The sequence below is a fragment of the Anomalospiza imberbis genome, chromosome 3 (assembly GCF_031753505.1).
Source record: "Anomalospiza imberbis isolate Cuckoo-Finch-1a 21T00152 chromosome 3, ASM3175350v1, whole genome shotgun sequence".
In the NCBI taxonomy this organism is placed as follows: Eukaryota; Metazoa; Chordata; class Aves; order Passeriformes; family Viduidae; genus Anomalospiza; species Anomalospiza imberbis.
This window is the reverse complement of record NC_089683.1, coordinates 43,446,986-43,519,074: the sequence shown is the minus strand read 5'-3', so window position 1 is coordinate 43,519,074 and position 72,089 is coordinate 43,446,986. Positions and strand designations below refer to the sequence as shown.

Genomic DNA, 72,089 nt, shown 5'->3' with positions numbered 1-72,089 from the left:
ATTTTAATGAACATAACTGCACCTTTGTCCTTTGGCAACCAGTAGTTGGTTCATATATGAATGCCACATATTCCTGTATTCTAAATATATATTACAGTCCCCACCATCCAAAAACACAACTGTACTACTGAAAGACAGCACATCCAAAGTTGTACCTAGAGAAGGGGAGCCACAAGGAGAGCCACATATTAATTTCTGAGAGGTGTCTCATGGCACAAATAAGGCCAGAATGAGATTCTGCTATATATTTTGAAACTGGCCTCATTTACCTGCTTTTGTAATAGAACATTGTGCACCAGGCTGTAACTGTGAATGATTTCTGCAATGCACCATAGCAGTGTGTTAATTTTGTACAGTTAGTTAAATTCTGGGAAGGAAATCAAATTCTGAAAATGTTATTTTCTCCCATGAACAGCAAAATCCAGTGCTCCATCTGCAATAGGTACTTAGTGTCACTTAGGGATACTATCCACTTTTTGTCAAGTTCCCTGGTCAGGCTGTCTTTTCTTTTAGCTAACCTCAAAGATGACCTGTTTTCTCTTTCCTACTTTATGACACTTACACAGGCTGAATAGAAAATCAAAGGCAAGAAAGGTGTTTTTATCAAGGCACTGTTGTTTTTCAACTTTTCTCTTGTTTTTCTTTGCAAACAGCAAGGTGCCAAAAAAGCATCATTTGATAGACACTAAAACATGAAGAGCAGACAACTCATCTACATTTTTATGAAGAGTAAACAAGTGGGACATTTATGTAAAGTGGGTATTAAACTTCCCACTCCTTTCCCTTCCTCCATACACATTCTTTACTACTGTACTTTGTAAGGGAGGAAAGGTTACATGGGGTTTTTTTGGGTTTTGTTGTTTGTTTTTTTTTTTTTTTTTTTTTTTTTCCTCCTTCATTCCTGATATTTGTTTTATAAACATTTAACTCTTTGGAAATCTGAGTTTCTATAATTTCCTTCTATTTTGGTGGAAAAGCTTCTTGGCTGTCTTTCTTGAGAAAGTGTCATGCAGGTGACAGTGAAGAAATGTGGCTGCTCTTATCTAAGTGCTGTCTGGCATTTCCCTGTGTCTGGAGCTCAAGTGAGCAGTCACTGCTGACTCTATAGAGTGTTTTATAGTGGCCTTACCTTGTGACATATGCTTTGCACTGCTAGCATGAGTGACCAAAGCCATCATCCACCCCTTCTACTCTTTAGCTTTGCACTTGGAGTATCACCTTACGCAGAGTTTCCATTAGTTCTGAATCCTTGCTACTGTTATTTCTCTGATCCACCCCTGTAGGAAGAGTTACCCTGTTCCCAGCATCATACTCATGGATATGCAGAGGAGAGGGCAGAGGTTAAAATCAGTCTTGCAGTGTATAAAATGGAAAAAATCCTTCTACAGAATATGATATAAATTTAATTTTTTTTTTCAACAAGTCCATTTGGTACATGCTTGAGAGCATCTGAGCCAGGAAATGGAATAAGTCTCTGCAGACATGGCAGGTACATTTGGTGCAATAGAGGTAGCATGACAGGGCTCTATTACAGTAAATAATACAATTCCAGAAATAACCTATGCGGAACATATTGCTTCTGCTGCACATGTCAGGAAATGGACTTTGATCGATGTTGTTGCAACACAAAACCACATACTAAAACTTTTTAATTATGATGACAGTGTAAAAGTGTAGATGGTGCTCACTGGCAGTATTCATAGCCTTTATAATTAACAAATGGACACTGCAGATTAATTCTGCATGCTCTTCATATTTCACAATTCTTTCTAGTTGCTGCCATCAGCACGTATGGAAGCAATAAGGCACGAGAGAGGGCCTGGTTTTCATCACCTCGGGGGTGTTAACAGGCATCCTCGGGAGGAGTGATTATCTCATGATAACCACACCACCTGGAGCTACCAAATTGCTGCTATAGAAATTCACTAATGTAAGAGAAAAACATGTACTTTTGCGCTAGAGGTTGGTGTTAGGAGCTCAGAATGCTAAAGAGCTTTATCAGGAGCTCTGGTTTGCCTCTATTCAGTTCCATATGAGAATATTCACTAGGCTACAGTACAGCTTTCCCAGTTTTGTAAACTAGACCACTGCTTTAGCAATATTTTTGCAGCAGCCTAGTATAAGAGTCAACAATTAGAAAGAGATGGCACAACCATCAGAGAACAGAAAGTCACATACCTCAGATTGCCTTCTCAAGGGGAGAGTCTCAGAAGACATTCTACACACAGTTTTTCAGAATAAAAATCACAAGTAAATTACAAATCAAATTGGATAGGAGTGTCTATAATTTTAATTTTTAAATGGAGTAATTTCTGTTCAGCAATGCACATAGAGTATATTTAATTTGAATTTATCAGAAAAGTATGGAATGAAGTACATGGGAATACAATAACTCATTGTCTGCTGTTCTCTATGATAATGTACCAAACTGTTATCTAATTACTTTGATGTTAATGGAGTCATACATGCTGCCTGACCTCTTCAGTGCTGGATGGATGTGTATGTGCTTTTACTGTCCATCAGGTTTTATGCTTCACTCTCAACTTTCCTGTGAATCTTTTATCTTTTCTTCTGCTTCATTTCCTCTTTAGTAGGAGGGCAGATTTTATTTAAATTAAGAGGTTTAGTTCTACACTTGTAGGGATAATTTCTTGGATTTTAAAACCAGCAAATTTTGAAGAAACTGTTAAATTACTGATGTTGTGACCATCTACTTCCATCCCAAGTGAATTTCTTGCTCTGTCATAGAAGTTTATCCATTTAATGAAATTTGGCTTGCCTGTCACCCAGAAACAATAGGAGATACACAGAAAACATCTTTACAAACATCCTTTTGCTTACTAATTTCTTTTTCATCTGTGCTTAGTATCTGTAGCATGTCATGGAGGTAAAGATGAACCTTCCTCAGACTTTGTAGATGGTGGTGGGACCCATATAGACAGTCAAGAGAATGCAGCCCAGGGAGTGCCAAGTGGCTACAATGGCACAGGAGGGTTTAATTTACAGCTGTCTCCTGCTCACCATATATTTATTATGGTTAATCAGTGCACACAGAAGCTAAGGTGAGATGATCCTTGGGGACAGGGAGAACTTGGGGATCATTTGCTTGTACAGTATCTCTTAGACACTTGGAGTCCAGCTTTAGTGCCTAAAGTTGGGGAGGCAACTTAAGTTTGTTTTTAATGAGTGTGCAAGGCACTGTGAAATGTTAACTTCCCTGTTTAGACCCAATGTGTCTGAGCTCTACAAAATACATCGGTGTTTAGGAGACATCACCTGCTCTTGCGAGACTGGAGCTTATGGCACAACTGAAAAGGTATCTATTCTATCATAGCCATGGGGTAGGAGAACAATGTTTTGTTTCTTACACAGCAGCAGCAGTTCTTACTGTACACAGGGGTGACCCAGACAGATTCCTTTCTGTGGTTCAGGGAATGGCTAGAACAGAAAGCTCTTCTCTTAAGGCCACTGAGACTTGGGTTTTGTAAGTGGACTTATGCTTTTATCAATGATGATGAAATTACATAGTACAAAGAACTTCATTACATTCTTTGAGTTCAGGAAACCATGACAGAGAAAGGAGTCCAAAACCTCATTATTATTATTATTATTATTATTATTATTGCAAATAAGGTGCAACACCTTATTTGGTTCCCCAGGTAGTTGCAGGGAAAGACTTGTGAAGATACATTTTTGCAGATTTCTAGTGTTACAAGAATTTGCTGGGGTATTTTCTGTAGCTGTTAGCACCTAATGCAAAAGAAAATGACTGTATAACTGTTCAAGCTTGCACTTGAGAGCATGGTTGTCATTTATCACATTTGGCATGTGCAAGTCAAAAGTCTTGTTTTTGTGGCTTGATCTAGTTCACCATTCTAGCTTAGAAAAGTAGCTATATAAAACACACCACCAGAGAAGGTCCTCTGGTTTTACCCTAGACAGAGTCTAGGAGCATCAGCAACTCCTTGTCTCTTGCTGACCCCACCAGCTGCTGGAATGGAAATCTAATCAAAAGTAAATGCTGTTCAAGATCTTCATGAACTTTACTATTATGTTCAGGATTGGAAGAAGGACTGAACTAAAGACATGAGAGCTCCTGTGCGATTGGTACTGACAGGGGTTAAATGAGCCTGCAGTGCTCTGCAGGGAGCCAGGCATCAGCAGGGACCTGTCCATATGTTTAGTTTCTCAAGACTGCTGTAGAGCAGTTGTGCCTTATGATTGATGTCCAAAGGAATAATTTCTTATAAATTCCAGAAACTAATATGCAGGAGACTTGGCTTTCCTTCTCTCTTCCACAATACCTAATGATAAGCTATTTTAGATTGCCATGGAGTGCCATCACTTAGTGTTGGTCCTTGTTTCCCATAATTTCCAGCTCCTGACTGCACAAGAAATGGTGCAGCCTGGAAATATATTAGCTGATGCCTAAGGCATAGTGTAAAGGTAGTATCCAGTAACCAAATGTGACAAATTACTAATGCCAGTCAATCAATGTGGGTTTGTTGTTTCACTCTGTTACTGGTTTACTGTTTTTCTGTGTGTCTGAGATGGTCTAGACCTGCAGACTGTGATGCCTTTAAATGCCACTACGTAGACAAAAAAAGCCAAATAATTTACTGCATTACATGTTTGTCTTTACCAGATTTTTTCTCAGTTTGTCCTTCCCAGGATCAGCCTGACTGATCCTCTTAGTTTCTATGACTTTTTTTTTCGTTTATAAGAAGTGTTCAGACTTTCCCTTGTGAAATACTGTTTTGTTCAAAATCTGGTACTTGCAGCTTTCACATGCTAGATTATATGGTTCATGAGTTCTGCCATGTGAGTTTTTCTTCATTGTGTACCATAGCTCATGGTGAGCTTCACAGATCTTGAACAGCTCTGCCTTTGATGGATGTCAGTACATTTTCTCAGTGGCTGCCTTTTATTAGTTTCAAAAGATAACATTCTGTGTAGCCACACACTCAGGTGTTTATGTGTGTGAAGGGCACCAGGAGGAAAAATGTGAAATCTCCTGCTCTTATCCAGATTTTGCCCTTCAGAATATTTACATCTGCTTGGTATGGTATTTAACATAATAGTGAAACTGTAGGAAGCAAGAAGTGCCTCCCTGATATAGAGACAGGAACTGCTGAGATTGAGATAGTTCATACTTTCTGAACCTCCAAGACCCTCTCTGCTCAAAAAGTATAATAATTTTCAACCCCAAGGAGTTTTCAGATTAGTAATTTTACAGAAAATACCACTTAGTCCAATAGAGATTCTGAATTCCTTTGTTATGCCTGAACATAGGTTGTTTGGATACTGGAGGAGCCCTTTCAAACAGCTGAACTGTGTTTGCTGCATACTTCTGTTTCTAGATCAGCCCAAAGTGGGAGTAGCATAAGGGTGTGGTTCTTGAGACTGAAGCCATTTAATGTACATAGAAGCCATTTAATGTGTATAAGAGCATTGCTGCATATTCTTGAGCACCATCTGCTGGCATTTTCTTATCTAACCAGTATTTGCATAATTGGAAGTGTCTCTCTTCACAGAATGTTCCTCAAAGAGGCATGAGCTGAAGCCCTCAGGAAAATAAAATCTGTTTCTTATGCATGCCTGGAAAGAGGCCATGTAGAAAAGGTTTGGAAATGGCTTTGGAGAAGACTAGCAAGATATTGCTAGTCTATGAAAATGCCCTAAATGCAGCATAAAGATTTGTACTGTGATGGGCAATGCCTGGAGTAAGGATTTTGGCATTGTCCATCTCTTTTTATTCTGCAGCAGGTGTGATACCAACCACTGTCTTTTGCCAAAGTGGTCACAAGCCAAGGAAAGGGACCATAAGGGGTTTTCAATTAGTTATTCAGCAGTCAAGATGCCAGATTTGTTTAAGGACCTCCTGAGAAATGGTGGAATTCCTCCTTCAGAGGAATGTGAAGAGGAGGGCAGTAGAGATGAAGGAAGGAATGTCAACATTAATCTATTCTGGCTCTTTGATGCATGCATACTCAATATCCACATGTCCTCTTTCAAGACCTAGAAACTCAGTACAGTCTCCAAAACACATCTGAAGAGATTGTCCATAGTATAGCCCATAATAAAACATTTAAACATAGGTGAATTAGCTTTAAAATACTTATCCCAGGTGCAGATACCTGTGCAGACACCTGTGAAGTCTTCAAAACTCTTCCAATAATTTGGCTGTTTAACCTCACCAGCTAGCAGTGTTGACTAGTGCCTGTGTGGCCCACCAGCAAGTCTGGTTTAGTCTCATTTCATGTGGTATGTGGTAGTCCTACAACAAAGTAACAACAAAACTTATTTCTATATTACAGAAAACTAAACTGCTGCTATATATTTGTGCATTTTTATTATTTTAGCACCTTTAATGTCTCAAAATGTTATGAATGTTATTCATATAACATTCATAAGGACTCTTTAGTGGCATCTGCTGCATTTTGTACTTAGGATTTATGGCAATGAAAGCAGAACAAAGAAGGAAACACAACACAGGAATCCTGCTTCCTGCAGAAGGCCTTATTTTTCCTGAGGCTCCCTAGAGTTCAGTGGAGTGTCAGACAATGCTTCACCCTGCTCTATCCCTTTGTAGTTTTTTATACAGGTATAAAATGCAATGATTAGAATTTTCAAAGGTACCAATGACTATAAGATCTGAAGCAATCATAGCTCCAAAATATTTTTTCAGACTTCTCTGGAGAAGTTAATTTCTGGGAGAATAGATGTATATGAGGAAAAATATTACATAGTCACTATGAAAAATGCCAAACCACTAACAATGATTTTAGACCCATGATTCTTTTTGAGGCATCTCCTTATTTCAACTTCAAGGGGCGTCTACCTCTTTTCAGGAGTTCAGTGCTTTTCCTAGAAGCAGGATGAGTACTGACATTCAATACCATTAGGTATTCAAATGGTAATGCAACTCTATTCAGATCCATTTAAAAAGAATATTTATTGAACTAAAAGAATAGTCAAAAATATGTACAATATTCTTACTTATACAGCTATGACATATGCAAGTTTAGATGCCTCTTACAAGATGTGTGCTTGTGCTTTTTTATCAGCCTGACACAGCTAGACCTAGCAAGACATTTTCCATTTACAGGGAGGATAGAATAACACATTAAATCTAGGGTTTTTAACTTTAGCTTCAACATAAAAGGTTTTAAATTCCCCAACATTAATAAGTTAGTGCATTCAGAATAGTGCATTGTCGATCAGAAACAAAATGACGACTGAAATTTAGCCTGATTCCCATCTCCAAATTCTGCATATTTTTTTCATTCAGTTGCATTACTTTCCAGTGTAACATGTCACCATAAGGGACTGTGGCAGTCCAACTAGTGATTAAGTTTGAGCTAAACCTTTAATTTGAATTCAAATCCTTCACATGCTCTTGGGTTTTGTATCTTTTCCAGTGAAAAATATTTTCCTCAGTTCTGAGAGGAAAGTACTTCTACATTGCTATTTCTGTGTATGGAGAAGTGGGGAAGGATACAAGCAGTATCAGTATTGTTTATAGTCATTATCACTGGTAAGTAAGGAATATTAAGCTCTGACATCTTTAGCCTTCAGATGAAAGTGCTTTCACAAACCAATTTATAATGTCTTGTCCCGGGAACTCTCTGTAGAGATGGAAGAGATGTTAATGTAATAAAATAAAAAGGGAGGGTAGATTAATGGTCTTGTTACTCCTGAACTTCTCAGTTGTACTATGCATTTATTGTCTTCTTCACTCATTTTTTCTAACCAGTATAGAACTGTGGAGTACTGTGTGTTTGTACCAATTTTCTTGTTGCTGAAGGTGCACCAAGAGTTTGTTGCAAATGCAGGTCTTCTCTGAGGAATGGTATTGATGAATGATGGATGAATGATAACTGCTTATGTGAATATCAATGACCCCTGTGTATGCAATGCAAAGTTTGCATTCAAGACTTAAAAATGTGCATTGAACTAATGAGCTTAAAACCAAACCAACCAAACCAAAACCAATCAGATTTCCATCAAAAGGTTACAAGTAATTAGTTGTGAGACAAAACTAGTATTAACCAGTCTGGAAAGGTGGCTTTTTGAAAATGCCAAAATGAGGACTGTGTGCCTTATCACTTCCTCTTAAGCAGATAAAATAGAGGTTAAGCTGGACTCAGGGAGACCAGGTCCTGTGCTGACCCAAGGCCACTGGCATATAGGTGCCCCATAAGACTGCTCAGACCAAGACTTTTTCACAGGTAACCAATAGGTCCAGAATCTGCTTTTTCTTCTTATTTGAAGACGACGGCTTGTAACCTTATGTCAACTTCAAAGACATTTTGTCAGCACAGCACAGCTTCTCTGCTGCCATTTAAGGTAAGGCAGTAAATGTTTTTCCTGACTTGACAATTCTCAGACTTACCAACCTTCCAGTTTTCTCTCATTAGAAGGGAGATCTAGAAAGGTTGAATGTTTTCTTGCCAGTATAAAAGCTGCTTCCATTATTGCAAACAAGAGACAGATAAAGAAAATTAAACAACCTAATACTACACACACACAAAAAAAAACCCCAAAAAAGCAAGAAGAAAAAGACATTAAAACTTAGGACATTGTGGCAACTAATACTGCTGAGTATTGCCAGCACTATAAAGCAAGTGTTAAAGCAGTTAAAAGTTAAATTACATAACTCAGGACTGCTGCAGCCTGATTGAAAACAATTGGGATTAATGAGAAGGCTCATGCTTTGTGCCTGCATTATGGGAGGCAAAGACCAGACTGGAACAAAAGCTTACATTGTTTAAACTTGTCACACACTTTTCTACTCACACAGCTGGCTATTCCCCTCAGCTCAGTGTCCAAAACCAGATCCATATGACCAAAAAGAAGACAGTCTTTAAGCCAGGTACCACAGACTAGCTGTGTCCACCTTACCTAGCAGTTAGTCCCAGGGCTCCCTTGATTCCATGTGGTGCCCTGTGTGGTCCTAAAGCATAATTTTTAACTTGTGGGTTTTTTTGGCTGATTATTTTTAGAATCAAAGTGTTCCAAATACATGAATGCAGCTATGTCCTCACCTCATGAAAGTCACTGTGCATGTTGCATTCACTGAGGGATGGCAAAATCACAGCAGGCAACCTCTTGCTGCACCTGTGAAAAAGTGCCAGTTTTAGGAAGACGTGGACATGCCAGCAGAACGGATCAGCACAAGACCTGGTCCACCTAAGTTCTTCACCACCTCTGTACTAAATGAAGAGGAACTGACATGGAAGTAAGAATTCGTTTTGGCACCTGCACAATATCAAGTTTCTAGATTGGCTTATATTGTTTTCTCATGAGTAGCTGGTGTGGGAGGTAGCCTGGGAACTGGGGACACTGTGGAACCAAAGGAGGATAGCTGCTGTGGGGTGCCAGGTGTACCGTAGTTTCTAGAGAATGGAGTGGAGATGCCAGCCCCTGTGTTGGTGGAGCTCCCACATGACTTGTAAACCAGGAAATAACATCCCAGAGCCTAAAGCAAGCTTGGTTAGTGAGATACAAGGCTAGCAATGGGGATGAGACAGATAGCTGTCCGCTTCCATGATACCCACATCCTGCCACCTCTCTGAGTACTTCTTGGTCTTTCCTGGTCCCCATCCTGAAGTTCTAGGCCTGTTGCTCAACTGTCTTGATACATTTATTTTTCTCCCACAGTACTACTGACATATCAATATCAAAGTTTGCTACCCTTCTTCCTCCACACACCATGAAAAGAAGGAAATTTCTTTCTTGTTAGTCTTGGAATAAAATTAATCTATACATATTCTGCTGAAGACCACTGAGTGGCTCTGGAAAAAAATCCCTTTCTACCTTATAGTTAAGCACAAAGACAGTTGTAAGCAGGGTGTAGGTATGGTAGAGCTTGGACAGAGGGAGATTTGGGCTGGCACTGAGCTTTACTGCATTCTAAAATAAGAAGGTTCTCGTCATGACAACAGCCTGTTTCTGTGTCCTGATCTGTCAGATCAGGGTCTTATCGCTGAACCGCATCTTGAACCTGAAAGGAAAATTCTCGTCCCAAACAAACCCTGCTGAGAATAGACTGGTACTTATGATCTCTGACCCTTTCCCCAGATAATATATTCTGTATTCCAGTAAAAGCAAGTTGCAAGTGTCTGTGATATGTTCCGGGAAATCAATGTTTTTTTGAGGAGGTAAACTAACTTTTCTAGCTCCTCTGCCCTTGTCTGGAGTTGGAAAAGACCTCAAAGATCATCAAGTCCAACAGTTTGCCCACAGCTGTCAAGTCCACCACTGAAACATGTCTCTAATGCTAAATCTATGTCTTTAAATACCTCCAGGTATAGTGGCTCAACTAGTATCCATGGGCAGCCTCTTTCAATGCTTGAAAACCTTTTCAGTGAAGAAATTTTTCCTAAAAATGCATGATCACACTCCTCTTCTGCTCTCTCACAGCCCTGCTGGGTGCTGGCGTACTTTATGGAACTCCTCTCATGATGTTGGGGAGGCAGTGAGGAGTAACAAAGCCCCCTCAGGTGCAGTGAGGTACTTTTCCATTTATACTATCTTTGTTCAATGCTTAATTTTAAAATTCATTGTGGGTGGATCGGGGAGCACATTTCATGACTTAATGGGTGGCATTATTTGCTTCTGAGTTTAACAGTTCTCTAAAGCCACCAGTGCCCTTTAGGCGACAAATGGAATGTTGCTGGTAGATTTGTTTCATTGGATGCCTTTAGAAATCCTCCCTCTAGCCCCAACAATAACTTACTAAGTGAGAGGGATGAGAACTGGGTTTATGCTGCTGCTGGTTAGTACAAAACCTTCCTATTAAAGACACATTACTATAGAAATCCAGGATTTAGTTGGTCATTGGTAGTAAGGTAACCATCAGAAAATGCTACAGTTTGGCATCACAAAAGTAGCCTCAACCTATGAAGCTTAATTTTGCATGCAGTGATTCATAGGTACACCATGAAAAAAAAGTGGCTCTGCAACAGTGGTATAAGTTTAAGGCTGCTGCAAAGAGGGGAAGAATAATCTCAGTGTATGAGAGAAGAGCAATGAGCATGTATCAAAGAAAATTCAGGCTGGATTTGAGAAAAACCTTTTCAATGGTAGAAGCAGTGAAACACTGCAATAGATTTTCTGGGTTGGATATGAATCTGCAGAACTGGAAATCTTTAAGAACTGATGAGACAAAAATATATGAGATGGGACATCACTGAAGATGATCTTGCCATGGCATAGGGCAAGTTGGATGATCCCCTGAATTTCCTTTAGATTATTTTTATCTAAAAGTGTAGTTTTTATTGCATAGCTCTTGACATTTTATGCTTTGCTTGTAGTACTGCATTCTGGAAACAAGGACTGTAGCTGTCACTTCACACTGTGTTTCTGAAGATAAATTCTAAAATGTAGCTAATCAAAAAGAAATAAAGTAAGTCCAAAGGAGGAAACAGAGTGATTTTGAGCCATGCTTGTGCTTGTGAATACTTTTTATTGACAAAACTAGAGAAGTCCAAAATATAGCATAGAGGAACTTCTCTCTGGTGAGTGTTAAATACTATCATGAAACTTGCATTCCAGTAAGAATTAAATTTTGCTAGAGGCAGAAATTTTTTAAGGCTTCCCACTGTCTGAAAAACATGGAGGCTGTTGTCTATGCATATTTATTTTTCCCTTTTTCACCAGGAAAACACTTTTACAGTCATTACAGCAGTGCTTTAGAGAGCTTAATATAATTGAGATGCTGTAGGCAGGGGAAAAATTGTGTTTTGGAGGTGGAACTCCCAAAGGAAACTGAGTTCTGGCTCCAGCTACATTTTCTTACTAGAATCCTGCTTTTTAGATAAATGTCAGACAGGAGTTGGAAGCTGAAAATAGAAGCAGATGATGAAAATAATTCTAATCGCTAAAGCAAGATACAGAAACAGAAGAATAGGAAACTGGTCCTAGGTGGAGCTAATAAATCCATGTCTGACAGCCAGATACATTGGAGTGTACAAATTACATGCTTTTATCCAGGGAGATTTTTTGAGCAAGACTGAGGTTTTAATGTGATTGCCTTCTTGTGACAATTAGAAGGAACTGCATTATTCGTTGCAGGGAGAGGACACTGAGCAAAGGTCACTGAGAGCTCAGTCTTCCACACTGCACTTGAATCACCTTTGGCAGCAAATTGTACGCTCCATTTTAAACAAGAAAATAGAGGCAAATCACAATAGCTGAGAAAGAATGGAAGCATGCACAGGCTCTTCAGAGTGTAGATGAACACTGAATGTCATGCTAAGAGAATGGCTAAAAGACAGTAAGAAATAAAAATGGCATGTCCTATTTACATTTCTTTGTGTATTTTAAAATACAGTTGTTCTATTCTTATGTTATTGTTGAAATACATGGATATTTAAGTCACAGGAATAAAACAACACAAGAAATGTAACCCCTCCTTCCCCTATACCCTTCATTTCAGCAATTAAAGTAGTGTGGATACTTTGATGTTTTAAATTCTAATTCCTTTGTTGTGATTTTTATGGTTGCTTTGAAGGTTACTTTGTTGCTTTTTTGTATTTTCTTTCCTAATAGTTTTATCAAGCAATGCTTCTATTACAGCTAAGGCACTTAAAGGAAATACATTATTTAAATGTGAAATGGAAAGAGAGAAAATGTAAGACTATGATGCATTTTTCTTTGTCATTCACAGACAGAACAACTCAAGACAAAAAAAATGCAGGCAACGACATACTCTCTTATCTGCTAGCCACATCCAGATGTGGTCCTTCCACCTTTAACTAAACCCAATTTTGTTTCCAGAATACAAACAAGTAAGTGGCTTATATCTATGTATTATGGAGGGGAAAAAGCAAGGCACTGATTTAAAAAAAAAATGGCTGAACAAACCTACTGCTTCTGACAGTTGAAAAGGGTCTTTCTTTCTAACTGCTTCCATGCATTTATTCTATGCCAACCATTCTCAACCCAATGCATTTTATTATAATAATAATTGTTCTTTATTGCAGTAACATGTAAGGATTCCAAATAGGGTTCAAGACCCTATTATTCTAGGCACCATCCATGTGCATAATAAAACCATCTCTGCTGTAAAGAGCTTACGATCTTGACATATGACAAGGCATAACAGTTAAAGAGAACAAACAATTGCAGGGGAGGGGTGGAAAAGAAGCTATCAAGAAAGCCAATACACAGGGTGTGCTAAGTAGCAGTGTCTGAACACTAACTGATTAGCTATTGTCAAGGGTTTTGTATAATCTGTGGAAATAGTTTTTCACTGTGCCTTCTATATCACTTAGTTTCCAGTTTATAAAATGCAAATGTGGTTGTTACACCTCTTGAATAAACAGCAGGGGGGAGTGGGGAAAGGAAAGCTGAAAGATGGAAATTATACAGGATCTCTAAAGGGTAAGACGTAAGGCTATGGCAGCTTGGTGCCAACCATACCTGATACCTGTACCCAAGTACATTAAGGGAAATTTCACTGCTTTAATCTTTAAAAAGTCTAAAGGAAAGTGGGATCACTTTTGATGTTAATACATTTACCATACACCTATTGCAGATATGGGAAAACAATGTGTATATGCAGTTTGTGGAGGAAGTATCTTATTTCTTCCCCTTGTTTAAGAGTTCTGAAATAGTGAACATAGTAACTTGGATGCATGGTAAAAAGAGGCTGAAATAGCTTCTTTGACTGAAATGCAGAGATCAAGATCTCAATTTTCTCTTCTTATTCTTGAATTACACAATCATAACACCCCTTCCCAGAACAGAATTTATATGGATTTCCTATAATACACATGGGTGCTAGCATCCTGTAAATTTTCTGCTAGTCGATTATTATGTGAGCATATAAATGAGAATGGATTACCACAGAAGATGTGAAAGTAGAAATAAAGATAGCTGCATTTTTTTTGTCTCAGCAAAACCTTAAGAGAAACTGTAAGTATTGGCAGTTCCTCAGTTTAAGCTTTTAAATGTAATGTTTCAGAAGTATTATTACTTGCTTCTTTGAAGTGAAAAAGAAGTTGTGGGAAAAAATAGGTGGCAAACAATGTACATTAATATGCCAAAAAAAATGTCAGTTAATAATACTTCTCCAGGATGCATATAGGGAATCAATATAAGATTATGAATTCCTGGCTGGGCCAGGAGGAACTGTGCTCAATGGAGAAATTCTGTGATGCCTTTGCAAGTTGCTCATGTTCATGATAGTTCAGACAGCTCCCTAAATTTTTCTGTAGTTTTCTCTTTTGCCCAGGCAGCACTGCCTGTTCCTCACTGGCACTTGTGCGTTTTGCCATCAACACCCCTTTGAGTGATGCTGCCAAAAATTTTCTTGTCACGCGAAGCTGTACAGTGATGGTAGAGGTGTTGGGGGTGCCTCACACAGACTGTCAGAAACTTATCTCAGGTGCCTAATGCTGAACTGTGCTGAGGATCTGTTGGGTGTGGGGTGGGAACAACAGGCTGGGAGCTGTGACTGCAGTTGCCTCTTGGGGACCAGGATACTCCTGTGAGCTGGTGTGTGAGAGGATTGTGAGATGCTAAAGTGCCTGCAGAGCTGAGGAGACAGTGTGGCTCTCAGGAGGAATGACTGTAGTGGTGATAGCAGTGAACAAGGCTCATGGATCCAATTTTTAATGGCCAGGCATGGGCTGAGCCACTTTCAGGAGAGCATTGGTTGAATTTAGGCAGTTAGTCTCCTAAGTTTCCTGGAGGTGGACTTCTCCAGAGGAACATTCAGAGCAGATTGATGTACTTCCTCTCAATCTAAATTCTGTGTAGGCAGTATAAAGTTACTCAGCCCTGTTTCGGGGGAATGATCTCACTGAAAATGAATTCCACAACTTTGTCATCTTGTTTTGTTAATATAGTTAGCATAAAATTTTACTATATATTAGTATAGAAATTACAATAAAACAATGTTTGCAAGTAGCTTTTTCCTTTGGGCGATGAGCAGGGATATGGCTGTGTAACTATTTGTGCTGTGCATCCATTCTCCACGGGAGGATATCAGAGAATGGCTTTCTCAACTCCAGTAACTATTGCTATGAACAAGTTTTGCCCCAATTCAACATAGCCATCACCTCCAGAAATCAGTGATTATTGTGAAGTGGTTTTCTCCTCCCACTGAATTCCAACAGCTCTTTGGCAGCTTAATCCAGATGTCGTTTAGGTGAGTAAAATAAACTGTGATGAATCCCACCTTGGTGCTACCTCCTTTGAAAGGATGTAATGAATAATCAGCAGAAACTCTGTGGCAAAGCATCACTCCTTTAGAAGAACTTTTCTGAAAAAAGCTTTAGCAGGAAAACTGAAATGCCTGGTGTCTCCATCTCTCTGGCTTAATGCACTAAAAGCATTAAATATATGAGTCTTAGCTTTTGCTCTTTTCCTATATTTTCCTTCTGGCTAGATCAGGTGCTACCTTCTTTGACATGATGGCTTTGATGTATTGTTAGAGTTGTTATTTACAGATGACATGGAGAGCCTGGGGAACAAAATCCAGCTGAGCACTGCACTAGGCAGTGGCTTGTCTGAGAGGTAGGTACTGCAATGGTGACTCTAGCTACCATTTTCTCAGATTTAACCTTTCATACACAACCGTTTTACTTATGAATTTCAAGTTGCTCTTTTCTGTTTTCTGTATCAACCACATGTGCACACACACAGAGATGTGTACACAGATATGCACATATAATCTGTATATGTGCATAAACATGTGCTTTTGCCCTGAATCTGTGAAACAAACAAATATCCTTTTCCTGCTCAGCTGAATTGTGTTCCACTGTTTGCCACTGTTTTACAAGGTGGATTTTAAGAATTTAGCAGAAAAAATAAAACCCATAGGGGAAAAAGCTAGCTTTCAATCCAGTCAGTGTCAATTAAAAGGGAGCCTCAGATGCAAATGCCACATCAGCACCAATTTTGTCACTAAGAACTTTAAGATCAGAAGCAATTACCTTCAATAGCACCTTGTTTTTATGTGTCTACCCTTCATAGCCTTGGCTAGTAGCTCGGCCTACACCATAATTTACACTGACATCTAATTTCAGTGGATCTGCAAGCAATCTAACTGAAGATGGAGATACTGAGAGTGAGGAGTCCTGCTTTATCACCACAGACATAAAGATTCATTATTTTTTGCCAATTCAGAAAGTGAGACTTATGGGAATTAAGCTTTTTTTCATGTGTGTATGTGCCTGTTTTGCATATCTCATTACTTGAATTATTTCCTGGTTTAGGCAAATCATTGCTGCCTTTAACTAGATGATTAAACACTCTAACAGCTCACAAAGGAAAAAAAAAACAGCCAAGTGCTACTAGCATTCAGTAGATTTACCATTTTCAAGTGTCTGTGTAAAATGAGAGCAAAAGAAAAAGAGAGCATTCATTGCTAATCGTATTCTTTGAAGTATAGTAGAGACCTGGCAATTTTATATTGTGCACGAAAGTAACAGTATTAGACTAAGATTATTTTAAGAAACACTTTTATCATTTTCTAACTGACAGAGAGGGCAAGCCTGCCAGCCATGCAGGTTGATGTTTCCTAGTGAAAAAATGAAAGAACCCCACAATGATGTGATTAATGACTTGCACCCATTTTCTCTGATCCTCAAACTTGAATATAGAAAGCAGAGCTGATCCCTATGCTATTATCCAGCCTTCTATTCAGACCAGGCTAATACCAGCACAACTTCTTTTGTGACGCTTGTTCCCCAAGCCAAGCAATTTGCATATCACAGAGAATAAGGTTATGTAACCTAGTTGTTGATTTTGATGGTGCAAAGAACTGTCAGGATTGTTTTTATCACCAAGAGTGTGGTTTTAAAGTAGGTGTTAAAAAAAACATCTATTTTTGCTTGTTATTTCACATGATGCAAAAATGCTCATTGTTGTAAATACATAATTAGTAAGAGAAATTCTTGTGACTTGTATGCCAGCATGTACCCTTTCAATTAATGTTATGCAGATGGTGAAACAAGATAGTTGTTACTAAAGGCAACCCTTGCTTCTCTGTTTGAAAATGCAATTGCCCTTACAACTCTCTTTCACAGAGTGCTTTGAGATTGTTGTAGGTCACTTTCTTACAAACTCTTGACAGTTGTAAATGCCATAAATCAAAAGTTTAGGTGACTTATGCTTTTGGTTCATGTTCTTAAGGTCTGCCAGAGAAAGTGACCCATTTCAAATTGGACCAAAAGACAAAGAGCCTGAACACTGAAGGACACTCAAGTCTGGCAAGAATTGCATAAGGACCATGATGCTGAGGGCAGTGTACTTGCTCAGGACATGACTTGCCACTTTTGTCCACTTGAACATGAAATGATCACCATAATGGGAGGGAATAAGGAAGAAAAAACCTGCCCTGAAGAGGGAGTAGAAACATGGGAGGGAGAAGTTCTTACTGATGCCTGTTGTAAAAGTATTGGCTGCAGGTTCTTAAAGTATAAACCAAACTGATGAAGGGATAAAAAAGGACAGTTTTACTGCTTTAGTTTCTTGCCATTTTTCCATGATGGGAATGCAGATTTTCTAAAGCATAACCTGTGGTACAGAAGTTATAGCAAACAAACAAATAAATACCAATGCAGATGAATATACAAAATTGACTCAGTCAGATTCCTGAGCTTATAGTACTTAATCTTCTACTGTAGCACAGCTGAATTGGCAGAAGTGGAAATGCACTTGGAAAGTTCAAGCATTTTTAATCCTGCTGCATAAATTGAGCTATTAATTCTAAATTACAGGGAAAAACCACTGTTTTATCCAAAGCAGCTTTAGCACTTTCCCTACAGAAAACATTCCACCTAGTGTCATTTAAGTGGCCCTAATTAGTTTAGTCAAAGGAGTAATGAAATTAACTTAAACACCAACAGATGCCCACACAAAGGGCATTTGGAACCAAAATAATTTTGATCTTTCAAGATGCCTTTTTATTACTCTAAATGTTGTCCTGTTTGCAGGGAAAATGCTATAAGTATGGAAACATAAATGGCATCAGGCATAAGTGCACCTTTCCTATGTGCAGACCAAAGACATTTTGCCTTCCTGGAGGGCTAGGAAGTCAGTCGCAACCATATAATGGGCTCACAGGGATGGCTTGCACCTGGAGAGTAGGCAAAACTCATCCTTTCCCTGTCCTGCACTTCCACAGTGCCCACCTAGGGCACCCATGTTCCAAATGGTCTCACTCCCCTCATTGACTTCATTAACCAGGTCCAAATGCTCCAGTCTTTCTTTAGTGGAAGCTTCTTCTAGATACAAGGCAGCCTTCTCAGAGCTGAAGCTATTGAGGCAGAACAGAGACCAATGACCATTTCACCTTCCTTGATTGATTTTCTCAGCAGTTACAGAAATGAAGGTCCTGAGAGCTCTGAAGGATAGCAAGGTCTTTACATCATTCTTTGGTGAACCGTCAGTCTTTCCCTTTGCTTTTTAGCTCTCCATTGACTTCTAATAACCTTTCTGAGACACCAATTTATTCCATTAGAAAAGGAACTTTCCACATGAGAGTTTCACAGTACTTGGGGTACAAGTTAAAGATAAGTTTATGCTTCTGGTTTCAGAGGATACCTCCTTGAGCATTCAAGGAGACAACCAGACTTAATCTACTTACTTCCAGAAATTCTTCCTATTCAAAATTTTGAAATTGGAAGCTTCATTACAAATGTAATTTTTGTGCATATTTTTAACATCATTTAAGGCAACTGTGATAACTTCTTTCAATAAAATTTTGTATGATTAGCTCTTAACTGCTGACCCAAAGATGACCCATCATTTTTGCCTTCACAATTTTTTGTTAAAGAAAACTTGTCAAATGCAATATACAGAAACATCTGGGCCTTTTTTTTTCTTGATGTAAGTCCAGATATCTTTTATTCACTATAGTAATAAAATGAAATCTTCATCTGAATGTAAATCTGATGCAAGGGTTTTAGAAAAATCTGGCATGAGACCAGTCTTTCCTTAAAATAAATTTTGGTATAAACTAGTTCTACTTTATCTGCACTATTGCTTCATATTTTTATTATTTACTCTCTGTCACACTGCTAATGTACAGTGCAACTACACTGCCTTATGTTTATTTATGGTTTTCTGAAGAAAGCCTCTACCTGCTTCCCATCAGGATTGCTATTGCTCTATTTTTCTTTTATAGATGTTACAGCACTTTAATGTCTTGTACTATTCTCCACTTTGTTGTCCAGGCTTTTTGCATTAATCTAGGAACATTATTTCTCTCAGAAATCATTGTATTTCCTACATGAATTAAATTCTGTAAGTCCATAAGCCGTACTGACTTACATACACCACTAATTTATTTTTATATTATTGTTTTTTTTTTTTTTAATTTTTTTATTTTTGTGCGTGTGTGTATGTTTCATTTTGGGGGGATTTTTTTTATCCTCCTGCCTTCTGTGCCTTCTTATCCATTCTGGTTTTTCTTGTCTCTGTGTACTGAAAACAGATATAAATTATGTTCCAGTGATATTCTTAATTTCTATGTTTCCTCATAATACCTTTCTACACTCAGGTTGTAGAAACTCGGTGCTCCAAGTATTTAATAGAAGTCAGTCTGATTAGAAGGTGCAGAGACACATTTTCTGTTGCAAAGCCCCTGATAGACCTTTAGGACTCAGACTCTTCAGGGACTTATGCAATGTTGCAAGCCCAAAACTCTCTGGCAAGGATGCCCATTGTTTAGCCACTTCCTAATGTTGATCTGTGAATAAGATATTCCATACAGCTTTCCATTACCATACAATCTTTAGCATTACCTTGATGGAATAGGCAGTAGTCTGGTTCTAATAATCATAAGATGTGAGAAATGTCTCACTTGCCAGTTCCCCATGTTTACCCCTAGAGTCAAGAAATGGTAAGATACTATAAATATGTATGAAATACAAACATTTATTAGTCACTCACTATATTTAGAGAAAGAACTACATATATAAAAGAAAATCTGTATGTTAGATAATTTCTAAAATGTTTCTTTCTTTGATCAAACAATCTGTCAAGATGGTTAGATGGACTTGCACACACATGGATTTATTACACAAATAATTTCTCCAACAATATTGCATTCACCAAAGAAAGCCCTTAGTTTGAAGATATATATTACCTGATGTGTCATCAATTCCCCATGAGTTTCTCTTAAGATTCAGAGATTCAGAATGTAAATTCATATCTGCAGAATTCCTGTGAACTCTAACTTGGCTTGGATTCTTGTCTGAATAAAATGCTGAAAATGATTTATTGAACTAACTAATTTTTATAAAGATTTATGCTCTTTGGCTATATTTTCTAAAGCCGCTGATTATCTAGGTTTTAGGCTGAGTAGTTCATAACTTATCACAAATATACAAATTACTAGGAAAATGCTCCTTTCCCCTAAATGACTGGGAATCAACAGGCAAATAAATATTCATCATCATCATCATCATCATCATCATGTCCCCAAATTTTATTTCTAATAAACTTCATAAGCCTCCTTACTCTTTTTTGCTTATTCCTATCATTTTCTAGAAAATAAACAGTTCCTTAAAACCACTTCAGACTTCACTTCTTTTAATATCCACCCTAAAAATATTGTGGAAATATTTTGTTCAGAAGGGATGTTTGGAGCTCATTTAATCCTCCTTAAAGTAAGCTCAGTTTCAAAACTTGATCAGAACCATTTTGAAGCAATTGTGAAAATTTCCAAGCACGCAGATCTGGAAAACTCTCTGGGAACTTGTTCCAGAGCTTGGTCACTCTCACCATGAACATGCTACACCTGGTCACAGTTTGAAGAGAAGGTTGATTCTGTCTTTGCAGCTCACTTTTAGGTAGTTGAAGGCAGCAACCTGAATTACCTCCTCCCCCCACCTCATCATTGCTTTATTTTCTCCAGGCTGAACAAATCATTTCCTTTTGGTCTCTGCGTGTTATGTGCTGTAGCCTTTCTAGTAATCAGTTGGGAGGATCCAAAGCTGGAGGCTGTTCTGGATGGAGCTTCACAAGAGCAAAACGAAAGGAGGTAGCCACTCTCATACCTCCTGGACACTTCAGCTGCCCGGATTGCTGTTATTCTTTACTGCCATTAGGGTGCACTGCTGCCCCGTGTTCAATTTCCTTTCCACCGTGCCCTTTGGCAGAGCTGATTTCTAACCAATCACTTCCAGCTCGAGGTTAATGTCATCCCAGGCTCGGGACTCTGCCTTTGCCTTTGCTTTCCTTCACCTTCACGGGTCAGCTCTTTGTCCATCTGTCAAAGTCCCCTGCTACCCCTCCAGTGTATCAACTGCTCCCCTCTGTTTGGTGTTGCTCATAACAAGATTATCCAATCCCAAATGTATTTTGTAGTATCAGTCCTTGTACTGAGCAATGAGGAGAGTCAGTTTTAATCATATGCCTGTTAGATTCTGAACTGTTGACTGCAATACTTCAAGTGCAATGGTCCAGCCAATTTTTCCCTCTCCTTGAAGTTTGCCCTTCCTGTCCACACCCATTCAGCATGCCTACATGAGTGCTGTGGGAGGCTGTGTCCAAGGCCTTGCTAAAGTCACGGTAAATGACACAGACCACTTTCCCTTTGTCTGCAGACTCAGTAATATCATCATGGAAGACAATCAAGATTAATTAGGATAATTAAGGATAATTATAGATAAAGGATAATTATAGAACTTCTCCTACCTTTTATCAACTTCAGAGCCACATTTTATATCCTTACTTTTGTGGTTACAGTGCTATTCCAGATTCTCTGTCTGCACTGGTGACAGACTTATTAATTTCTCCTTCTAATTAGTCCCCAGTTGCATAGATTTGACTCCCTTCATGAATCTCAGGTAGTCTTTACCTGCTTCATCACTTCTTTTCCTTTGAAAACTCTGTATATCACCCACATTTCTCTTTGGGCTTCAGTCTCTTACTATATCTGTCTCCTGTTCTTCTCTTGAGAGCCCAGTTATTTCATTAGTGGCGCTGCAGCTTCTGCTGGGTTTTTCATTATACTTCAGAGCTGCAAAGCTCTTTATATAGAAATACATTCACAACTTGGCTGTATTTACCCTTGAGTAGATTACTGGCACAAATATTGCTATCTGTGAACTTGGCATGGAGCTATGCACTAGCTTAATCATAGCTATTAGATATTTCAAAAATATACTTTGATTAACACAGAGTAGAATGTGCTTTACATAGCTTACTGATAGGTAGGCAAACATTTAAAATTTGTGCACAAATTTAGTATGCAAAAGTTGGGACTGCATACAAGTTGAAATGTTCTATAGATTTGTAGTAAGGAAAATACATATCTACATCTGCAATTTCAGTTGGTGGATGCACAATTTATATGCAAAAGCTGCAGATGTGGGCTTTAAATGAAAACAGTAACGTGCTGTGTATCTTGGAGTTTTGGCAGGCTTTGATTTGCACCGAGGTAATTGTCTTATACTGCAGACCTGAAGGATCATTTATGCAGCTTTTAGATGGTGACCACAGCAGTATTTAGATGTAAAAGAGATTATTGTAGTAAATTAGTCTTGTCTAAAAAAACAGCAGAAGAAAATTTGTATGGCGTTCAGTTAAAAGCACAATGACTTTATCATTTTTCATGACTCCGAATTTTGGCTCTAACTCTTCCATCTCACACAGCTGCAAAAGAAAAAAGGGTTACATGCTTCCCTACCACTCTATTTCTTATCCAGAACCAAGAAATTATGTTTTAGAACCATTTAAAGGACGACCAATTTCACTGCAAGCAGCTAGGTCTCCAGCAGTTCAGCGTGACTCTTGCTGCAATGACTTGTGCAGGTATGGATTGTTGCTGCAGTGTGCCTCCTAGTGTTTCCTACAATTCCGTGTCAGAAACCACGCCACTTACTGCCTGCTGCATTCCATACTGTATTCCAGTACTTACTGCCATAATGGACATATTATGCTCACCAAAACAGTATGCCTGGGAAGATAGGTAGACATTTCTCTCTGTGTGCCTGCAAATGTAACCTGCTCAGACTTCGGTGGTTTTATCTACACAAGAATGCATAATTGAGAGAAGTGAAGAAATTTTCACTGACATATATAAATATATTTCAATACATCCTGGCATGTACAACATTCTCATTGTCCAATATATTACTTTTGAAACAGATACTTTATTTTTTCCTGACTGATGACTTATTTCAGCAAAATGGTTTTTTCTCCTATACAAGTGGATTATGATAAATAGATAGAAAGTGCTGCACTTACTCATGAGTTACTTTTCAAGTAACTTAGTACCCCCACTGAGCATTCTTGCTCTTGGAGCTGACAGCATCGGAAGAGTGGGTGGCAGAGATCCTTCTGTGGGTACCTATCCTTTCATTCTCTCTACTTAAGACAGTATCTATGGGACCAAAGTGTTCGTGTCTGTACTTGGAGAAAGGCATTCTAGTCCCTGCTGTCTATGTATCTGGCAGAGCTGTTGCATTGCAGCCTCACTCTAAACAATTCCTATGCAGGGCCAGAACTGACATCCACCCATCCATGAATGCCAAAACAAGACATGCAATAAATGAAACAGACTGAAAACAGCTAAAAGACAGGTAACTACAGCTAAAAGGCAGAAAGGTTCTTAGGGAACTGTGGCCAAGCTGAAACTCCACAAAGTATAATGGAATGCAAATAGTTTTCTGTATTTTAAAGGACACATTAAGCACAGTTTGGAAAGGAATCCTAAAATTAAAGAATTATAGCAGACCAATTGTATAAAGACCTTTAATTTAGAACTTCTTCCTTACACACAATCCTGTCTTTTTAAAAATCAGATTAAAGACAATTTGTTCTCACATCATTTTTCACTTTCTCCTGTGCTTTTGCACCAAAGAAATACTGAATTATAAGTTTCCATTTTACTTACTTTTAAAGAAAACCCTCACCCTGGAACAGGCTTAGTCTGAACAAGAATGTTAGTCAGAACAAATGGTTATATACTGGGAAATACTGAACAAGTTTAACAGTAGGTTTGTTTCCAGTATTGCTTGGTGCATCTAGTTAAAACTAGGAGAGGAAGAGAAATAACTGAAAACCCAATCAATCAAACTTAAGCAGTGTCTGTCTTACACTTTCAACACACCATCCCCACTTTTCTTGTCACAATTAGATATCACTGCTTTTTCTGCTAATGCTAGAAAATCACAGGATTCAGAATCAGAGGAAATAATGGTGTAGCTGTCCATCAAAGAAAGAGAGGAATTGGTTATTTATAAGAAATGAGAAAGCCAATCTGAAGGAAGTTCAAGAGTCCTCTGACTTTTAATCTGTGGCAGTATGTCATCAGTCTGAAGCTGAAATCTTTGAATGTCTAAGAGGAATAGCCTGAGTATGTCTCTGATATTGGAAAATTAGGCCAAGATCCTTCAGAATACTTTGCTAGATGTATTTGAAAGACGGAGAGGTAGGAACAACAATACTGTGCGTGTGTGTGACTATTCTCAAACGAACCAAATCTGTATTTTAACATGTTCTTGTAAACTGTGGACCTAATCAAAAGTGGAAAACAGAAGGGTGACAAGAAAACAGTACAAGAAATGATGGAAATATTGTCAAACACATGAATAGAAAACATGTCATTGATGTAAACATATACAGGGAAAGATTTTTTTTTTTTTTCATAACAGCATTTTGTACAGGATCACCAAGGCCTTGTTCTGTTGTTGGAGAGATACAATTCAGGAGTAATTTAGAGCTATCTAAAATTTACACTGAAAACTCAGGTCAGGTAGCAAAATAGAAGACAACATTTATTTTTCTTTTGGACTGTTGATTTAGTGAATGACTTGACCAAAAAGTCCACTATGATAATACAGGAACACCAGATGAATTGAATTTTACAAATCAGTAACTTTGTCAAATAAACAACCACTTGCAAATGACTGGGGGGGACTTGTGTTTTGAAAATACAGATTTGTCAAGTAAGGGCAGGGCTCATGCTAAGGACTTTGGCCTCCTATTCTGATTGAAGATCATTTCCACATGAGAGACATTGTAGCGCTACAATGGATGGCTGCAGTCTGCTTGATTGGACCTTTGATTACTGCTTGATTTCTCACTATTGAAGAGCTCACACTAAAACATATTGTCATTATTACTGGGTGTGCTTCTATTGATATAGGGAAATATTTATTTATGCTAGCTATGCTATAGTTGAAGTAGGATGGCAAGGGTTATGTTTTATTCACCTTTAGAAATGAAAGATACTGGAAGTCTGGAGGAGGAATGACTTAGAAACCAGTTTCTTTCAGTCATCTTCCTACACAAGAGAGTAATGTTTACTGAAACAGCTACTCTGGCTTTTGCACTTCTACAGAGTGAGGAGAGAAAAAATGCTGGTTCTATTAGGTTGTGAGCAATAGGTATTACCTGGATACTTTGCAATCTTTTAGGCTTTTCTAGTTAATAGGATTTATGCTTCCTTCTTTGCAAGATTAATGTTTCTCTTATGCTAAGAGATACTGTATTTCACTGCTGTGAGACCTAGAATGATGTCTTACTGCAGCAATGAATCTATGCAGATGACTGCGAGAGGAGAAACATAGAGACAGTTAATTCATTCTGAAACCTATTTAAAATTTTACATATTAGCCTGAATCTGTACCTATTTAATAGTATAATTTGCATTTACCATATATGTACTTAATTACGTTGGCTTTTAGATTGATTTACATGACTACAGCCACATGAACAGATTTTTTTGAATCTCAGACTCCCTGTAGATTTTTCAATACCTGTTTGCTTTGATTTGATTATTTTTATTACAATGGTTTAGACGTGACACTGAAAAAGAGACAAAAAAGTCTTGAATGTACTTGGGACCTGATAGTCAGGTCCCTGGTAGCCAGGGACATATCCTTTCTAGCTCCATAATCCACAACAGAAAAAGACAAATTATAAATTACACTACTCCAGGTCACAGAATGCATGTAAGATTAATAAAAGTGGGATTGCTGATGAACTGGATCACTCCCTGGATGATGATATAAAATGTCTTAGAAATACCAGAGTTTTATTTATTAAAAATGTTTAGGGGCCTGATGTTGGTGTTTGGCCTTTTCTGGTGAATACTCTTTAAGGATTCAAATTCTGCTACAAGCTGATTTAAAATAGCATTGTACTTATAAAATTAACTTCTTCAAGGCATTGCTCTTGAGAATTAGGCTTAATTCGCCAAGATATAAAAGTCACAAATGTTGATGCATCATTATCTGAAGTGTAATGCACACTTTTTATGTGGAAGAATAGCTTTAAAGAGACAATTTGAGAAGCTGGATGAAACCACACTAGTAATAAATATGGATTGTTTGCAGTTGAAATTGGTTTTAAATTGCCTCCTTCAGTTTTCTCTTTTTAGTAGAAAATGTTGCCTCTTTTAAGGAACAAGCACCATGTAATATTGCTAATGAAAATATAGAGAAGGAAGAGATCAAACAAAATTTATCATATGGGTTACTCCCTAGACATTGCCTGTCTAGATTTACCTTTTATTATAAAATATTTTTAAAACTTTTTTCAAAGCACAAATACCATTAAGTTACTAGAATATTTTGACCTATCCATCTGTTTTCATATTTCAATGGCAGTAATTCACCTGGAAAGATCATCTGCTTAACACCTTGAAGTTAATAAATTTGTAGTCTATTTACCTTGGAAAATTTGAACTATTTGAAAGGACAAAAACCTAATGACAAAAATAAATGACCTAGATTTAATAAATCAAAATAAATCTAGGCAGCTTTTAACCCTTATTTTCTGTGGTCGAAGGTGCATCTGATTGTGTCCAAAATCTAACAAATAAAAAAATCATGCCCTCACAAGGTAATGAAGGCACTAGTACTTAATGGAATCCACCGTATTCTTGCAAGATGAAAAAAATATGATCTTATTAAACATTTATCCTGCTATGTGCAGTCCTAAACTTAAATGCAACAGGTAGCCTGAAGAGTAAAACTGAGCCAGAGACCATTTCCACCAGAGAACTATGAGCCACATTTACTGTTTTAGGTTTTTTTTGGCTCAGTGAATAAATGGGTGCTTTCAGGCCTTCTCACTTGTAGCTCTGGTTTCATTTCTGTGCTCAATAGAGACTTTTATTGAGAGAAGACCACTTTGGTCTTAAAACCATTTCTCAGTGCAGTTCAGTAAAACTGTGAAGACTCTGTTAGCTTCCTGATCTTATACCTAATCAAACCTTAACAGTAGCCAAAAACCCCTACAAAGAACAGAATAATATGTAAATTATTATTTCCTTCTGGAACAAATCCTTACTCTGAACTAGCACTTCTCCCAAGATCTATATATGTTGTTTCACTGGATGAAACTCTTCCTTCATTTTATGTTATCATCTAATTTCATCTTCTTTAGCCACTGTCTTTACAAACCATACTTGCAGTACCAAAACTAGCCTGGACAGAACCCACAGATTTTTCTTCTCTTCAGGGCGACCTTTCAATCTCCACTGGAAGAGCTTTTGCACCTAACAGGCTGTGTAGTTCTGCAGCTTCTGCTTTCTCTGATGAAACTTACTCTCACTTACTATTCATAAATACCAGTCCAGAGAAACAGTTCCCTGGAAAACAGAAAATAATCTATGTTTTTTTTTCTGGAACCAGCCTTCCTCCTTCTAAAGGCAGACCTGACGACAGGAGGCATCAATAAGAGAGTTGTTAAGTTCCTTTACTCAAAGATCCTTATTCTGAATTTAACTAGAATCTCTTCTATGGACCATAATAAAATGCAAACTGTTTCCTTTCCTGAAATTGCTTTCTTCCTCACCCAAGGATTTTTTTAAAATATTTAAACCTGGTGGTTTTAGTTGCATCTTCCCACAGCCCAAAATTTAAACACTAATCAAAATCAAAAAAAATTAAAAGGCCCATTTTTTTGATTTCTGAAGTCTTCATTCTAGATGGGCATCATATACAGGTTCAAATAACGAAAATGTCTCTTCAAGATTTGCTGTTTTTATTAAGAGTTTCCAACCCATTAAGGAATAAATCTGCATCCATATGCTCATGAGCTTCACAGGATCTTAAATAAATCTAACTTTGGTTTGTCCAGTCCACAATCTTAGTCGTAGTTATGACCCTATCCCTAGGTTTTCAAACAGAACAGAGAGATGGGCAGGGGAAAACAAAAGATAAAATTCTCTTTTTTGGCCTCAGTAGAACTCAATGTCTCAGTGAGTCCTGGAAGATAAAGAAACATGAATTTATACTCATGGCTTCAGACCCTATTCCCAGGAAAGTTAGTTTGAACCACAGTTCTACTCATATGCTAATAAGTTTGACATGTTTACAAGGACAGAGCCAAACAACAAAAAACTTCAAAAGTGAAAAGAAGTTTCCTTCTGGGTTGGCTTGCTGCAACCTTCTGCCATGAAGTGTTCTGTAAACATCAGCAGAGTGAATTTCCCGGGTTTGTGCTTCGTGGTGGCAGACCCATATATAAGGAAAAGCAAACCAGAAACTCTTGATTTACAATTCAGGTATTAGAGGATGCCTCAGTAAAATCCCCTTTCCATGCTTTGTTCTCCGAAACTTAAACAGAACTCAAGAAAAAGAGAACAGTAGGGTTCATCTCTACTTCATCAAAAGAAAATGGAAATAGTTCATCAAAAAAGATGGCTGAACCTCCCAGGATCTACCAAAAAGACTAGATCGTAAGAGGAAAAAGTTGTAAGAACAGTTTGAGAATATATATATTTATAGGACTAGAGGGGGATTTTCTGGCACTGATGTTTATCATAGGCTAGAGAAGGTCCATTCATTCTTTTTTCTACCCTACCAGTGCTAGAGTTTAAAAATATCCTCAAGCCATGAGCTACAAAATTTGAGCAATTCTTTACATCTGGCATGGAGCCTCATCCTCGGTCACAGAATCCTCATAAACTGTGTAGTTATAATAGTCTGCATCTGAGAATAACAGGATATTAGAGAAACTGTTGTCCTTGGTTACCCTTATTGGACTAGAAGAAATTGTTAGCCATACTCTGGAATGGCTTCCAGGAGTTCTGCCACAAACCTGCAGTCCCCAGTTTTCCTGTGCTTAAAAACATATTGCATACCCATACCTGCCAAGATATTTAAAAAAAAATATATAAATTGAACTGCCTTGTGTTTTGGTCTAGGCATGAACCAAGATAAAGGAATATTTCAGACATTATTGTAAGGGTGATGCTTATTCATTATATGGCCACTGCTTAGCTTAACCTACTCCACAGGCTTCTGCTTTTTTCCCTTCTCTTTTAGAGCAAGCCACAGTCACGGGGGAAAGAAAGTTGTCACACAGACTTTGGTAATTGTAAGTGCAGCTTCAGACTCTAACCTAGACCAACTCAAAAACTAGAGACTTCAGCAAAAATATGAAGTGATCTTTCCCACTGACTTGGAGGTGCAGGATTTCAGGCTGATGTAGAGCTTCTCAATAAACCTAGCATTAGCTATTCACCAGCATCTATGTTCCTGTTCCCAATATTCCATCTGCAATTTTAAGCTTTCCTCTTATGCTGTGCTTAAAAATGGAGATACTCAACTCTTGTGAAATGAATTAAATAGAAATTACTTTTTGTTGTAGCACTAGGTCATATTTTATGTTCCTGAACCTTGAAATGTCCTGTAATAGAGTAGGTACTTCATTTCCTCTCCTTTCTAATCCTAACCCCAACTATAAATTTAGTAAAAGGAGCCATCTTGGGAAAAATCACTCACACTGATTCACCTTTTACCATAAGTTTACAGAAGTTCTATACAAGGAAGAAAATGAAATAGGAGCTACTTTTCTGCTCTGACATCTTTTATCAATTTGCATCACTGCCAAGATTAGGGGGGAAAGAAACTTAGAAGTCACTGCCTTATTCCTGAATCATTCTTTACCACCTCTAAGCAAGTCCTGCAGAATCAGCAGGTTCCTGCTGTCCGTGACCCTGAGCATAAGACTTAAATTGGGGTTTAACAGTAAATCAGAGTAAACTACCACTCTCTGCCTTGATTGAGGGGCTTTAGTCAGCAGTAATTGTAGTTTTTAACAGACTGTTCTGCTTGACCAAAACCCAAAGGCTCCCAAACTTACTCGTCAACTGTAAGTCTGGGAAATAATGTCCCTAGCATCTGATATGAGAGAGTTTTAAAATTAATCCGTAACAAATCAATGTCTTTCTCTAGTTCTGACCCAGTCCTTACCCTACTTTTAAAAGTAATGCTTAGTCAATGCTTTTATTAGATTGGATAAAAAACACAGAAAGCATTCTTCTTTTCAGAATCATCATTCATCAATGACTGATTAGCTTTGTGGGATTCAGAATTTCTCAAGACCTTCTCTGTAACCTAAACTAAGGCTTAATGAAAGATTCCTAGTTCAGGTGTCATAACATTAAAAATTACTCTTCGTTTATAAAACCAGCATTTTACCACCACTCTGGTAGACACAGCACTTACTTCTAGTGCTGGAGTTCTAATACACAAGTCAACATTAGTGAAGGCACTGAGAAAAACTCTTTCTGTCTCCATGATTCATTCTGCTTCAGAACAAGCACCCAGGCATCTTTGGCAGAAGAAAGCCCTTTGGTTATTATCCTCTACAGTTTGCACAGTCTTAAGAACAACCCAGGGAACAATCTCTGGACAGAAAACCACATGAAGCATTTATTCTTTTCATACTCAACTTTCTACAAAGTGTAAGTCATACAAGACAGAAATATCTTATTTTTCTGAAGTTCACAACATCACTCTTGGTGAAGGAGAGGCTTCAGGCACTTTAGTCTAGCATTCAGATTAAAGTATAAAAATCATACAAATTGCAGTTAGAAGTGTAATTCTTCTGGCTTTGAGGTTTTTTTTGACATAGCAATATGTTTGGTGTGAAACAGCACAATGCAATAAACAACAATTCAATCGTGCTGTCACCACCCTGAGTGCAGTACATGCCCTGATCAGTCTCAAGAGATCCTCAATTTCCATCCATGGGCCTTGAGCCCTCTTTCAGCCTGTATTCTGGCTGTTTCTCCTAAGCTGAGAGGTAGGTTCTGGCTCCTGTTGTCCTGACTTGCTGGCTGTACTCCTGAGTGGACCAGACATTGCCCTGCCTGATGATTGCTGGGCTGCTGGAAGAGCCTATTTCTGTCATCACCCCTGCCCTGCCTGCATATGATGGGGCTGGGCCGAGCTCGTGCAGTCACTCCTGGCTCTTAGGCATCTGGGGGACAGCCCTGCTCTTGCTGTCCCCTGACACTCTATGCTCAGCAGTCATAACCTTAATTCCAATTCCTTCTCATCTTGTCCTTGTTTGAGGTCAGTAAAGTGGCTGAATAGATAAAAAAGTTAAGGTCTCCTGCCTGTTATGAAGCTTTGTCTGCAAACAAAATGCTTCAATCCCTTTAACCTAATCCATGGACCATTTATTTCTTCTTGAAGCAGTCTTTGCTGAAGTTCAGCAGGCCTTGAGAACAGACCTTATTGGAATCATAAGCTATAAAATCTCCTCATTGTAAGTGCAAATGGACTTTTACCCCTAATGATAGCCCAGTAAGTGAGTGCTGAATGAAGAAAATGGTAATTTTCTCCTTCTGTCTTCATGCAGATTCAGGGAACCTGAAGGGGTTCTGCAAGGAAGTCTCTAAGTCTGTGCTGCTCCTTTGCCTGACCTCCCTCTGCACTATGAACTCAGTTAACAGCAATCTAGACTAAAAAAACCAGAAGAGTTATTAGCTTTCCTCATTTGCCTAGTTCATGCTTCTCAATGTAGTATTAACTGTGCAGATTCTACTTTATATAACCCTGTGATTAACCACAGCACAAATGTCTAGTAATAATACACCTTAACAGTAATAGTTAATCATAATCGCTAATAACAATTTTGCAAAACTCAGGTGTGTGTGTGATCCAGGTCTTATTTTGAGACATGCAACTGTGACCTTGTCTCAGTTTTATTGAAAACAAAAAAATGAACCTTTTGTGAGAGTGTGTCTGTTCTGCAAGGTAACAAATGCAAAAACCAAGCCAGAAGTGAAATCACTTGAGTCAATAATAGCCGTAGCTCAGGAGAGAAATACTGGCCTGAAGGAAAGATATAAAATTCTGAGAGAAATCATAGAGAGAAGAAGAATGGCAATTTAGCAAGATCAAGGATCATTCTGCTATAGGCAGTAACTTTACCTTATACTTGCCATCTGGCTGATGACTGCTGGTCAGCAAAGAGCCATTGGTGCCTACTTTTGGACTGTATTACCTCTAGTTCCAAATATTTTCCACACATAGAAGATAACTGTCTTGTACTCATTTGTTTTGCATAATCATACTTACAAATCCCCTTCTTTAACACAGTTAAAGGTGCTCAAGTATGAGTTGTCTTTTAGAGGAAAGTTTTAAGTCTTCTAAATAGTAATCAGGACACCAACTGTAAGAAAAACGCATAACAGAATGTACTGTAAGTAATTTCTCTCAGTAGTATGTGGACCAGTCTTCTGTTAAAAAGGGCTTGTAAGAACTCAAAATAGAGCCTTTCTGTCTATAAAATTTATGCTTATGACAGCTTGTAGTTTAAATGAGGGACCTATTTATCCTGTCTGGCATTAGAGAAAAATTGTGGTAGTTTGTTATTTTACAGTTGGTTCTTCTGTAGTATGTTTTAATATTCCTTGTTATAAGTTTGTAGCGGTTCAGTCTCTGTACCCCATTTGGCTTCCCTAATGGTTCAATCCTGAATTGTTTACCACTGTTTTCCCCACCAAAATGTATGTCAATCCACATGTCAATCCGCCTGTATACCTCCCTTGTTCCCTTGTCCCACCCCTGTCTGTCAAAGATAGCACGCTTCTTTGGTTCTGGAGAGTTCCCTGTCTTTCATCCCTTCCTCAGGGCAGAACTGGGTTGTGGGACTTGCTCCCACCCTATGTTGGCTTCTACTGGGGAGCCCTTACCCTGCACCCCTCCCCTAATGCCCTCCTATTGGTCAAAGGTTGTGTCCTCCCTGTGTTCCCTCTACCCTATAAAAGCAGTCTGTTCAAGTCCGTATTTGTCACTTGCTCTGCCCCACTTCGAGATTAAACCTTTGGAGACTCAGACAAGTGTCTTTCCCTTATTCCTTTCCCTTGGTTTCCTCATGCTCTGTGCCTCTTCTGTGCTACCCATGCCGCAGCAATCACCACCACCCGCGACAGTCTTGGCAGAGACTCGGGGGCGGCCACGTGTGTGCCTGCCCTGCGGCCACAAGCGGGACAGCAAGCCGGCCAGCCTCCGTCCCGTGGCCGCTGAGAGCCAGGCGCAAAAAATAATGGCTAATCTTCTTTTCTGGAATTTAACACTTTCCTATCTCAGGGATATTGCATGGGCAAATAACAAACAAGGTTCTTCAACTCCATAATTCCTAATCCTAATCCTAGAGGCAGCTCTTTGTTGATTTTTAAGACATTACAAGATCCAGCACTGAGTATTTCAATTCTTAGACTACTGATATAGTGTAAGTCACTATCATGGGTCACAGGACTGTTTCTTTGGTACAGCAGACAGGAGATGATACCAGAGAGCTTCTGATATGGCACTGAGTTCTTGTGCTCATTCATCTCATCTCTAACACTGCAGACTTTAGCCTTTATCCAGACTGCAACCTAGTCTGTTTAACTTCAACTTGGCCTCTCAGCTGAGAACTAAAGCCTTCCCTCCATTCAGTGTGACAGCAAGTGAGTCTCCTGAACCTCTGAAAAGCTCAGAGCGTTGTGGAAAGGGGTTACTGCTTCTGTCAGAGCAGATATTGGTGTTTACAGAGAAAACCCATCAGTTTTGAAGTTAAGTGGTAAATTCTAGCCCAACAGTTGGCCTATTACTGACAGTAAAAATGATGAATACCTGATTAGTATTGAATTTCATGCCTTTTGAAACTCTTTTTACATTTCTTTTGTAGATCTTTTGGGTTTGCTACATCAAACAGTGACATGAAAGCCTTGTCACATCAGTCAAACTTGCAAAATTCAAAATGGTGAAGTATTTCTCCTCTCCTTTTATCAGATCAGTGGCATTAAACTCTTCATGAGATATCTGCACATGTTGGGCTAATATGATATCCTGATTTTTATTGTGATTTCAACAACATAATCACAACTAATGATTAATGATAATGATTATGAAATCACAACTTAAAAAAAAATCTATTATTTGTACAGAGTATAGCTGAGTCTGATATTTTCAAAAGTTCTTGGCACTAACAAAAGTAATTTCCCATTTATAAGTTACAAATGCTGGACTAAAGAAGGTAATTCAGTGACACTGTACAGAGTGTCAATTGAGTGCCACTGCAATTCCAACACTTTCCCTAGGCTACAGATATTATTACACTGTTTAAGGTATTTTGGGAAAGAGGTTTGGAATAAAAGTAGTCCAGGATGAATAATGTGTATTTTCTACCACTAGGCTCTCAAAGGTTGACAAGGATACAGTCACACAATATGTTGTAGTTACTATGATTTTCATATGTAATCTTTTTGCTGATATGACTATTGATTTCCAGTTCAGAAATGTCTGAGCAAACATATTTTTATTTGCACAGCTGTTAGAGGCACAACAATTTTTTTAGCATATCAATTACTATTCTACTCTAAAAAAATGTAGTTATTTATAAATAGGTTTATTTCCCATTTTTTCTATTTCTTTAAAGAGAAATTTAAATAATAACTAAAGGGTGCAGGTATTCACATGTGACTCTAGTGACTGTTTATCCATGATAAACAGGAAATAGACGAAGTGAGCATTTAATGAACATCTTGAATTCTTTAGTAGTTAGAGACTTTTTTGAGAGACATGGGGCAATAACTCAAAGTGACTGAAACATGAATTAATCTTATTGTTCCTTGACAATAGAATGAAAATATTTTTAGGGCAAGAACCATCTTTTTGTTCTCTGTTAGTACAACATCTAGTGCAATGACAGGTACTCACTTAGGGCTCTGAGGTGCTTTTAAATTATAAATGGTTATCATAATAATCTTCCAATAAATGCAGTAGATTTAATAAACCATTCTCAATGCAAACTCTAATTTAGAGATGTCATTATTGCATGCACTTTGAAAAGTCTATTGAGGGAATGTTGAGTGACTAAGTCTAGGAAAAATCTGAACGTTTAATTAAATTTTATTGGCTTCTCATTCTTGACAGTGATTTCTATGGCAATGCAGTGTCTAAGAAGAGGGTGGCATATCCCTCAAAAGAGACACCACAAAGAATTCTGTGTATCAGTAAAGAGTTCTTTGAGAGAGTTAATCACCACAGCTGTGAGGAATGGAGAGTTCCTTTTCACTGAAATAGGGCCCACTTCTGGGCGTATGGTTGAGACAATCAGGTCTGTAAGCTCACTAATTCTATAATGATTTTCCTACATCATGGACATTAGGTACTGCAATATTAATGAATTTTGATGAGTGCTGGAAAAACCAGTACTGAAAAATGAAAACCTTAACCCTCTGGTAGAAAATTCAATTCCTTGAGAATCAAATAGGGATAGATATACACTATACATAAAAAAAGTGTGAATGCTTATGTGTGTATAAAATGAGGACATATACACAGGAGATACGTATTCTATCATTCATTCTCTCTCATAATCTCCAGTTCTAGAAGTCCTAGAACAAAGGTGAAATTTGAAACTGATTTGCAATTTCTTTTAAAAATTATAATGACTGCTTCAGAGCACAAGCTACCATAGAATCAAGTGGTGGTTTGATTTGAAAAAAACATTTGAAGATCATCTAGTCCAACCCCTCTGCCATGAGCAAGGCCATCTTCCACTAGACCAGGTTGCTCAAAGCCCCATTGAACCTGGCCTTGAACAATCCCAGGAAGGATGCATCCACAGCTGTTCTGGACAACTATACCAGTGTCTCATTACTCTCAACATAAAACATTACTTCCTAATACCCAATCTAAATATTTCTGTTTAAAACCATTGCCCCTTCCTGTCAGTAAAAATCTGATAAAAAGTCCTTCTCTTTCTTTTAAATCTCTTTTAGGTACTGGAAGGCTGCTGTATAGTCTCCTCAGAGCTTTCTTTTCTACAGGCAGAACTGCTGAGCCTTCTCCACTCTGAATATTCCCAACACCCTCAGCCTTTCCTCACAGAAGAGATGCTTAATTATCTTTGGTGACAGTCTCTTAATCATATTTGTCCACCAGGGCCACCAGGTCCTTCTCTGCCAACCTTCTTTCCACCTAATTGAACAAATGCTTCAGTAACACCAGGTCAGATTCTAAGCAGTACAAGACACACCTTGTAATAATATTGCTAGAAGCTCACTGGTGTTGCTGCCAAAACCAAAGTATGTAAAAAGATACAGCTTTCTAAATTTTAGTGATTACTCCATGTTATGAAGAGGATAATACAGTTGAAACAGTAATAATTTAACCTGTGGCCCTGAAACTAATTTAATCTCAAACTGTGTCTGCCCACCAATCCACAGCTGGCAAAAAAAAAAAGACAATGTAGAATTGTGGTATTTAATCACAGACTTGGCTTATAAATATGATGCTCTATTTCAGTTCTTATCTTTTCATTACTCTTGGTTAATACAAACTGTTGTGAGAAATAACTGCTGTTTGTTGTGGCCAGCTGGATGGCTGTGTAACTTTTTCCTGGATGTGGTCTGGTTGTAGAAACTACTTTTGTCCAAAAAAGCTAAATCACTTTCTGTGTGGGGTGAATGTCCACATGGTAAGAATCTGAAGGCTTCTATTTAGTGTGCCAGCACTTACCCACCTCGGTAATCTCAATGGAAGCAATGGCAGCATGTGCAATATTTACTGCACCAAGAAGGGCTTCCATCTGAAAAAGGAGAAACAGGTAGAAAACCTCACTTTGTTCTTTCCTTCAACATGGATAGAAATTCAAGAATCTTGTTTTACTTAGCCAGTGTAGGCAATGTAAACAGGAAAAGTAAGCGAAAAAACCAAGCCAGTGATCAAATATTAGAACATAATTAGCGACCTAATAAGTAGAGTTGAATAGCAATGGCTGAGCAAGGAAAAGGTAATCCTTCACTGCAGGAAAGGATTTACTGGTCCAGAAAACTACTTCAGTAACCTTTTTTCTTCACATTAAAGGAACAACAAATAATTAAATTTCCAATTTTCACTCAGTTGGTTGCCTTCCTCAAGTTTAACATTTTGCTAAAATAGAAGGAAAAAAAAACTAAATAATGATAAAAAATGGAAAAAAGGGAAACACTTTTGGAGATGTGACACATCTTTCAAAACATTGCTTGTAAACAGGGCACAGCACACAGCATAAATGAAGTAACACAGGCAACTCCATCTTTTCCTATTATTTGACCTCTGTTTCGGTACTGATGGTAAATATTGTTAAAAGTAAAGCACACAAATTCCACAGGAGTCACCTCTGAGTAATTTGCCAGCACTATTATGCAAATATTGGTTTCTTCTCATTGCAGTTTGCATTTGTGATATATGCAGGCTGAAGAACATCAGAGCTGAGTCATCTGCTTAAGAGTCGCACACTATAAATGTGATGGATTGTAACATTTTGCAGAGCACAAAATGTAATTGAGTAGAGTCAATTAGGAAAGTAGGAGGGCTTAGTGAAGAAGAGGTGAGCAATCTGTAAACTACTGTGACATCTTTTTTTGGCTAAGTTTTTCAAAACAGCTTAGTAGGCCATCTAGCCTTAAAATTTAAGGGATAATTGGAAGCAGCTACTTTAAAAATTCTGGCCTTTATACTTATGAAAAAATTGAAGGTCTGTTATTGTAGAGGGAGGAATGCAATTTTCAGAACAGTGTAGTCTGTAAACAAACGCATTCCTTAGAAATGTGAGATGCTTTAAATGATATTAGAATTCTATTCTATTCAGAATGTATTGAATGCAGAGTCATTCGTTACAATATTTGAGATAGTGCAAGTTAAAAGCAGTACTTCTTGCCTCGTTAACATGTATTTAGAAAGCAGCTCCTTATAATAAGTTACTTCTCCTTTGTTAGGTCATATTGTCACCGTGCTGTTGCTGGTTTCTTTACTCTCCTGTCCAAAATAATGTGCCAGTTGCTTAAGCAGTCCTAGTTTTCCTCAACATGTTTGTTTTTGCAGGGCTGGGAGCTGGAGTCAATGATCCCTAAGAGTCCCCTCCATCTCAGCATATTCTGTGATTCTGGGAATTAATTGAGGAGGCATGGCTGGGGTCACCAAAAGAAAATGACTGATTGAGCTCTCCAGAACTTTCCTTAAGTATTTCCTTAGCATGTTTCTAATTAGAGAAAAAAGATAACATGTGACAAAATGCTACATTCTTCTTACATTTTAGAGGTATTGCTTCACACCAGCTGATTTTCTAAGTTACAACTTTGAAAGTCACACTGTCTTTTTTTAAAAACACTTCAAATAAACCTTTAATTTTAGCAGATAATTGCAGAAAACCTTAGGAGATCTAGCTGACAAGCTAACAAAAAACAACAAAAGAGCCATAGTGGATAGCAACTACTGATTATAATAACCAGAACTTTAAAATCTTAATGAGGGAGCCCTATGAGAGGTGAATTGAGGAAAGAAAAGCATTCGTTAGGCTGAAATAAAGAGATAATATTATTCTATGCATTAAATACATCCCTTTTGAATTAAAGAAAATATTTAAGATATTAATATGTTACCAGCAGAAAGGAGGTGCCTTATCTTACTTTTTATATATGGAAAGCTTACTTGGTTCTTTGCTACAAAACACGTGAAATAATGTGGAAAATGGCATCTTAATACCTCACTTCAGAAAACTGCTAAAGTTATAATAATTTTAAGGCTAGAAGTAGTCTGCACCAATAACATTACACACATATACTCATCTTGATAACTGGAAAAAGCAATCCCCAATTCTGAGTACAGTCAGTCCTGGCACAACAGAATTTTTAATACTCTTCAGAAAATATTATGTGCAAACTGAAAATCATAGTGCCTGTATAAGAGAAAAGCAGTTCAGAACAAAAAGCCTTGCTGTACTTATCAATAATAATATCTTTATTGAAAAATTCCTATGCCCACTCTGATTATGTCTTAAAAGATTAGGTATATTGTTAAATAAGATTATATCTGAGAATAATAATCAGCCTATGCATAAGAATTATTAGGGTGTGAAATTTTATGTTTGTGAATAAAATTTCACTATATTCTCAGTTGCTCTAGATATTTCATAAATATCTATCAGAGGAGAATTAGGTCAGGTTTTTTTTCCTCATATATTTCAGCATCTAGCTCTTGATAATTTTAATTCTTGAATGGTAAAACCTCACTCTGCATTATTATTATTATTATAATTGTTGCCACTGTTACTACAATTGTTACTAATAATATTTCTCACTGAGTATTTATTATTTTTGTTACTGTGTATAGATATATAATTTTTATGTATTTATATATATATATATATACATATACATACATATATATATATATAACTTGTCACCCACTCTATTAAAATAATTTTAGATAAAATTCTTTTACATAGTGACAGAGTACAAAACCCAAGTATTTAAAGATAGCTATTTTATAAGATTTTCAAAATTTCATCACAGAACGCTTGGAATTCCTTGCAGGCTGTTTTACAATTGCCATCACAATCAACCTGAAAAAAAAGGACTCTGTAAATGAAAATGACTTGCTGCCAAATCTATATCATGTGTCCCTGACTGTTTTTACAAATCTGTGCTAAAATACAGTAGGTGAATTTTCTCTGACTTTTCTGGGTGTAGGTGGAAATCTAAACAGATCAAATGGCCAAAAATTATCAATCTTTGTACAGGGTGAACTTGCATTGCAATTAATTGAAGTTTGTTCTATACATAGGCTGGAGGATTTAATCTCCTGTATTAAATATTCATTAATATAAGTATATATTTTTCCTTAACATTTCTCATTAATGTGAGAGAAGAGGAGAAGACATAATGTAAAACTCCAGCTTCGGATTGGAGTCAAAGTAGTAGATAAAAAGCTAGACACTGGATTTCTATGTAAGTCAGTATTTGAACAAAATAAATAGAAAATTATGTCTCAGACAAGATCTTGAAGTGGAAATACATAGTGGACTTGTATGGTAGTTCTGCAGTGACATGTGACTTTACACATGTGTAAGAAGACACAGTTGCTCAAAATTACCTCAGAACATTAGAAAACACAGTCCTCTACCATCTTCTTTTCTTATATTTTCTTGCTGTAATAATATGATTTGCTGTAGTCTTATTTCAGACTAAATCACTGCTTGTGCACCAGTTCCCATAGTCCTTTTGCTTTGTGAGATACATCACTCTAGTTTGTCAAAGAATACATTTCCATTACTCCTTGTAGCCCCCACTACTGCAAGGCCAAAGGAAATGCTGATGAGAAATTATTGTTGGGTGGGTGCTCAGCTGGATTTGTTCCTGGCAAATTTTGTTCTGCATTTTTTTGCTAATGACTTGGATAGTGGAAAGGATGGCGCAGTAACTGTTATGTCTGACATCAAAATGGGAGGATTACCACCACATTCAAGGGCTGGTTCAGATTTCATTTACCCCTTGACAAAAGATGAGTAGAAAGCTACACTTAATCAAGGCTAAATCAAATACACAAATGGGGAAGGACTGCCTAAGCCAATATCACAAACTCTGTACAAGTCAGTGTCATGGACTCAGAGTGTTACCTTTGTCTCAGACCTTCACTGCTTGTTGAATAAAGCCCATGTCTCTCAAGCTGCAATGATTATTCTGTCTGCACAATTGCTTCGTGTAGCTGAAAGAAACTTGGAGAGAATCCCAAAGTTACATCTGATACATCCCAGATCTCTGATACATCCCAATGTATCAGAGTGGTATTAAGGTGAGCAGATGTGATGATCTTTTTGTGTTTTTCATCGCATCCTAACTGTACTTTTCATTTGAATGAGCTTACTAATAGTTGGTCTGCAATTTTTTTTTTTTTAGTACTAAACCTAGGATAAATGCAGATGAATATTGACTATCTCTACTGCAGTGTATCCAGTGTATCCTATAGTTTTTCTAGACACTAAAGTCTACTCTTGTGCATTTAAGATCCCTTATGCCAGTGTAGCTCCAACTGGAATAAGAATGAGTGCCTAATCTGTCCCAAAACATGACCTGGAACTGCATGGGAAGATAAGATAATATGGGAACAGATTCTTCCTGTGACCATGCCAGGGATCTGCCATAGCTGTGTCTTGGTACTGGTAATTGTGTTCAAATGTTCAGCAGTACTCCTGAATCTTGCTTCATTTAGAGGAGGACACTACTCCTAATGAGTGCAGGTTCTCATCCCACAAGGGGTGGGAAATGTAAGTAGGGTTTACTAAAGTACTCACAGAAGATTGCCGGGCCCTAGTGGTTTTGGGAATCAGAAAACTGCGGACTACTCTGAGATAAGAGACTGGCAATGCAAATTGCCAAGTGAGAGGAATAAACTATTCTTTTTAAGATACTAGTCAGATCCTACAGAAAACCATCCTAAAAATGAAATGGATACAAGAATGGACATCACCTTGGACTTGTTACAGAAAAATTTAAATTGCTATTGAAAAGTCAGTAAACCCAGGTAATTTATATATATATATATATAAAAGTAAAAATATTTTCTAAGAGAAAATAAATTGTAAGGTCTCAGAAATAATGTTTTTACCACTGTTTGGTTAATGGGCTTAAAGTAAGATGTGAGCAAAATGCATCAGAGTCCAAGAGAGAGCCCAAAGACAGCAAAGGGATTTAAAAGATATGATCTATGAGGAAAGCTTGAAACAAGAGTATTTGTTCAGTCTAGGAAAGAGGAGGCTGGAACATGAAATTATATTCCTGTGTTTAAGGGCTGTTATAAAAAGATAGTGAAAATTGTTCTCTGTCTGCTGAGCAAGGACAAGGTGGAATTAACTCCATTTGGATAAAGGATTCTTTAAATTGAGTACTGGGAAACAATTGCTGTTAGGATACACTCAGTCCATTTAGAGAGTGCTTTCTTACTCACTGGCTTTAAGGATTATAAGCAAACAGTTCTCTCAGTCTTCAATGGATTTGGCCTCATTTAATGTTGCTGATTTTTGTCTTGGCCTCCCTTCTGGACAGTTGTATGTCTACAACTCGATGGTAAAAATCTCACATCTGTTCCCATTCAGAAGTACGAGAATAGGAATAGAGGGCTTCTTCCTCTCCCCCACCCTTGTGTTGCTGTATGAGAAATCCTTGTGGAATTAGTGGCTTGCATGTCATAAAGGACATTTATTCCCTGCAAATTTCAACAGATTGATAGGAGCCCTACTGCAATCATAGCACAGTCTGTGTAGCAAGAGCAGTGCCTGAATCCCCTGATAAATTAAGCTGAATTGCAGTTTAGACATAGAGAGTAATACCGGCACTTTGCTGCTGCTGATTCAAAAAGCATAAAACTTTTTGCAGCCTGATATTGCACAAGGTAAATTTCAGTCTAAAATACTTTCCAGAAAGGCTCTGTTGCTTGAGGTTTAATTGGATACCAGGGTCTGTAAGTGTAGAGGATGGTGTGTGCTACTTTGAATCAGCTAAAGAGAGTCAGGCTTTCAGTTGTCTCACTGTGACCAATAAGATCCATAATTTATTTTCAATTATGTCATGCTGCTGAGTTTTGTATCTTCAGGTTATCAATATGAACAGCCAAATATTATTTTGTTTAATAAGAACTTTGTTCAAATTTTCTTTTGTGGATGCGTGGAAGGGGACAACAGTCAGTACTAGGTTTTCAGACAAAATAGGGCTTTATTCGTTGAGGCATTACTTTCATAGGAAGAATTGTTATGCCAAACTTTTGCAGAACTTCAGCAAAAGTTGCTGGTATTTTTAGTACTGTAACAAAATAGCAAACCCGGATTTTCAACAGCTTCTGGCCAAAGATGCTACATTCTTTATAATTAGACTGTCATTCTGGCTAACAAGTTTCTCTTTCCAGACCTTTAGGACTTGAAAGGATGGAAAATGGCATTGCTTTGACCTTATCAAACCATGGGTGATCTCTGCAACAGGTTGCTGCACTGATCATCTGCACTAGTTTGTGCTTGGAAAGGCTGCAGAAAAAGAGAATCTCTGGAGTAAAAGCTTCTCTCTTTGCTGTCTTTCTTTGTTATTGTTGTTGTTTTTGTTCAGACGGACTTCCACTTTGATAGCAGGTTAATTGGGTGAGGTACTGTTCATTCTGAGATAACTTGCTGCCTCAGCTGCATTATCAAGCCACTGTTTTGAGTGATCGTTTTCTGCTGTTCAAAGTGCTCTCTTAACAAGCGCTATCCTTTCATACACATCCTTAGTTTAAAGGTTTGGAGGAAACTCAAAAGGCTGACATTCTTCATAAAGCACAGCAAATCTGGGCTATCCATAGGAAAGCACGGCATATCAATTACAGAAAATGTTAAAAGAGAAAAATTGAAACTACAGAGCTGTAAATATTAGAGAAGATCACTGATCTCATCTACTGTTTTGGGGTTTTAATGAGTCAGTACATAATGTATGCTGAAATGTCTAATTCAACATTGTCTCATCAAGTTGTGGGAAGCTGTCCAGATGACATCATCAAAACACAGCAGTCCTTATCTGGCCTGAAGGTTAAATTCTTCAATCACCTAAAATAATTTGTGCCCTTGGACATGTTGTGAACCTTTAAGGTAAAAGTTACTGGATGTAGCTTTGTCATCTCCAGTGGTCAGCTCCTACTGGAATGGATGGTTGGAGGAAAAGGACTCTTCTATGGATCATTCTTCTCCTATGCCTTTTTGAACAGTGTAATTTCTGTTCAACCTCAGCTTAAAGCAACATTTCCTCATGGGCAGACCTGCTTCCTTGGTCTTATTATGATCCAGTAACTTACAAAACTGGTAAACTTATAAACTGGTCCCTCAGGCTCTTGAATTAATACATCAGATAATAAACAATCTGACTAACTTTTTCCTTGGTCCCAGTTATAATACAATTTTGCACAAATCTGGAATTAAAGGTATTGAAACCAAGTTAATTTGTGTCTCATAAAGTATTATTAATATGGTCATCTAAGCATTGCCGGCCTTGCAAGAATCTGTTATTCAAAAGGTCCTAATACTCCCCTCCATTATCTGTGAAGTCCAACCATTTTTCACAAAACTAGTTTTTATCCATCTGCCAGCTCCTGATGTTCCTTTTGGCACTATCTGTAACCCTCATCAGATTCTTAGATTCATCTCTGACATGTCTAGCAATTTATCATGTCATGTGCATAGTTTTCCATGTCCTGTTCATCCAGCTTCACCTCAGGGTAGGACAAGGCCAACTGCCTAGTCTTTTTTCTGCCAGACTAATACTAATGTGGACATAGTGAGTATTTTACAAGTCCTGTGCAATCAATATGACACTTTTTTTTCCCCCCAATGGTAATTGTGGATAAAATGAATGGGAAAAGAAGGAAAATAAGGGAAAAGAAGAGGCATATATATGTGTGTGTGTGTGTGTGTGTGTGTGTTTTCAAGAGAAAGATGTTGGTAAACATTACCATATTTTACAGAGTTAAGCATAAAAGGAGAGAAAAAAGAAAAAAAAGTGAGGTCTTGGAATGTAACAGAACAGAACTAATATCTAACAATGTTCTCATTTGTAAAACATTGTTAAACACTTTTCTGTATATCACGGGACTTTAAATTCTACTTATTTCTGTATGCTAGACTCAGTATTGGAACACTGAATTGACTGGGGTTTTCAGTTAGAAAACATTTTGCTCTGTATTAAAACTTTTATGAAATGTACCATAGGAACTCCCTGACCATACTAATTTAGCCTGTCTCTCCAGAGAAGCCTACTTCCAGCACAAGGTAGAGCAATGACACGACACAGGTGGGTTGATCCCAGCAGGAGTATGCAGTATAGATGCTAATATACATCTGGAGTTCCAAATGGTTTAAATAGCTGTTTTTTTTATCATACCAGAACTCTTTCAAGCTACAAGTAATATTCATACAGGTAAACATAAGCATGTTTATTTCAGGGAGAATACTCAGGTATGGGGTGAAATCTTGGTCATCTTGTGGTATCAAAAATGAGTATGATAAGGTCTCTTAAAGAATCATTGGCATAGTAATCTGCAAAACTAGGTTTAATATAAAAGCAACAGCATGAAAAATTTCTCAGATTGTAGTGCAGCCTGGGGTGGGGAGGTGGGAAACACCACCACCAGAGCTTGATGTCCACTACCAGTTTAGTGGAAAGTGGAATCAAATATGTCCTTTGAAAACTCAGCTGTATCTATTTCATTATTAACCTCTCTTAAAATGTTTTTCTGAATATAGGATACCTGAATAAAAGAGCAAGTCTTAGAATACACAGTGATAATATTTGCTATTAACAAACCATTTATATTGCTAAAATATTTGCATTCTCAGTTTGAAAACACATTATGATATTACAATATAAAAATACTCTAACTGCTTAATGATGTTCTACTCAGTCACAGAAATCATGTCATAACTCTCCATTGTCCCTGAACACAGCTCATTAAGTTCTAGAAATACTGTCTGAAAAATTTAAGTCATCCAAGTCTCTATCCACTTGCCATAAAACTCTGTTTCCAACCATCTTGCCATGGGCACCATGGGCAGGGACACCTTGTACTGACTCCATACAAACTGGTTACTCAGAGCTCCATCCAAGCTGGCCAGGAACACCTCCAGGTATGGGGCACCCACAGCTGCTCTGGGCAACCTGTGCCAGTGCCTCATCTCCCTCAAAGTCAATAATTTCTTCCTAATGTCAATTCTGAATCTACCCTCTTTCATTATAAAGGCATTCCTCCTTTTTTAACTGCTATTTTAGTAATTTTTGAAATTTGTAATGCCCATTGTGCTCTTTCTTTAGCACTTTTTAGTATGACTTTTGGGATTTTTGTAGTAGCAGGTTTTATTTTTAAGGTATTTGTGATTGTTTAGTGGCCTAGTTAGGTGTTTTGGGAATAAATCTAAACTTTTCCCTAATCATATTACAGGAAGACTTGATTAAGTGATCTAAGTGACCTTTTCCCATTTCTCTGTCTTAAATGGGGGATTTTGTTGCCAATCGATTTTTTTAGTAGAGAGTATTCCCTTTTCTTTGCTATTTTCTTTGGGTACTGAAAATGAATAAATGCAAGATGTGATGATTAAGTCTATATCGTCATAAAAGAGAATGCATTTATGAAGTTCAAGAGCTCAAAAGAGTGCATCTTATCTGCCTATGCATGTAATGTCTGTGTGCCTTCTGGTCTAATGTGAACAATGTAATTTCTACTGCTTCTTCATTGATGACTTCAAATGTAAGGATTTATTGTTTTGAGGAGCAGCAGGAATACTTGAAAATAGCTAATTTTATAATCATAAATCTTAAATAATATAATAATAGTTGAAAATAATATTCTACCCCTTAAAGGATAAGTGAATCTGTTTATAAAAATAGACACTTGTTCAAAGGAAGGGATTTTTCTAATTTTAACTGAGTAAAACTGAATTATGCAGCTGAAATATTTTGTTACATAAATGGCATAATGTATGCACAGCACAGAAGGAAATTATAATCTTGTAAATAAAGTTGTTTGCCATTGTGATATAACTTTGTAATAATTTTTCCTACCAGAAGATTTTAAGAATTAACAAGTAGATTAGGGGAATCCACATAGACAAAGTTCCTATTAGAAATAGAAAACAAACCAGAAGTTTGTGCATAAAGTTTTTTCCCTCTCTTCTTTTAACTTCAATTCACTCTTAATTTACTGGGCAGAGATAGAAAATAGCCTTACCTATCTGGTCATGCAGGCACTCACACAAACATCCATCTAAAGTCAACGGAAGCAATCTAAAAGTTCAGTAGCATTTCTCTTGAAGCACAAGCTGTTTTGCTGTGCTTCCTATTTTTTGTCAAACTGATTAAAGAAAGACTTGCTTTCTGATGATTGGCAGTATAAATAATGAAAGGTATAATTTTGTATCAGTTTTTTATTGTTTGAAAAGCTTGGTATTAACCAAGAAACAGATTCCCCAGCATAGTAAGTAAACTTCAGTGTTATGAATCACATAAGAACATGTGAAGGGACAGAGACAAATAATTTCCCCCTCCTTTCATCATCTTGTGAGTACAGAAAGCCTTTTGGTAGAGGGAGGGAATCTATTCTGCAGATTGGGGTGAGAGGCGTAGGAGGAGGATACTTGTTCATCGCCCAGTAACTAAGGTGTTGTAGCAGCTGGATGTAGTTCCCTTGTTTATATTCTCCAGTGACTTTCCAATGTACATTTGATTCATTAAAACTGGGTTCAGAGAAGATCTTAGTCTTCAAGTTTACTTTAGGGACACCTTGCAATGAAACATCATTATATACACAAATGCATAAGGACAATGATTTGGTTACGATAACACGGAAAGTTACTGTGTTTTTATGTTTTAAAGCTTGAGAACTCCCAAATTAACTGAGGGAAAAGTAGAATGTTTTATGGTACTTGCTTGTTATTCCTTATGCAAAGAATCCTTCAGCTCGGTATTTGCTCACATTCTTTTGCTCATGATATAAGGGATAACACATGCCATTTGCCCACCAACAGATATTTTTCAGGTCAAAAGCTTTTTCCTGTTAACCACATTCCTATTTCTTTCCAAGTCACCGCACCTCATAACATATAGGCACCATTCATATCCATGAGAATTTCAGAGATAAAAAGCTAATGTGAAAGAAAAGGAGGGATGCTCTTCCACAGACAAGGCAGCTTTACTTGCATTTGGAACCTAGAAACAACTGAAATTGTGCATTTGCAAAGAGAAATTTGGCAAGATAATGCTTGTACACAAATTCATATACCTCTGCAGGAACTTCAGGCTTATTTGAAATAGTAAGTTCGAGAGAAGCTGGTGGGAAAAGAGGTTTTCTGAATCTGTGAGGACTCACCCCAGAGTGCTCCTCTTTACCTGTTGTGAGGGAGATGTTGCTGTGCAAGTGGCTGTTTTACACACCAAAATAACAAATCTGTTATTTCACTCTAAAATAACAGATCAAACAGAGAACTGCAGAGGTCCGATAGACTTTCATGCCTGGCTTCGTACCCTGCCAGTGTAGATGATGTTTTAGTTGGTAGAGGGGCTCCAAAAGAGGGTCCAAAAATATTTTCACCTCAAGAGAAAGCTGTTGAATAAATTCTTGATCATGACCCTTTGGCTGATGTCAAACATGTGGCAGAAAAGTTAGGTTAGGACGTTACATTAAATTTCTAATGATTTGGACAACATAATCCTTGGGGTAAAGATCAGTATGAATTCTAACTAATGAACTGCTATTCCTCACTGTGCAGGATGCATAACTTTAATAAAATTTAATTTCTAACATTTTATGCTCTGCTTCTTCCAGTTTTTCCTCTCCTTTTCCCACAATTAGTAAATTTTTTTTGAAAGGAATACATTATGTTCTTTAAAAATGCATTTATTAAAAATGTCTACTGTCCTATTTGAGTAAGCTGATGTGCTGTGGCATTTTAGAGCAATCCATAAAAAAAAACAAAGGACAAACAAGGTCAACAGAAAACATCACACATTATGAAAAAATAATCATTATTTCTTTAGTCTCTTGTCTATCTATTATACCAAACTTTGTATGACCCAGTGAATTTGTAATATTTCACAGTGTTAGAACTTTTGTAAAAAGAAACTGTGTATGCAGTTTGATCCTTTTCCAGGTTTTGATGATAACTCATATAAAATAGCTGCAGAAGTATAAATTGGAAAGAGTTCATTGGATTCATGGATCTAGCTGGTTTACTTGGGGTGACTAAGGAAAATTAGTAAAACAAAAAAGGTTTACTGAAGTGTCATAGCTGTTCTACCCTTTCCAGCTCGCTCAGAATCTATTTTCATTGGAAAATTTCTCATGTGATGGAGCTCATGCTGTTTGGCTATGCTTAACTATTTCTAAGAACACACAGTTGTTCCAGGACCAGATGTCTTGGCCTTGTCTGTGAACTGTCAGAATGAAAGACTTTTATGTGGCTCCAGTGACCTAAGGGAGAAGCTGAGGAATTAGAGACACTGGGTCTATGTGGAGCTGACTGTCACAACATCTTCTGCTGCTTTTGCCATCACTGTGAGCTCCTGCCATGCACTTGCACAGGTTCTGCAAATTTCCAGAGCAACAAGAAGAATGAAGATTAATGCACCTGAGATGAATGCAGCAGAAGTGGGCTCAGGTGCCGGCGAGTGGGGCAAGTAAGGACTAAGACATGCCTCAAAGAAGTGGTGATGATAACAGTGATGATGATGATGGTGGCAAAATACACATGCTTGAATTAATAAAGACAGGAGAGGCAGAATGAGGTGAAGTTGGAGGACAAAACCCACCTAACTCAATTTCTGCTGCAGGCAGGCAGCTGCAGCAGAGCACTGTATTTGTGATTGCGGGCTGCTTAGATGAAACACTGCTTATCTTTCTGAGGTCTTGAAAAATTAGTTACATATATTAAACTTATATGAAGTTCCCCACAACTACCCTCTTCCCCTGGGCAGCAAGGAGTCTCTAAGTTACTTCTCAGAGCTGTGCCAGGAAATACTTTAAAATGTTGGAAAATATGACAGATAATTCTTTAAAACCTTTCTGCTTATTTAACTCCTGGTTCACTCACCTTAGCTACAGAACAAAGATTGTAATTTTAAATTTTTTTTATCTAGAACACACAGAAAAGATGTTTTAATTATATTGATTAGTATGAATTGATTTCGGGCTTCAGTCAAAAGCTGGTGTTTTTTTTTTTTTTTTTTTTTTAATTACTTGCTTTTATTACGACAAAAGGCTCTGTAAACCCCCTCCCTAAATTATCCAACTATCATATGATGAGAGAACTAACATTTATGCAAACTATTTTATCAAGAAAAGAAATAAGTCGAAGTACAATAAACAGCAAAAAACTTCCTCGGGGTCAGATTAATTTTTTGTTTTACAGTTCCCCATGTTTGGAATATTATATTTAGGTTTTTCTGGATATAATGTTTTGCTAGTATAAAGTTTTAAAATAAGTTTGGGAAGTGCAGGATTCTTGTGTGAAACAGAAGCTTGCTAATCATTAATTAGCACTGCTAAAGTTAGAAAGTGCTAAAGCTCCTGTCAGAATCAGACTCGTTGCCAGCTCTTGTGGTTTTAATGCAATAAGTGCCTTTCCTTGAAGGCTTGACATAAGTTCAGTGATTACACTAGAATTTCAACTTCCATTAAAAAAATTAAATTTAGATGTCTTGTTAAGCAAAGAAGCTTGAAAATATGAGTTATATATAACCTAGTATGAAATGAAAACAGCTCATGATCACAACATTGTTATGCAAAATGATCTATGATCTCTTTATTTCCGAATATTAGAGAGGCAAAAATTCTCTGTTGGGGAAGGAAAGTTTTTGTTTGGTGTGACAGGACTTCAGAGTGTTCTTTTTGTGCCAAATTTGATTTCTGATTGACGGTTTTGCTGCCACAGTCATTATCATCTCTTAGTCTTATGCGATGACACAGAACAATGCAGAGTCCCCAGGCAGTGCAAAAGAGAGCTGCTTTATTGCAAAAGACCAGGCCTTTTCAAGCAGTTTGCTGGTTATCAGTTTACACAGTTTTAAGGCGCAACAAGCCCAAGCCCACCAGCACGACGTGGACACGTGGCAGTCACGCACACGTCTCTCATGTCTCTCTACCCCCATTACAGCCGAGTTCCTCTCCCACAGTCCTCTTCTACTTAGCTGAAGTAGCAGGCATGAGCCATGATTTTACAAAGGTAACAAGGCCCTTATTTTACAAGGCTTTAGCTATATGCAACAGGTTTAGCTCACTGTTAACTACAAATATCAGATAGCAGTCTGTATTTTTCAGGTACAGAACTTGTTTCCACTGGGAACTTGCCAGACAGTGTATTGACTAATACTGTTATTGACAGTCAATTGTAGTTCATAATGTGAATACATGGGATGTACATATCTTCCTTTTCTTTTTTCCACTGCAATCAGTGGAAAAAAAATTGTATTCATCAGATGATTTTTTCAATCCATTAAAATGTGCAAAAAAAAAAAAAAGAAAAAAAAAAAGGCATTAGAGGGGAGAATGTCAGAGAACTTGGGAAACTTGCAAACACCAGCAGGGAGATATCATCTCTTTTTTTTCCCATCACTGGTCTCCTTCAGAGAGCCATTGTGAAACTGGAGTCCCCCACAGCATTCTGCATAACAATGTTGTGAAGCTGATTCCTCTCTATTTGCTGTGAATTTTATCAATATTCTTATACCAAGAATAGCAGGCTCTTGTGCTCATTTCTACTTGTGAAAACAAGGGTGAGCCTTTGTTGACTTAATTTCCTTTGTGTAGCACTTCACAAATGAGATGTGCCACAAAGCTGTAGTGTTTCTAGAGTGGGTCTCTGCTCAAAGTCTGTCCTAACCCTTCTCTACATTCAAATTAACACAGTGGAAATTGTACATACTCTGTCTGGAAATGTACTGTCTATCTATTCAAAGCCTCCTTCACCCCTGCAACAATGAGTGTGAGTGTCATAATATAGTGCTTGGGAAAGTTAAAGAATTTCTTCCTTATCTGATCAGCTATATATAATTTGGGTGACCAGACCCATCACTGTCCCTCAAGGGCCTGTTGTATGGCTTATGTTTTCATGTTTAACAGGAGTCATCTATGTACTGTATTCTAGCAGGAACCATCATATGATGCAGGATGTGTATTTTCAAATGAGTGGAGGCTGAAATACTGAGTTTCTTCACTCAGAAGCATTTCTGTTAGGAAAGACTAAAGAAATTGTTTTTCATTGAAATCAATTTAGTGCCAAAAAGCCCAAAAAGATATTTCCCTGGATGCTTAAGTGGAATAGGTATGCCATATTAAGTATGATTTAAATATATTTGTCTGGATGTATTGGAATAAAGTAATATATCAATACAGAAATATATCAATGCAAAAGCAATAATGTAAAACTCCTGAGCAGAGTTATGGTTTCATATTTTAGTGCAGAGCTATTGTTTTGTTAGTGATTATTTTTTATTATCAATATACCTACATGCTCTGCTCATGGACAGGGAAATGACTATGCAGGCATAAACAGAAGGATTCTTGTTCTCCAAAGACTTTTATGGTGTAATTGTAAGTCAGCTCTGTGCACTCAGCATTCTCAGTCAGGGAAGCTGAGAGACACCCCTGCCATATTGCTCCAGTGGAAAGGTGATCTCCTCTAGGAACAGTGGTGGAAAAATCCTGTTTTGATAAACTATATCTACACTATTTTACATACAGTGCTGATCCTTACTAGCTGGATCTCATTTCTGTTTGCTTCTGAAGACTGCTGAGGTATGAAGGCAACCACTTAGGTGGGCTGGTCACAGCGAGTGCTGGGCAATTGTCAATTCAGGCAGGGATGATTTAGGAAGTGGGAAGCTGGGGTGTCTCAGTGGAGGCTCATCAGCAATAATCAATCTTTGATAGTGGTAGTCCTGAGTTAGTGGTCACTGCAGTGATTTTGAAGACTCTTGTTCAAATAGTTATGTTATCACAAGAGAAAAATTTTATGCAGTCCAAAGGCAAGTTATTCAGGTGTTTTGGTAAAGATTTAAATGTATGTGTATGTTGGTAGCTTGAATAATTTACCTTTAAATTTTCCATAACTGAAAAGAACCAGAATTAGCCATGACACTGAGTAAATGTGATGGACTTTTGTGCTTGATGAGCAGAATGTGTGGGAGGGTAGACTTCAAACATTTTTCTTTTTTTTTTATTGGCTCCAAAACACTGCAAAAGTGTGTGTTTAACTTTTAAAAATATTATTTGCCATCCATATTAGATAAAACATTATTTCATGCAGCATTAAATGATAGTTTTTTTCTTTCAGGCTCTGTGATCCTAACAGGTCTTAATTTTTTTTTTTGTGCCTCAGTTAGCCCATCTTCTTAAGCTGATAAAATGTAGAGAGAAAAGTGGATAAAACAATACAATTTACTGTAGCTGGGAACCTTCTCAGCTACAGTACCAGTAGCTGTCTCCAAAATGTGTTTGTTTCACTCAGCTTGATCAAGGTATAAATCAGAGAGGAGAATTCTTCCCACTGAACATTTTAAAGACAGATAGAGATGCAGATGGGGTCAGGAAAACATGAGACTGAATCTAAATGTGAAATGAAATATAGATAAAAGTGTCTTGCCTCAGACAGTTTTAATATTAATACCAACATCTCTTGGATGAAAAAGACCAATATTTTGTGGTTGTGACATTTTCCATAGGTACAAAACAAGCAGGTTTCCTAGGGATATTTCTGAACTTGATGGAAAAAAACAATCTATTTTGTAAATGGTGGTAGGATTTTAGATTCAGTCCAGAATGATACATTAAGTTCCATTACCTACCTACATTTTGGGTTTTGTAAATAAAGAAGGAACAACTTTTAATGGATTTGAAAGTAGATATACAGCACTCTAGTCTGCAATAATTATTGAGTAAACTTCCTTGTTTTTGTTGCTTATGTAAAAAATCTTCAGAATGAAACATTCTATACAGATGGAGACTATGAATTATCTCTTTGCCCTAGATAGCAAACACACAATTTCTAATGGAATTGGATAGCATTAATAATATATAAATTTTCCACCATCTGGTAAAAAAGTCTTGTGGGAAACTTTTTTAACAGAAAACAAAGTCTGATTTGTAAAACCTGACTGAAGATCAGATGTTCTGGGTGTTTGATCTTAAAATGAACAGTAGATGGCTTCAGAGAGTGTTCCCCCCAGTGATGGCTAGCTCCAGATAAAGACAGAGGGCACAGTCACAGACCGTACAGAATGGCCCAAAGAGTTTGTGTGGAAAAGTCAGATTTTCTTTTTTTTTCAATACACTGTTAATTAAAAAAAAAAAAAAAATCAAAATGTACTACCAGATTTCCAGATCTAGTAACATTTAAAACACAGCTGTACTGGATTACACTGCTGAGCCTAGTGTCTTCCATGAGAGAGAATCTTGTACGACAAGGGTAGAAAAGAGGTTTCTGAAGAGGGTGAGTGTTTATTGAAGCTTACCTTCATAAGCCTTTTCAGCTCCCTCTGATTTGTTGTATCCACAGTCTTGTGATAATATCATCTGATGAACCATTCTGCAAATCTGCCTTTGATGCTGGTTTCCAGCTATATATGCTATAATGTAATATAGCAACGAACTCATAGTTCAGATACACACTTCACAGTAATTTTTAATCACTCAGTTTTATGAGAATCGTGACATCATAAGCTGTGTGTCATATCTCAGTCATGATGACATAGAACCTGTGACTGTTTCTGATCCTGAAGTTTTGAGTAGCTTTCTTAGTGTTTCTCAATTGTTCAGTGGCTTTGTTCTTTCTTGTCACTTTCTCTGTGCTTTTCCAGTTCTTCTATCCCTTTTTTGAGATAGTGTGATGAATAGGTTTGCACAATGGCACAGTGGCACTTTACAGTTTTTTTCTTTGCTCTTGTTTAAGGTAGAAAACCACAAGTGTTGTATTGTCTGCTTCCTTAAAGCAGTTTAAGCAGTTAAACCTCACAGCACAGCCCCAGTAAGCTGAATTATGTTAAAGATAATTAGACCTTAAATAAAATATTTTTAGATGTGAAGACATACCTTGTCCCATAACTCCAATTTAGTATTTGGAGAGGCAGGCACCTTTTAATTTTGTTTCTAATGAAAATGTCTAAATTGCCTCACACTATTTTAATAATTTCAATGTTGGGCCACAGTATTTTGTTCCATGTAAAGAATCAGAAGTTGCTTTTTTTCCCCCTCAACTACATGTATACATTTGTGTATGTTTACATAAGTATATGAGAAAGGTTTTGTCTTCCTCACAAGTAAAAAATATATGTAAATGCTGCTTTAGAAAAATATAGAGCTCCAAATAAACTGTTTTTAATATGTTAGTACATTTACTACATTTTCTTCATAAAATTCTAGTTACATAGTCTTGTGGCCTGTCCTTACCAATTTCTTTCAAACCTTGAGATGTTCAAAATCAGAACATACTCATCTCTACCATTTCAAACAAGTACCATTCTTTGTTACACTACATTTATAAAATGCTGCAGTAGCCATTCTTACTGTTGGAATATAGAGAATTGGAGACCAGCTTTTCTCATGGTCCAGAGTGTTATAAAATAAAATAAGCACTTTTTTTACCAACTGGCTGATATCTTGCTGTTCTATGTATGCTTTTCTTTTCCTGCTTAGCTATTGTTCTTCAGTTAATTATCTCTAATAAGGAATAATTTTCTTTTCTTGTCTGTGACTTCCTATATAAAATTACAGAGTTCACTAATATATAAAGAAGTTAGAATTATTCAAATAGTTTTGAATTATAAATTAACTTCCTTCTTTGAAGGAAGAAAAAGTATGAAATCTGGCGGCCTTTTGTCCTACTCCCTTTTCCTCCCCTCATATACATTTTTGTATGTACATGTATACACTCACATGAGTTTCTTTATCTAGCTTCAGAGGCCAATAAATTCTCTCACCTAGAAATTTATGTAAGAGAATTCTGGGGAATTAGTTACATCAGCTAGATAGAATGAGCATGTTTATAAATACTATGTCTCCTTTCTGCAAAGATGAAAAAAATATACACATGCATGGCATTAACTCTGTGCACCATTTTAATTTTTGAGGAGAACCCTGGTACTGACATGCACTGACCATCAAATGAGTGCTGTCAGGGATCTGCAGGTTTGCTGAATCAGAGCAACACATTGCCTGTCTAATGCCTCCCTAGCTCCTCTGATGATGGATATCAACAACAAGGAAGATGCCTGGTTGTGTTGCTAATTTGTTATTTTATTTATAGGTCTTTTGTGTGTGTGTCACTTTTATGTATGATGTATTTCCATTGTTGATGTATCTTCCTTCTGTTCTCAATGGTGTTCCTGTGTTCCCAGTAGATTCATATGTTTGTGGCAATGAAAGAGAGAGAAGTGACGACTGTCCTCCTAGGACACAGCTCATAAATTATCCCTTACAACCAAAGCACCAGACAAAACAGTTTTTTCAAGTGGTCACAGATGAGCTAAGTCCAAAGGAATTTGCTTTTTCAGATGCTTATTAATGCATCTGTTTACTGATCTAGGGCATGCAAACTGCAAAAAGGTCACCATTTGCAGGTGGAAATTCATTTGTCAAAGCCCCCTGGAGACCAGCTTGACTCTGATCACAGTGGATGCTAGGTAAAACCCAAGGTCTTAACCAGATGGCTTCAAATGTTTTTTCTGGTTAAAGTGTTACATTGAGTGCAAAATTTGTCTCTAGCATGGAGAAAGAACAAAATAAAAGATGAGAGAGAAATGGAGGCAGAAAGTAGAGCAATTAATATTACCAGCTGTGACTAAAGCTGCTACGAATATGGTGAGCTCAGAATATTTAGTATATTTATTCCAAAAGATGTTTTAAATAACTGTAATTATATAATTAAATGACTTCCCGTATAAAATTTTATCACATAGAATTAAAGATGACTATATTCTGCACAGCAAAATGAAGGCAATACTAAGAGGGGAACAAAACTTGGGATATTCTTTCTGTAAAAATTTTGAAGGATGAAAAAAATGAAAAAAAGCCTGAAAATAAAAAAAATATACCAAAAAGTCTCTCTCCTGGAGGCTATTTTCTTTTGTACGTGTAGGAAGAAAAAGCTGTAAGAGCTGGAACTTGGAAGTGGGACAAGTTAGTCTCTTGTGCTGCTGAATTCCAAGACCCTTCATTTCTGGCAATCTGAAAATATACCAGAGTCACCATATTAAGTAAACAGCAGGAGATCAGAGTGTCTGACAGGACACTGGTTGGATTCTAATACATATCCTTTGCAGTTCTTATGAAAGTATTCTTATGAAAAAATATATATAAACTTTCCCTCCTCCTCCTTTTTATAAGGAGTTGATACTTGCAAAGCAGGAAAGGAAAGAATGTGGATTAAAAAAAAATAGCTAAGAGCTAAGCATAAAGCATCTGCATTTGCCTAATGTCACTAAGCATACTTCACCAGCTAGGCTCTCCTTTCTCCATCCTTTTGCTATCACCTCTGGCATAGGCACTGAAATCTTTCTTCATTTTACAAATATCTTGCTGAGGAAGAAGATCTATCAGAGTCTGTGAGCAATTATATTATATGCTTTTTATCACAACACCCTAATTGTGTAATTTATACATAGCAGTATTCTATAGAACTCATCACACTTGTTCTCATTGGATTTTTCAAAGTAAAAGCTGTGGGTATGTCTGCAAGAAAAAGTCAACAGTGAATAAATCTAGCACTCTGCACAGGGATGGCCACATGGCTTAATTTTCTGCCCTGCTGACTCTGTTTTTTGCACCATGTCAAGTTCCTGAGCAATCTCACCAGCCCTCCTGGCACAGATGGATGAGCTCCTGCTGCCTACTGGGCTGAGCTGAGGAAGAACCAAGTCTGCAAATATACTGGTTTTTAGGACCCCTGTAAAAGACATTTTATTTTACTTATTCAAGGTATCATTGTACCAGATCCCATGTAACCTTATAACATTAGTTTTTAGTTTTGCAAGTGTGCAGGTTGTGAGCAAAACTTGAGCATATTATGAAAGCTTTTTCCAGAAAACGAGTGGAATGGCCTTACATTGCATGAAAGGATATGAAACAAATCCAAGCAAATAGCATTTTGTATACTTTATTGGGCTGAAGAAAAAAAAAGCTGTTGTTTTTTTTTTTTTTGTTAAGAAACATCTTTTCTCACCTGAAATCAAATTTCAAGACTTTTAAGATTGGTGATGTGGCTGATTTGGTGTAATTTCTATTATGGGTATCTGGTGAGAGGAAGGAAAATGACACACTCCCCTAGGTCCATTTATGAGGAATTGATTGCACAAAGAGAGGTAGAGAGACTGCAAACTTTTAAGGTGCCTTAATTCAGGTCTCCTGGGGACTGCACCTGGAGACAGTTTTGGCCCCAGCTGAGGACTGTTCTTGTGAACCCATTGTGAAAGTAATTGATGCAGGCAAATATAGCATTCAGGCCTTGAGATGGTTTTGCTGTTTTCTCCAGACCACGCAACACCAATTTTAAATCAATTTTTTTTCAGCAAAAAGTAAGGAGGAAAGCTGAATTCCCCCTTTACTTGCAAATTAGCTCTCTGTTTGTTTTTAATACATGTATCAGTTATACAAAGCTTGGGCAGCCCTCTTTTAAAGGACTGAGTAGGCTTTCAGCTTGTCCTTTTTCTTGTCATTTCAGTGGCTTTTGGTACTTTTCTGATTTCTTTATTAACCTTTATTCACTGTGTTTTATTTGTCCCAATCAATGGTAAGTGCGCAACTTTTTGTTCTGGACTCTCTGTACACTATAATACAGTTTTGTTCCCCTGATTGAGTTGTTCTATTATTGCTATTTCTCTTTTCACTCTTAAAACTTGCCTTTCTTTAATTCATTTTAAACAAACATCTTAATAGCTTTAAAGGGTAGATGACACCAAAACTGTCAAGATCCCATTGATCTTCCAACTGAAGCTGCTGGGAGGCAAGCTGGTTATTTTCTCCCTGTGTTCCTGGTCTGAATTTTCTGATTATTTTGATAATTTAGAAGTTTTAGTAGCAATGGAGGTGAACTCATTCTTGCCTTTTCATGTACACCTCCTTTTTGTGCTAGTCCCAGACAATATGGCACTGTCAGAAAGTATTAGATACAGCATTTTATGTTGTCCAAAACAGTTTCTCAACTGGAAGCTGGAAATAGCAGTTTTAAAGCCTGTGTCTCAGACTGAGTTTAGCATGCTTTGTTAACACTTATCTTCATTATGGTTATTTCTGCCAAATGTGTTCTGCTTTTCAGGCAGTTCCAGACAGCTCAGTTTTCCTGAAGGGGAAGATCTGTTGGGCATTAGCTGTGGAGATGAATAGATGGTCACTAAAAATATGAAAGGACAGAATTAGCATGTAATGAGTTATTTTTGTATACACAGAAATTCTGTGGTATTGGATTAGGTAAAGGTAGCTATGTTCTGCATTTTATACTTTTATATTCCAATTTTTGGTATGTTTTATATTTTAAACTTTAAAAAATGAGCCTTTTCTAGGATAAAGAATGGTGATGACCTGAGGGTGGGTCTGCACAGTAGAGAGAAGGAGATGCAAAGGTCCCTGAGCAGTTGGAGCTATGCACCATTAAATCTTTAAAGCCCCGGAGTGTCTTCAGGGTTGGGTGTATTCTGTGCTCACTGAGGATCCTGCTTTTGGGGTCAGACAAGCAGAGCCATTTCAAATATCTATGTCCCTGATATGTGAGGTTTAGCCCTAGCTTTTGCAGTGATGTTTACTCATCAGGTTCTTCCAGCTGGGCCAGAAAATCAGAACTTCACACACTCATTCATTGCAATAGCATGCTTATCTGATTAAATGGCCTGTTGGCTTCCTTGCAAGAAATTAAATAAAACTAATCTTTGTCTGAAGCAGGATAGGACAGTAATGAAACAGCTCTATCAGTTTTGTCAGCTTTGGAATCCATAAGGAATTTCCCTTTGTCAAATTAGTAGGAATGTTTTACATTGTCACCTTGTAGCATGGTAAGAGCTATGCTGCAGGATCATTTGGCAATTTATCTAACCACACACATGGGGAGCAGCAGTTTCAAGGACTGAGTCCAGGCTGTATTTATCTTATGCCTTATTAAGTGGTGATAGTGGTGATTCTCTTGGTCTCTTCTGTTCCTTTCTTCTGGGTCTTCTTAAAGAACTTGATCAGTATGAATGGATCAAATAAATCTGAGTTCACCTCAAAATCTCAGTGGAGCATGAGCATTGCACTGAGTCCACTATATAATACAACAGAAAAGGTCTTGAAGTCACAGTTTAAACTCATGTCTCTCTGCATGTCAGCCTAAATCACCTGACACAGTTGGCCTACTCGGGCATAAGGCCAACCCAGTGAATGTAAAGAAATTCTTAAGCCTAATAAATAATACATAAATGCAACAAAAACCTCCCCAAAAAACCCCAAACAAACACACACCACATAAAAAAAAACTTTGAAAAACAAAAAAACAGAGAAAAAACCAACCAATCAAAACCCCCAACACAAAATACTCTGGAACCTCAGTTATTCTACTTCAGTATTTTTCTAACACTAAGATGCTCTAATTTCCTATATTACATCATAAGCTGGAGGCACTAGAAAGCTCTTCTATCCACTGACATCTTCCCAGTACTTCAACTTTGAGGAATTTGAAGTATCAAAAGCTCTAAGATTTGCTTTAGAAATGCAGAGGCCTGCCTGAATGAGAGCTGTTGATTGCAGATTCAGAACTTCCAGCAGCTACAAAGATAATATAATTTCAGTGTATGTATTTATTTTTTTTTTTTTTTGCATAGAAAATAGAATTACAGTGAAGCATGCAGGCTCTTGTATAGTGCAGATGGTATGATAAAATTTGAGATACATGAAAAAAGGAAGAAGAATTTTTCATTTAAACTTATCAAAACAGTAAAATTATAATGGCATCAAGCTGTAAATATTATTGTAAATTGCAATATAATAATCTTTGAGTGTTTGTATATGTATATATCCATGCCTACATTAGCTCAGATTTGTCTTTGTGTCTATGTAACAGCTGTACCTCTTTATGCTGTGATAATAATGTGACCACAGATACACAGTTATGTCCAGAGTTTCAGTCTGTAAAGTTGACTGGCATAATTTAAATTCACTATTTCTAAATTAAGGTTATAATGACCTTGCTGACACTGTAGCTTTAATAGTTTTTGATCTAAGAGATACATTGCCAAACAAAGCATCTTTGAACTAGAGAGGGAATAAGAAAACCAGAAAAACAGTCAGAGTGCAGTATGACATTTTGGAAAGCAGTGCTGGAAGTCAATTTGGGGTCATACAAGTAACTAAACTCATCTTTGTGCCATGCAACATGGAGCTGGCAGATCCTTTGGTATATAGGTGGGGGTCCACAAATTGAGGCAGCAAAGTGATTTTAATTCTAACTCACAGCAGTGTTGACCCTGGTACAGAAATATCGTGTGCTACTCTGGTGTAGACATTTTCTAAAAGGATGTTGGAATGGTGGTACAGAAAAGAACTGTAAAATGCCCTTTGGAGACTGCACAATCTCTGAGAGATAATTTGATTATAGTGTTTAAGTATCTTCAAGGGAAAAATACAGAACACTGAACCAATGACTGGGAGCTGCAGACAGACAAGTTAAAATTAAAATGAGGTACAATATCCTTTAAAGTGAGATTGATTAACCATTGGAACAAAGGAAGTGCTTGAATTCTCATTGTATTGCATTCTTCAAATCATGGCTGAATGTCCTTTCTGAAAGTCAAACACAACTTACAGGACTCAGAGGGAAGTAACCAGCAGAATCTGAATGACTTGTTTCAAAGGGTCTGCAAGAACAACTGTGGAATTTTCTCTCTTCAACTCTTCAGTTTTCTAACATAAAGCCATATATTTCACAACTTCTCTCAGACAAGTTTGTTTTGGGGTCATGTCTCTCAAAATTCCCCTCGCATCAGACAGCAAATTCAGAAACATTCAACTCATATGTTCTCCTCTGAAAATGACATCACATTTCTCTCTGATTAGTATTGTTGATATCAAAATACCCCTTCTACTGTTGAATGTTTCTTACATTGCCTCAAGGATGAGCATTAGTTATGATAAACATATACATGATATAAAGTCTTTCTGTGCTAAGTCTGTCCCTCACAGATAGACTGAAAGAGTCTATATATAAAAATAGGTTGTTCAAAATCAGTGTATATCCAGCATAGTCTAATGAAAATCTGTTGGACTGTGGTGAAATCAGGAAAGCTCTGCCTCCATAAGTGAAATATTGTAATTCTATGCTCAAAGTTACTTCTAGTATTTACAATTTATGTTGCAACTTATGATATTTAATTTCGGAAGTCCATTTTAACCTTGGCCTTCTATGTAAACACGGACAAAATTTTATGTATTAAAGTACTGCTCTATACAAAGCCTTGGTGTACCACTACATATAGGACTGAAACAGGCCCCTGATTTAATGGTAGAGAACAAGTTACCATGCATTCACTGATCTGTGTGAACAACCATCCTACTAAGTGTTAATAACTTAGAATCCAAATTACCTGGCCTTTGCTGTGAGATAGGAGCACATACAGGGATAATTTCCATGGATCAGTTGATGCATGGTTGCTTTCTTCCCTGTGATATAGCCACTCTTCCCTGTGATATGTCTGTTTTAAATCTGTATTTTTCCTGCTAGCTCAACAACACCTGCAGGAGTTACTCAGTTCAGGAAATACCCATTTATGCATGTTAAGTGAAACAGTAAAAATGAAACAGCTGATCACAGTAAAAAATGCTATGCTTTTTGTTCTTACTTTCTACATAAGAAAATCTATTTGCTAGAAGTTAATGGCAGATATTGAACAGAGATCACAGTTCATGACAGTATTTCCTTGTGTGGAGCTAGTTTTTTATTTTTATTTGCAAAGGAAAATATTAAATACTCAGTTTTGGACTGTTTTTCCTTTAAAATATAAAAATATTTGGAAATCTTGCTGAACTCTTGATATAGACAGTCTTGGGAGAAAAGGAAGCAGCTGTAAAAGGTTGACAGGACTTGAATCCTTGAAAAATAATGATACATAGCTTATAGAGTTATGATTGAAAGTGCACATCACCTTGGAGTTGTCAGAAGTGGTAAACAAAATAATGTTAGTAGCACTTATAGCCCTTGAAGAGACAATGGACAATGAGTGTTTATTTCTAGACAAATCTTCAACAAGACTGAGCATATGAAACACTTCCAGCATTTTTACTGTCTAATTTCTAGTTAAACTCTGAGAAGTGAGTCAGATGCTGTAAATGCACCCAAAGAGCAGTGGCCAATGGCTCAATGTCCAGATAGCAATCAGTGACAAGTGGTGTCTCTAAGGGGCCAATACTGGGACCAGTGTATTTAATATCTTCATCACTGACATAGAGAGTGGGATCAAGTGCACCCTCAGTAAGTTTGCAGATGACAGCAAGATGAGTGGTGCTGTTGACACAGCTGAGCGATGAGCTGCAATCCAGAGGGACCTGGACAAGCTGGAGAAGAGGTGTCATGATAAAAATGTGAGAGTTATATGGTGGGTACTGCTGCCTGTTATCTGTTCCCAACAAACCTCTCCTGTAGAAAAGCAGGTTGGATTAACATTCAGGCAACGCAGTCAGATCCACACACAACACTCACCACAGCTGGCTCAGCAAGAGAGGCTGAAGGCTTCTTTTGCAGGATTTTATTTCAGTGAGATATATCACACAAGGTGGTTGAAAGACACCCAGGCAAGAAATGGAGACAGTCACACCGTGTAGACAGCTTAAGAAGGGGAAGGGGTGGGGAGCCGAGGTAAGGGCAGGGCAGACGGGATTGGTCTCCAGGGGAGGGGGGCAGCCACCAGGGGTATCAAACCAGTGAGGGAACAGGGAAAGGGAAAACCAGGGGAAGTTGTGAAATATTGGAATCAGTGAGAGAAAAGTCCATGTGGGAGTCTTATCTTTTTCCATAAGAGGAACAAACTCTATGGTAGGTCTTTCCAGGGCAATGTGCTTGGGAATTGGCTAAGGGGAGAGAGTTCATGGGATGCTACAATGTGAACTTCATGAAGTTCAACAAGGACAAACACAAGATGCTGCACCAGGTTTGGGGCAACCCCTGGTATCAATACAGGATAGGGATGAAGAGGTTGAGGTCAGCCCTGCTGGGAGTGAGTGGGGCTGGACAGAAGTGCATTCACAGCTGAGAAATCCAAACTGGGCTGCATCTAAAGCAGTCTGGCCAACAGGTCAAGGGAGGGGATTCTGCCTCTCTACTCTGTTTCTGTGTGGGTGGAACACTACACCGAGTTCTGGGATCACCAGCACAGAAAAGACATGGACCTGTAGGAGTGAATTCAGAGGAGGGGCACCAAGATGACCAGAGGGATGGAGTGCTTCTTTTATGAGGAAAGGCTGAGATAACTGGGATTGCTCAGCATGAAAAGAGAAGGTTTTGGGGTGAGCTTAATGGCATCTTTCAAGACCTGAAGGGAACCATGATGATAGACTTTTTAGTAGGGCCTGTTGTGAAAGGACAAGGGCTAATGGTTTTAAACTAAAAGAGGATAAGTTAGGATTAGATATAAGGAAGAATTTTTTTTTTTTTTATGATGAGCATGGAACACAGAAACAGGTTGCCCAGAGAAGTGGTAGATGTCCCATCCCTGAAAACCTTCAAGGTCAGGTTGGATTGGGCTCTAATCAACCTAATCTGCTTGAATATGACTCGTCTCATGTAGATGGACTAGATGACCTTTAAATGTCCCTTCCCACCCAAACTATTCTCTGATTCTGAGACTGCACAATTCTATGATGATCTTTCTACTCCATACAAGGAAAAAACAGAAACAACAAACCTTTTCAAGTTAGAGTAGATTGTATTATTTTTAAAACTGATGATATTCCAGTTTCATCTTTTTTTATATGTAATGTCTAAAATATTGTTTTATGGATGAATTTTGTTCTCTTTATCCTCAAAAAGGTTCTCTTTATCCTCACAAAGTTATTTTCAAATTCAGGTCTATTGCTAATGTCTTATTTAAGGCATTGTACTACCATTTTATTATTTGGAACATATTTCCTAAAAATTCTTTTGAAATAACATTGAACTATTTTTATCAAGTGCTTTTGTAGTTCCATTTTTAAAATACTGAGATCTAGCAATTAACTTTACAGCCCCATTTAGCATGAATAAGAGGTATAAATAGCTGGCTTCATAGTTTGCTGTTTGTAAATGGATGGATACTTCCCTAAACCCTTTCAAGGAAGAGCCCCAGCAAATGGTGATGCAGGATTGGATCTTACACTAGAGTATATAAATAAAAGATAGGAGGAAATTCAGTTATAGCAATGGGAAAATGGAGCTAGCATTATTTATGGGATAATGCACCTCTTCCTTTCCCGAATTCACATTCTGTTACCTTTTGTTACATAAGTAAAATGATTCAGTGAGGTCAATGCACTCTGGCCCAGAAGGCAAAAATTATTTGCTGAACTGAATGAGGCTGGGATCTTTTGGTTTCCATTTCACTTCTTGTAGGGGCTTTTCTTATTGTAATGTCTATTTTCTTGGAAGCCCACACTGAATAAAATTTTATTAATAAATTTAAATGGACTTAGCTGCATAATACAGAGTCAACCTGCCCCTCTCAAACTCACAAATCATGAAAGTTGATCCATTTAATTTGACTCATTCCATAAGGTTTAAAAATATTTTCCAAATGAGAAGAAACTGGAATTTTCAGTCCTTAAAAATCCTAAACTGAAATTCGTATTAAAGAATAAGTGTGTTCCGTTCTTCAATATTCTTGAGGCACTATTGTCATTTCATGGTCAATACCAGGTCTGTTCTGCTAATAATTTTTATGCCAATTATCATCCCGAGACTTATCTGGTCTATTACCCTCTCTCTAAAATAAAGATGAGTTTCACTGGCTTGTGTCAGATATGGTCCCAGGGAAGGGAATAGCTGAAGGCAATTTATCCCAGAACAACTTCCATCTGCTTGCTTTGAACACTCAGGGACTTTCAGTTTCATGATTCTCTTGATCAGGGACTGTTAACTCCACTGAAGTACTGTGATTTCCACAAATGGATGCCAAAATGAGAAGATCAAGCTAATTTTCTTTTATGATCCAAGCCTGGATTTGAGTTTAGGTCTTGAGTAATATGAGGATGTAAGTCTAATACTCTTTTTCATTCTATTGTTCAAATGCTTTTTGTTTCCCCTTAGCTACCCTGTGCCTTACTTAATAGATTTATGTTATAGATTTAGGCCACTTCCAGGGTTTTACATCTAGAAATAAAATTTTGCTATAAAGTAGTAGCAGTCATGGGAAAGCCTATTTTAATGTCACAATATAAAAGCTGCATATATTATTTTAGTTCAGAAGTAAAATGAGGGCTGGTGCTGTGAATGTATGATACAGTAAAAGAGCAGATGAAGAAGTTATGTTTTGTTCTGCTCTCATACAAAACAACAAAATAGACAACTGAGCTGAGGATTTTCATTTCAATTTCCAGGAAGCTTTTCCATTTCAATATATGTGGAAATCTGGAGCATTCTTTACCTCTGTCTGACTGTGGTTTAACCTAAATAGTCAAGGGCACAGTAAGAATTGAGAGAATGGAGTATTAATTAATTTATTCATTCATTCCTGTAAAACTTCCATTAAAATAATGTGCAGATACCACTGAGGGATATGCTCAATACCTTTCTATTTATTATGGAGTTTTTTTGTATTACATATACCTGCCCATGATATTCAGGTTACTGTGAAGAGGGATTTGCTTTAACAGATGAACAGCTGAATCTTCAAGATACTACACTGGAAAGAAAAAGATTATTTGTGAGGCTTGTTAATTTGTCTAAAAAGTGTAGTATTCCTATCAGTGATTTGCTGATAATGGCTTAATTGCATATCCTGAGCAATACTTATTTTGTACCTTCAAGTCATTAGACTGACCATAAGTGGCATCTTAAAAAATATGTTTACAAAGGCTTTTGTAGATAAACATGAAACAGTATTATGTTAAAAAAGAATCACTGAGACTAGTGATGTGGAATATATATTGTGTTCCTCAACTGATGTGCTTACAGAAGTGATTTTCTTCAAAGGTTTTATCACAGCCATAGCCATAAGCATGTACAGTCAATTCACAGCTGCTTGTTGTGATCTAAGAATTGAATTTATATTGTTGAATGAAATGTATGAAATTACTTCCCTGGTTTTATGGTTTGCTTTGATCCCACATTTAAAGAAAAGAAAACAACACTGTTCTCTCTGCAACTAACCCCACATTTTAGTAGTAACAATGATTAAAAAAATCCTGAAGATACTTAATTTCATCCAGCCACACTTTTAGATGTTACCTTAAACCCCAAAATTGCCCTGAAGTGATCTATTTTCTGCTTCACACCTCACACAGTATGTAAAGAAAAAAAGACTTGCTCTAGCTCCTAAATAAGGGCCTCTGGATTTGTATTGTGACAGCTAAGATGGTAATGGCAAGGAAAGATCATCATGCAGAATCATAAATAGATCTGTCATTTTAAAATAAGGTGAAGGTGTTATGTGCTGGTACAATGATGCAACTCAATAATTAAAATGATTATACAACAGGTGGCATTCAACAGCACATAAAATCCTGTGCATCAATCATTCAGGAAAGGCAATCAAAGTGGTTAGTGCAAATGTAAGACAGAATATTAAAGTCTTAAATCTGTGTTATAAAGGCTCAATCTATCTCAGGTTTCTCCTCTGTAAGAAAAATTAAAAAGCAGTTGAAAGAGAATTTAAGGAAGATTCACTGTAACTCTGGGACTCTGTAGAGAAATCAGTGGTCCTAAGTACTTGGTGAACTGTGCTTGCCACAGTGATATTTTACAGATTTTTTTTCAAATAGCAACATAGAAGTTTGAAGTCTAAACATGAAGTCCCTAATTTATATTTAAAAAGGATTGTTTGACTATAAATTTCTAATCATAGCAATTAGATTCTCTTAGGTATTTGAAATAAACCAAAACTGCAGTTCTATTTGTGATGATAGCCCACAGAAAGAACAAGGCTCACTGACACTAATAAGCATTCCTGAAATGCAAGAATAATAGACACAGTTAAAAAGTTGCTAGTGCTCATGTAATTCTTTTTTTCTAGACTTAAACTTCCCTCACTCTCGCCAGTTTACCCCCCTACTTTTAACAGTCAGTCAAGGAGTGTTTCATAAAATAATTATTTCTAAGCATAATAAGTACAAAATGTCTGGCATGGTAACAATCAGATTGTTGCAAAGAATGTTAATAGCTGCCATATCAATAACCTTCCACCACATATAACAGAAATTATGACCAGAACTATAGTACTGTTAGTGTCTGAAAATGGTATGGTTTACCACCATGGAAGGTGGTAGAAGCCATCTTTTTTTGATGAGCAGTCCTGGTCTGTAATGTTAGCCCTTGTGATCAGATCATCCTTTGTACAGGTCTGCAGGGGCCAAGCTCAAATTATGTGTCTGTGTGTCTGTACAAGAGGGAACAGGGTGAGGGCCTGTTTCAGGAGAAGTATTCCCCTTTAGTTGTTCTATCCTACAAAATCCATCCAGTTAACTGCAATGAGTAGAACAGAAAGATTTGCTTTCACTGCCACAGAGAGAACTGTAAAGGAACTTTGTTTTGTGTTTCTCCTTCTTCTGTTATTCTGCCCTTAAGATATATTTTCTTTCTGACAATATATGTTATGGGACTACCATTCAGTACTGGAGCTGGCTGAGACAATTTTCATCAGGGTTTGCCTGAGATAATTTTTTTTTGCAGTAGCTGGTATGGATTTATGGTTTGCATTTGTGCTGGAAAAAGTATTGATAACTCATGAATTTTTTTGTTACTACAAAGCAGTGCTTGCATAGAGCTAAGCCTTTTTTGTTTCTCACACCCCATCCCACTGCTGCAGAAGGATCTGGGAGGGGACACAGCCAGGACAGCTGACCTCAACTGACCAGAGGGATAACCCACACCTTATGACATCAGCAGGTAAAGTGAGTGAGCCGAGTGAGTGTGGGGCTGAGCTGCCCACCAAGGCCAAACCCACACCACCTTACCTTGGGAGAACACATGCAGCTGTTTCTGTTCCGTGTATCCTGGTTTTTGTTATTCTGCGGCTTTGCAGCACGCTTGCTTTGCGTGCAGTGCAGATGTGGCCAGTGGTGCTGAGGGAGTGGCTCTTCACACCGCACTGCCTCCCATCTGTCAGCAAGCCAGCGCTGCGCCCGGCTGGCTCAGGCTGTCAGCTTCACGCCACCGCAGCCAGCAGCCAGCCCATGGCCTCCGCGTCTCTGCTAATACCTCTTGACATCTTCCAGACTTGCAGGCTTGCCTTAAAGAAAAACAAACAAATGAGGATTAAATAAATAAATAAGGATAATTCGATGTGTTAAAGTGTATTGCTAAGAACAAAGAAACAAATAAATGGTAGACCCTGTAAGTTATGGATTATTTATTTTATTTATCCATTCAAACAGGAGAAATTAGCATAGGATATGCTTTTCTGCTTGTAAATTATTCTTAATAAATATTCTGGGAATAGTTTTATACATTTTGGAAGCTTGAAGTCCCCTGGTTATAAATCATCTATGTTCCATATGGCACAGGCATGTTTTAAACAGCGTACCCACTGGAAAAATCTGTATATTGTTTTTTCGAATGCTTTTCCCTTGCCCCCTAAATTTATAAATCATACTGTCACCTTCCTAAGTGGTTTGTGGTTTATTTTCTAAATTTTTGTCTGTCTGCAGAGAGGGGAGAAAAAACAAGAGGTACCAGGTCTTTTCTTGTAACTGTAGTATTTTAGCTGGTAGAAGTGAGGAAAGGGTCAGATTGTATTAAGTATTCAGCTCACTTTTCAGATCACCTGCATTGCTATTGAATACCTTCCTTTAAAACAAGTGCAAAGAGCATTTGATTGCCTATCTAAAAATAGTGCCTTTTAATGGAAAGTAGGAGATGCTGAACCTGCAATGGAGAGTGTAGGAAGCAGCCAGGACTGTGCTGGCCTGCATGCAGCCACAGAGGATGCTTTCAATAGAAACCTGGGTGATTTGGTGTGATCCGAAATGATTAGGCACTTATGACAGTCACAGCCCCTGCCAGGTTTTAGCTTTCCTTCAGCAAATGACCTTCAGGATGCCCTCTAGTAAGTAACCTTTCAATACTACTTTTGGAAAAAGGAAAAGATTCATTGATTATTATTTTTTTTCAGCATCTTACTTTTAATAAAATGTTTAGACTGCAGATTAATGCTTGACATAATTATATTTCTGTCCCTTGGAAAAGATACACATCTTGAAATGGTTGACATATGCTTTGTTGAAATACCATGCAGCTATTATGGCATTACTTGTACAGAGTGCATTGCTCTATCACACATTTTCTCCAGCTTCTCTAGCTGCTTTAGAACCCTCTGCTTTCTGGTGCGTGGGTTACAGAAGCTCTCAACTAAGAATTTTACCCCTATTTTCATGTATAACGTACCTCACTTCTGGAAATTACCCACGGTCTCATCTTAATGATTTTATTACCTCTTGTTTTATGATTTTGAATCATAGAGAAGAATATATGCTGTTTTGATGATAAAATAGTAAGAACACAAACAAAATATTTCCTATTACAGTAGTCAGAGATTACTCAGGCAGGGGGATTGTCAGCTTCATACAAGTCCTAAACATTGGAGTACTCTATAGTAAATACAACCATCAAAATCATACAGACACCCAGCTTCAGATTACTTTTCTGAGCACCCATTAGAATGATGGCAGGTGCTTTTCATCTTTCCCCTGTTGATTTCCCTCTCTGAGCTTGTGAATTTGGACCCACTTACTTCCTAGGAACTTCACAGCATCAGTAGCAAAATACTATTTGTGTGAACAAAGCCTATCTAAAGACGACGGTGCAACCACTGCTACTGCACAAATGGATAAGAGCTTTGTAATGCAGCCTAAAGCTGAAAAAGGAAAGAGGTGAGATTCATAAAAGCCTGTAACCAGAAGCAATGTGGGGAATAAGCTGCCAATTAATTCAATGAATTAAAAACAAACAAACAAACAAATAAATGCTCTTTTCCCTGACTTCAACTCCTGAGCCAAGATGTAGAATCTCTTACTGTTCACAACTATCATGAATAAGCATTTCCTTAGGAAAACAAACCCTCCCCATCCCCAGGTGCCAAATGATAGGCATTAGAGCTAGTTGAAAAATTCCTCACGATTCCATAAGAAAGTCAGAACAATGACCATGATGTGGTTCCTACTTCACGGGAAGTGGTTTGACAACACCTGTTGATGGGAAGCAGAGAATAAATATTTTTTGCCTTTATTTGCAGCCTTTGTTTTTGCTTTATTAAACTATCTTTGTCTTGACACATGAAGTTTTTCTCAATTTTATTTTGTCCCCTGCCTTGTCCTGCTGAGGAGGGGAGTGATAGAGTTGCTTGGTGGGCACCTGGTGCTCAGCCAAGATCAAACCACCACAGTGTACTAAGAAAAGAACCCCATAGACTAATTGAGTGGAAATAAAAGATTTCATAGCCTACTAAAAGATGAATAAGGCTAGAAAGGGAGAATATTTTGGTCTTAGAAACAGAAAGAAATCTGTAATGAAATAAAACATATGAAAAGGTGTACACTTCATAGGAAATGGAGCAACAAACCTAAAGGTTCATATGCTCTAAAAGATATTATGTTAGCAATCATAGGATGAACTGAAAACAAAAATCTCTTTTTTCTAGGTTGCCAGCAGTAATTTTGAGGCTGTCACTATGCATTTTAGTATATATAGTCTCCTGTTAATAGTGTCTCTGTGAATGACTATATAGTAGGAAAAAAAAAAGGAAGAAAATGAAAAATAGTAAGTCCTGAAGCTATTGTGTGTTTCCAAATCTTATTTTTTGTGGATTTCAGAATTTTGGTCAGGTATGTATCTAGAAATTACCTTCTGCCTAAAAGGAATGAGAGGAAAAACACCGACCCAAGAATTATATTGGGTGCAACTAACCACCTGAACAGAGAAGCAACATGTGACGTTTAATACCCATCTTGTATTTCTGCTACAGTGGGCTGTCCCTAAGCCAACAGGGATGGCTCAACCCTGTCTGCTTTCCCAAAACATTCTCTCTGCAGGCAAATGCACAGGTTACAAAGGCTCTGATGGTGTCTGGTTCTTGTGCATAATTATATTGCTTTATTATTACAGAGGATTATCTCAGTGAAGAAGTCAAAGCTAAAACATTGATCTCCTCAGATTCAGTGACCTGTCACTGGTAATCTTTGAATGTTTCTAATCAAACCAACACCAGCAGCGTGAAGCAGGTCTATAGTGTTACGGGAGGTCTGTTGCACTCTCTGTCTCAATATTTTGCACTCACAGCTTCCACTGACTGTAACTAGTGAAAGCGCACCTATGGCTTAGCAGCCCAGTGCTCAAACTATTCTGTTTGCACTCTTGATCTCAGCAAG

The 72,089-nt window shown here is 37.5% G+C and overlaps 1 long non-coding RNA gene across 2 annotated transcripts; it reads left to right on the top strand.

Moving 5' to 3' along the window:
* The first annotated feature begins 42,156 nt into the window (after nucleotides 1-42,156).
* On the top strand, nucleotides 42,157-56,761 carry LOC137469890 (uncharacterized). Of its 2 annotated transcripts, XR_010996758.1 has the most exons (3): nucleotides 42,167-42,422; nucleotides 42,933-43,641; nucleotides 56,662-56,761. It is a non-coding gene; the product is annotated as an uncharacterized lncRNA (long non-coding RNA). The 2 variants fall into 2 exon arrangements; XR_010996759.1 differs by lacking the exon at nucleotides 56,662-56,761 and having other exon boundaries at nucleotides 42,157-42,422; nucleotides 42,933-43,921.
* The last annotated feature ends 15,328 nt before the right edge of the window (nucleotides 56,762-72,089 follow it).